Source organism: Pinus tabuliformis, chromosome J, assembly GCF_031772625.1.
Source record: "Pinus tabuliformis cultivar Carrire ecotype Pingquan chromosome J, CPIR1, whole genome shotgun sequence".
Lineage (NCBI taxonomy): Eukaryota > Viridiplantae > Streptophyta > Pinopsida > Pinales > Pinaceae > Pinus > Pinus tabuliformis.
The window spans coordinates 465,493,359-465,565,447 of NC_142295.1; the positions used below are offsets into that span (position 1 = coordinate 465,493,359).

Consider the following 72,089-nt stretch of genomic DNA (forward strand, 5'->3'; position numbering starts at 1 on the left):
TGTAGCATTACCTTTGGCTGAAGTGGCATTTCATCCCTTCGCGATGGCTTTCCCGTTCGTTGGCATACATCGCAGGCCCGACAATATGCTTTTGAATCTTGATGGAGGGTGGGCCACCATAAGCCAATGTGAAGAACCTTCTGGGCTGTAGCGTGGCCCGCATAATGTCCGCCAGCAACCCCTCCATGTGCTTCGACAAGGATCTGTTCTCACTCAAACTCTGGTACATATCTGTGTAATATCTCATCATGGCCCATCTTGTAGAGATGGTCGAAAATCATAGTGAAATCTGTTGCTTGTGTCACCAATTCCTTTTTTTGTTGCACAGAATACCCCTGCAGCGCAGTGCCAGTAGTCAAAAAATAGATTATATCTTCAAAGTGGCCATCCACAATGCGCACTACATACAACTGGGCATCCGGGAGTCCTTCTTCTAGATTTGTGGGTTCCTCACCCGTCTTAATACGGGATAAGTGGTCTAGACCTGAATTCAGATGTCTTGGCTTTACAACAACCTCAAAATCATACTCCTGAAACAACAGCAACCATCGATAGATGCGTCCCCCAACACAGGCTTATTCACTAGGTATTTTAGCACGAAGTGATCAGTATACATCTTAAAATGTCCTCCAAGCAAATAGTGACGATACTTCTGGAGTGCATACACCATCGCTAATCCCTCTTGCTCAATAGTAGAGTAATTTTTCTCGGCTTTTGACAACCTTCGACTTGCAAATGCAATCGGGTGGTCAACTCCCTCCGCACCTTCCTGAGTAAGTATGATGCGGGAGCATGTGACTCAGAGGGGAAAAATCTTCCAAATTATTCCAAAAATCCAAAAAATCTACAGGCAAGGGAGTGGGGTCCTTTAGCCTGCAATTTCTATGCTTTCTTAGTTAAAAAAATAGAATAAATTCTATTAATAAATCATGCTATTTGTAACAAAGCCTTTCAAGCTTTAAATCATTCTGTAAAGCGTGCTTTTCTTCGTATCGGATAAGGATGAGAGGGCCTATCCTTAGTTATAAATAAAGAGGCAGCGAAGCTCTCATGGGACAGAGGAGAGGAGCGAGTGCCATAGTATTATTTTAAAAAAAAAAGACTTTCTCTCGATGTCTCTTATTAAATGACTCTGTAATATGCATGCATAGATTATTGTGTGGTGCCTTAATATTGTTGAATCTGTGACTGGATTATGCATGCTGCAGTATTGTATATTAACCATTGAAATCACCTTCCCTTTCATTCATGTTTATATAGGCTTTAACTCTTATTTTACAGTTGCGCATATATTTTGTTTATACCAAGAACTCTTGCAAATTTTCATTAATTGGTTGTAGCTGATTTGAAACTTTATAACTGAAATTTCTTACCCATATCGGTCCGAGACCAAATCGGCGTCAGGAGATCCTTGGAAACTGTTAGTTGTGTGCTCGGTTTACAAAGCCTTTCGGTCCAAAGGGAGCCATAGCACAACAAGGGCCGAGTTCTGAATCAGGAGCGAAATGATATAAACTGCGATATATACATATTGTCGGGTCCGTCATTTCGGAGGTGGGGAAGTTGTTAATTGAGTCGACCACCGAAAAGCGGAACCGCCGAAGTATTAAAGGCTGCACATAAGTGTATCGGGTCCGTTGATTCGGAGGAAAGAAGATCATTGGTTGGGCGATTGCCGACTATTATATATATCGAACCGAAACCAGCATAGAGGGCGGATATATATAGTCGTCGGTCCATAATATCCGAGCCTTTGTCCATGGTAAAGTCCCGCCTATAACCATCGCCGATGTCAAAGAGGAAAGGGAGAATATAACGTGGTTATATATATATATTGTGTTGCGTAAGTCCTCCAATTGGATATTCTTTTAAGAACTCCCGAAAGCCACTGTTTGTTAATAAAGCATGATAGTGGGTTTTTTTTAAGAAATGAAATATCAGTTTAATGACGGATGCGCCCGAAGAAGAAGAAAGGGAAGTTGATCAAGACATAGAAGAGCTTGCTGGCAGATTAGGGAGATTGTCTCTAACGCCTGCACCCTCACCATCATTAGTGGTATCAGAGCCATCAACTGACATTGAATTGAATCTCAGGAGCGGAAGAAGGATGGCTTTCAGAGTTGGAAGAGGACGAGGACGTGGTGGAAGAGGACGGCCTGTTGCAAATGTTGAACTAATGGAAACAGTAGAAGAGTTGCGAGCTAGAGTGGATGCATTAACTTCAGATAGAAATATAGATGATGGAGATGTCAGTGAGCCCGAAATTGAAGCTACTGAAGAGGAGGAAGTTGTACAAGTTACTCCTGAGATGAGGTTCTTTCAGTCAGTGTTGAAATCCACAGCCAGGCCATGGAACCAATTAGTACCGGTATATCAAGGAGGATTGAATCCAGAATAATTGATCGACTGGATTAACGGCATGGAGAAATTTTTCGATTACGAGGAAACAGAAGATGAGAAGAAAGTAAAGTTTGCTGTCACCAAGTTAAAAGGCCACGCAGCACTCTGGTGGGATGGTGTGCAGGCGGAAAGGAAGAGACTTGGTAAGCAGCCAATCAAGAACTGGAGCCGAATGGTAGCAAAGTTAAGAGGTAAGTTCTTGCCAAGTAATTATCAGCAAACATTGTTTAGACAAATGCAAAATATTAGACAGAGAGCTTTAACAGTAAAATAATATATAGAAGAGTTTTATAAAGTGAGCATAAGAGCTGGAGAAGCCCAAGACACAGATGAGAAGGTGGCTAGATATATGAATGGCCTTAGGATGGACATTCAGGATGAGATAAATCTGCTGTCTCCTAAAACAGTAGAGGAAGCTTATCAGATAGCACTGAAAGCTGAGGAAAAACTCATAAAGAAGCAGTCTGCCAAAGGGAGAGGGACTTTTAGAGGAAAAGGAAGTAAAGGTGGTAGAGGAAGATCTACAGCACCTAGAGATGGAGCTAGCAGTAGCTCAACCCAGCATGCACTCAGAGAAGGTGATGCAAGAGACAGAGGGAGTTTTTCCAGAGGAAGAGGAGGCAGAGGAAGAGGCAGAGGAATAAGATGTTACAGATGTAACAAGCTGGGACACAGAGCTTTTGAGTGCCCAGAGAATGCAGACATAAAGCAGAGGAATGAAATTGTTGCTCCAGCTGAAGAAGAAGCACCAGTGGCAGCAGAAGAAGAGAATACACCAGAAAGAGGAGAATCTCTGGTGGTTAATAAAGTCTTACTTAAGCCAATGAAGGAGGTGGCTGAACCGCCACAAAGGAAAACTTTATTCAAGACAATGTGCAAAGTCCAAGGGAAATGTTGCCAGATGATCATTGATAGTGGCAGCACTAATAATTTGGTCTCTACAGAAGTAGTGGAGAAATTAAAGCTGAAGACAATGAAGCATCCAACACCTTATAAGGTATCATGGTTACAAAAGGGACATCAACTGTTGGTAAGAGAACAGTGTGAAGTGGAATTTCAAGTGGGCAAGTACAAAGATAAAATTGTTTGTGATGTGATGCCTATGGACATGTGTCACATATTGCTTGGAAGGCCTTGGCAATATGACAGAGGAGCCATACATGATGGGAAGAGAAACACCTACAAGTTTGGAAAGGATGGTGTCAACCATACATTGTTGCCTCTGTAAGAAGAAGATGTATCGGGACAGAAGACTGGTCCAAAAACTATGTTACTTGGAGGAAAGGAATACTTGAAGTAGATTGAAGAAAATGAGGTAAATTTTGCTATAATTTGCAAGCCCAAGGTAACATTGACTTCTACTAAAATTTCTGAATTACCCATTGAAATTCAAGAAATGCTGGAGAATTATTATGATATTATTGTTGATGATTTGCTTAATGAATTACCGCCAATTCGAAAAATCAGTCATCATATAGACTTGATTCCTGGAGTAAGCCTACCTAAAAAAGCAGCATATAGAATGACTCCTGCAGAAAATGAAGAAGTTAAGAAACAGGTGCAAGAATTACTTGACAAGGGGTTGATCAAAGAAAGTCTGAGTCCTTTCGCAGTGCCAACAGTGCTGAGCCCGAAGAAATATGGAAGCTGGAGAATGTGTACAGATTCAAGAGCCATCAATAATATTACAATCAGGTACAGATTTCCATTACCCAGAATTGAAGATTTAATGGATTGCTTGTCTGGCGCAAAATATTTTTCAAAGTTAGATCTTAAAAGTGGCTATCATCAGATAAGGATAAGAGAAGGGGATGAATGGAAAACCGCTTTAAAGACCAATGAAGGATTATTTGAGTGGAGAGTGATGCCTTTTGGGTTGTCCAATGCACCAAGTACATTCATGAGGCTTATGAATGAAGTTCTTAAAGAATTCATTGGTAAATTTGTAATAGTATATCTGGACGATATATTAGTCTATAGCAGATCCAAGGAGGAGCACTTGAGGCATTTAAATTATGTTTTACAGAAGCTGCAACAAGAAAAATTATTGTTGAATATGAAGAAGTGTTTATTTATGAAAGAGGAGCTGGTGTACTTGGGATTTGTTATCTCAGCTGAAGGATTGAAGATGGATCCAGAAAAGATCAAGGTAATTATGGAGTGGCCTTCACCCAAGAGTATTTTTGAGGTAAGGAGTTTTCATGGTCTTGCTAGTTTTTACAGAAAATTCATTAAGAATTTTAGTAAGATTAATGGACCTATTATTGAGACCATAAAGAAAGATAAACAGCCATTTAAGTGGACTGCTGAAGCAGAAAGAAATTTTCAGCTGTCCAAGAAAAAAATAACTGAAAAGCCTGTTTTGGTTCTTCTTGATTTTAACAAAACTTTTCAAGTTAAGTGTGATGCCAGCGCAAAAGCAATTGGAGGAGTTTTAAGCCAAGAAGATAGACCAATAGCTTATTTCAGTGAAAAGCTAAATGATGCAAAAAGGAAGTATTCTTCTTATGATAAGGAGTTTTACGCAGTTGTGCAGGCACTAAAGAAGTGGAGGCATTATTTAATGTCGAAAGAATTTATTCTTTATTCAGATAACCATGCATTGCAGTTTATAATGCAGCAGCCAAAACTCAGCCAGAGACATGCTAAATGGGTAGAGTATCTTCAAGGCTTTCATTTTGTGTTGAAGCATATAACTGGACAATCAAACAAAGTCGCAGATGCCTTAAGTAGGAGAAGTGTATTGCTGCAAGAAAGTCAAATCCAAGTGTTGGGTTTTGATTTTCTTAAGGAATTATATGAGATCGATTCAGATTTTAAAGAGGCATTTGAGGCTTGTAAAAATCCTGTTTTGGTGGACAGGAGCAAGTGGCTGGATTATTTTATACAAGATGGACTGTTATTTAAGAAAAATCAGTTGTGCATACCCAACTGTTCAATGAGAGAGAATTTAATCAAAGAGAAGCATAGTGGAGGACTTGCAGGACATTTTGGTACAGAGAAGACATTTGAACAGCTCAATAGATTTTATTTCTGGCCGAAAATGAAATCTGAAGTAGAGAAGTATGTAAGAAATTGTAAAGTCTGCCAGTATGCAAAAGGAAGAAGCCAGAACACAGGGTTGTATATTCCATTCCCAATTCCAGATAGGTCTTGGGATATGATAAGTATGGATTTTGAGCTAGGATTTCCAAAGACTCAAAGAGGCTATGATTCAATTATTGTTGTAGTGGACATATTTTCAAAAATGGCACACTTTATTCCATGTTATAAAACTAGTGATGCTTCTCACATTGCTAACTTGTTTTTTAAAGAAATTGTAAGATTACATGGATTGCCCAAAAGCATTGTTTCAGACAGGGATTCAAAGTTCGTTGGACATTTCTAGAGAACACTATGGAAGAAGCTAGGAACTAAGTTAAGTTTCAGTTCTGCCTATCATCCACAAACTGATGGCCAGATTGAAGTTGTGAACAGAAGTTTAGGCAATCTTTTGAGGAGCTTTACTGCAGAACATCCAAAGCAATGGGATCAAGTGTTACAACAAGTTGAATATTCATATAATGACTCACCAAACAGGAGCACGGGACAAAGCCCATTCCATATTGTTTATGGAATGCACCCAAGGGGAATATATGAATTAAGGAATTTGGGAAAAGAAGAAATGAGAAGTGCAGAAGGTGAAGACTTTGCTTCAAGAATGCAGGTGATACATGAACAGGTGAAACAGCAGCTACAGGACAGCAACATTCAATATAAAACCAGAGAAGACATGAGGAGAAGAGAAATGAACTTTGAAGTTGGAGACTTGGTTTTAACACACCTCAGAAAGGAGAGATTTCCAAAGGGAGAGTATAATAAATTAAAATCCAAGAAAATTGGACCATGCAGGATACTGAGGAAATTCTCTGCAAATGCTTATGAGATTGAATTACCACCTGGTGTGGGAATATCACCAATTTTTAATGTTGCAGACTTGTACAAGTATGAGAATGAAGTTGCAGATGATACAGCACAGAATCAAGAGACTCCAGAGATTGACTGGGTAAAACAGTTACCCACAACCAAGGATTTACAGCCAGAAAGAATTCTGGATAAGAAAGTGTATAAAAGGACAAGGGGACGAGAATATTTCCAGTATCTGGTGAAATGGAAGGGACAGCCGATCATTGAAGCTACTTGGATTACAGAGACATTCTACAAAAATTGGGAAAATCTGTAGATGAGCTCATGGACAGGAGCCCATGAAGAATTTTGTCCTCAGGAGTCTGATGCGGGAGCATGTGACTCAGAGGGGAAAAATCTTCCAAATTATTCCAAAAATCCAAAAAATCTACAGGCAAGGGAGTGGGGTCCTTTAGCCTGCAATTTCTATGCTTTCTTAGTTAAAAAAAAATAGAATGAATTCTATTAATAAATCATGCTATTTGTAACAAAGCCTTTCAAGCTTTAAATCATTCTGTAAAGCGTGCTTTTCTTCGTATCGGATAAGGACGAGAGGGCCTATCCTTAGTTATAAATAAAGAGGCAGCGAAGCTCTCATGAGACAGAGGAGAGGAGCGAGTGCCATAGTATTATTTTAAAAAAAAAATACTGTTCTCTCGGTGTCTCTTATTAAATGACTCTGTAATATGCATGTGTAGATTATTGTGTGGTGCCTTAATATTGTTGAATCGGTGACTGGATTCCGCATGCTGCAGTACTGTATATTAACCATTGAAATCACCTTCCCTTTCATTCATGTTTATATAGGCTTTAACTCTTATTTTACAGTTGCGCATATATTCTGGTTATACCAAGAACTCTTGCAAATTTTCATTAAGTGGCTGTAGCTGATTTGAAACTTTATAACTGGAAGTTCTTACCCATATCGGTCCGAGACCATATCGGCGTCGGGAGATCCTTTGGAACTGTTAGTTGTGTGCTCGGTTTACAAAGCCTTTCGGTCCAAAGGGAGCCATAGCGCAACAAGGGCCGAGTTCCGAATCAGGAGCGAAATGATATAAACTGCGATATATACATATTGTCGGGTCCGTCATTTCGGAGGTGGGGAAGTTGTTAATTGAGTCGACCACCGAAAAGCGGAACCTTAAAGGTTGCACATAAGTGTATCGGGTCCGTTGATTCGAAGTAAAGAAGATCTTTGGTTGGGCGATTGCCGACTATTATATATATCGAACCGAAACCAGCATAGAGGGCGGATATATATAGCCATCGGTCCATAATATCCGAGCCTTTGTCCATGGTAAAATCTCGCCTATAACCATCGCCGATGTCAAAGAGGAAAGGAAGAATATAACGTGGTTATATATATATTGTGTTGCGTAAGTCCTCCAATTAGATATTCTTTTAAGAACTCCCTTGAAGCCACTGTTTGTTAATAAAGCATGATAGTGGCTTTTTTTTAAGAAATGAAATATCAGTTTAATGATGGATGCGCCCGAAGAAGAAGAAAGGGAAGTTGATCAAGACATAGAAGAGCTTGCTGGCAGATTAGGGAGATTATCTCTAATGCCTGCACCCTCTCCATCAAAGTACTACCTCTAATGCGATACACAACGCGTCGACATGCACGTGGAACTCCACGTCCCATTTTGGAAAGATCAAGATAGGGGCAGATACCATTTTTTCCTTCAGTAATTCCAAGCTTTTGTTACATTCCTCGTTCCATCAATACATGGCATCCTTTTTTAATAATTATTCTATTGGAGCCGTGATCTGGGCGTAACCTTTTATGAACTTCCAATAGTACCCTGTGTGTTCCAATGTAGCGCGGAGCTGTTTGACACTGTGCAGTGCTTGCAGACCTAATATGATAGCCATCTTTGCCAGATCCACCATCAGGCCTTGCCTACAAACTACGTGACCCAGCAAGTTTCCGAAAGGAACAAGGAATGTACACTTCTTTAGATTGAGCACAATCTGGTGTCGATGGCAGGTATCCATCATTAACCGTAATCTCTCAGTATGTTTCTTAACCAGGCCAAAGACGATCCAATTGTTAAGATAGACTTCCAAGAATTTATGTATAAATTCCTTGAATGCATCTACCACAATGCGGGAAAATATTGCCAACGCGTTCTTCAGCCAAAATGGCATCACCGTATACTGAAAACAACCCTATTCTGTAGCAAACGTTGTCTTGCTTTGATCCTCCGGCGTGATCTTGATTCGATGGTATCCAGAGAACCCATCCGTAAAGGAATACGCTTCCTGCCTGCCCACATTTTCTAATACTTCATCGGTAAAAGGTGTGGGAAATGGATCGTTAACACAAGCATCATTGAATTTCTATAGATCCACACAAATGTGGATCTCACCCTTCTGTTTCTTCTCCTGTACCACCATCGGACTTACCCAATCAGACTCCTCGACTGGTTCAATGATCCCAGCTACTAGCATCTTGTCTAGTTCTTTTCATACTTTTTCTTTATATTTTGGATTCAATCAGTAAGGTCGCTGCTTTACTGGTTTCACGTCAGGCTTCAAAGTTATCTTCAGCATTCCTAGTTCGCCTCGAATCCTTTTCAGCTCCGTAATCTTGGTAGGGAAGAGGTCTCGATACTCCTGGAGCAGCTCGACGACCTTTTCCACTACAGCGTCATCCCAGTAATCTCCAAACGTAGCATACTTCAGTTCTTCCTCTGTTCTGATATTCACTTGCTTCGCTTTTAATGGCGTTGCGACATCTGGATCTTCTATTTTAGGGCCGCACACTTCTTTACTTCCTTCGGATTCTGGTATATTGATGTCGCGTGGATCATCTTCATCACCTTTTGCTTTTACATTGTAACATTCCAGGGCGTGGCTTACCTGTCGCGACCAGTCTGGTTGCATGAGTTCTTCTAGTTCTAGCGGCATTGTGAAGATTGCGGTCTTTACTAGTTTTAATGCGTCATCCACTGTATCTATCCATTGATCCTCAAAAAGAAATTTTGACAAAAACCCTTCGCACAAGATATCCCACTCCTCTGTGCCATATCAAAGCTCTATTTCAGTATACCAATTCCTTGGGATGACATCCAAGGTATGATAAAATAGGTGTACCCATTCTGGTTATGGTTCCTCACCATAGGCTTTGGTCCATTTGCTCAGGTGTATGTGCGGATTCTCTCGTCCATCATATTTCTCTGTTAGTTGGAGCACTGGCTTCCCAAATCGTATCTGCAGCATGCACTTACAGCTTCGCTAATCTGTGAAGGTTCCTTCATGGGTACCCCACCATCACACTGATGTCACGCCCAATGCCCATTTGAGTGCATCAAATCACTGGTATTCTAGTACTACGCTCAAACTTCTCCAGGAATTCATTTACTATTGTGAGCCTGTCATACACCGGCAGCTCGCAGTCATGAGCTTTAACGCAATACATGGATTTTGTAAGCATATTGCATCTTAAAGTAGTTTCCCCGTTCATTCTATTCTGCCATTTCGCGTCTTCTTCCTCCGAATCATCGGTGTATGGTTCCGTGTAACCCTGTGAAATTCTTCGTTCCCCCATTACCTTACCCTTTATTGGCCTTTGTGCAGCAATTTGGTAGCTGCAATCCAATGCTTCGTCCTGCTCGTCGTCGCGCACAAGTTCCGTGTAGTGGGCTCCCTCGGTTGGATCTAGCGGAACAACTATGCAGAGTGACTTTTTCTCAAATATCATCTTCCTGTGCTTGAAATTAGTAATCCCATTCATGTTGATGGCCCAATCTATTCCCAACAACGCGAGGTACGAGCTTTTCTTGTCCACTATCTCAATAACTTCAAAATTTGTTCTAGTGCTCGCACCATCCATGTCTACCGTGTTTCCTTGTAGCCTGCCCATGTGCAAGATATTCTATTGATTTTCCATCCGTAATTGGATTGGAGACCATTGGAGTGGGGGCTTGCCAATACGCTCCCACGTCTGCTTAGGCAAGACATTTGCATCCAAGCTGAGGTCCAGAATGACCTGATCCATCTCATAGTCACCAATCTACATTGTTAATCACATTTCTTATTCGGTTCGCAACATATGGCTCCCCATTCGTCAGACTATGCGTGGTTCTCCCCACCCTGCATATCTATTAATTACCTCCTATAGTCCTTTCACTACCCTATTGTCGTGAAGTAACTTCATGCAGGTTTCTAAAAAGGTTGTCAACATTGAGGGACCTTTGTACGGCTCAGACTGATCCCCTTCTAAGGTTTCATCACCCCTTAGTACCATATTTACTTTAGATTCTTCATCACGCGGTTCGGTCGTAGGAGGTGTTGTCCTTTTTTCACGAATCTGTGCTAGCAGCATAGGGCAATCTAGCAGTTCATGGTCTAATTGCTCGCAATAGGGACATGATATTTGAGTTGGATTTGTGAAATCCCACGCGCAATGTCTTGGTCCTCCACAATTGTAACAAATTAGCTGTCCTCGACCCCTTCCTGGTCCCATTCCGCCCCGTCCTTGACCTCGTCCTTGGAATCCACCACGCACAAACGTTGCACTTGGGTTTTGACCTCGCCCCTTAGTCTGCATTTGGTAGGCAGATGCTTGATCTACCAACATCTGGCAATCCCTTTCCTCATGACCCACCGATCTACAAAAGTTGCAAAAGAGCTGCTGGGGGGTCTAATTATATTTCGGCAACAGGTGGCAATTATCTGTGTTGTGTTTTCCTCCTACTTGACAGATTGCGCACCAGAGCGGGGCGATCCCTGCCTGTGCCTCTGGTCGCAATGGTGTTGGTCCCCCCATGACCACAAGATTCACCGTGACTGGACAATGGTCTTTATCATGTCCCTGGCCCCTACACTTGATGCACCAAACTTCTTCCTAAACTTCTGGCGCCTGGTCTTGTTTTAACTTCTATATTTCCAAACACAAATTTTGGACCTGCGCTTGGATTTGCTGAACTCCCAACCCTGGGTCCTATATCGGGGTTTCGTACAGCTGCATTGCTGCCTCCAGCACTTCTGCTTGGGTTGAGATCATTTGCTGTGACAAAGCCAATTTTAGATATGACATTAGTGATGCAATGAACCAACCGCAGTGTTGTGCATCTGTCAGGGTCATGTTGGCCTCGCGAATAGTGTTTTTTGACCTTTGATCCAGATCCCATGGGGTCTCACCAGGCATCATTGTGATCTCTTTGAATCTGATGACCGACTGTGATTCCAATTTTGGCCGGCTGAACTCCTTTTTTAATTCTGTGTGGATGTCCGCTATCCCCAACGTTGGGTTGATGCCTAAATACTTCATATACCATGTTAGTACTCGGTCCTACAGTGTGCTGACTAAGATGGCTTTCTTGATATTATCATCCGTGATCTGCTACGCGTTCCATACTGAATTCAATACAAACCAAAACTTTTCCAGATCTTCACTGCCTGCTCCTTTGAATACTGGTAATTGGATGGCGCTCGCCATTACTATTGTCCTGATCTTTCATCGCTCTTTTCTCTAGAGTCCCCGCCTTTCACACCAGACACCCCTTAGGCAAATCCTGATCCTAGAAATGGAACCATTTGTTGGCTTATTTGGTCTTGACCTAGGTTCAAAAGAATTATTTAGTCGAACAAATCCCGCAGCTACCAGCCCTTTCGGCAACAGCCCGCGAAGCACGGACTGAGGTCTCACCCAAGGTAGCATAGAAGGGTGATGGAACCAGGTTTCTGCACCTTGGGGATGTCTTGGATGTGGGTTGGGGCTCATGCGTTGTTCTGCAACCTTGCGGTGCGCCAGATACGCGCAGATCAGACTATACTAATCGTGCTTAGTACAGATTGAGTCACTTATCACTGGTTTGATCTAGTCAAAGCAGTCTTTAAGCAAACATTTATTACTTTTGATTAATTCGTGCATCAAGATTAACCTAGTTCACATGTATTTAATCATAGCAAATGCAGAAATCACAGTAGTTCATTTATCATAAAACAGTGAAGATGCAATTAGCATAGAATTCAGAAGAAACTTATCTTTATTATCAATTTTCACCAATACATCTAGATCCACCCTGCGCACTCAGCTGCAGGGGTCCGCGCACACAACTGTGGACTTTCCAAGATTTTGCGCACATAGCTACAGAGCCTCTACCTTCTACCCTACTCCCTCGACTCGGACTTATAGACACTTTCAAGCTATTGCCTTTAAGGACCCATTACATTCCATCTTTTTAAAAGAACTACTTTCCCTCATAGAGCCCCGCTCTATTTATACTTTCCCTTGGCCCACGATCCCTCCACGGGCCAACTCTATTACTATTTCTTTACATTATTTTTGGGCGGACTACCCTTTGACTCAACCTACTATAGTTCGCGCTCCGCGCTTTCCGCAGAGTCTTTTACCCTAATATTACCCACAATTCTGGGCTTCGCACCCCATACTCATTCTGTGGGGCTTGCGCTACCCAACAAATGGTTCATCTATCATCTTCAAGGAGTTGAGCTTCCTTATAGCTACTAGCACATGCCTTATATTCATAGATTTCTACCTTATATTCTTCAAAGAGCCATATAAGCCTTTTCAATATCAATTTTGCTAGCATGCTTGTCTAGGCTATCAAAAATGCCATCCACACAATGCATGTGTTCCATGATCAAACCACACATTTTTAGGTACATCAACATCATGCAAAAAATTATTTCAACTACTATATTTTCATACTTTGCTTATACTTTTGCAATACTCCTTTCCAAGGAGTGAAATCATATCTCAAACAAATCATTAGTATTGGACTTGCCAAATCATAATGGCCTCAAGTCAAAGTGTGAGGATTATTTATATCAAATTTTGCTAGTAGCTCCCTCTAAAGTCAAAAATCCTTTGTATGGTCTATCTCATATTGAAACAAAGTTTATCTTCATGATATTCAGTTTTTCAGTTATCATTTAGGAGAAAACCAATTAGCAAACTTCTTATTTCATTCTTAAGGGTCTTTATAAATCCCTCTTTCCAACTGAGGTGAGTAAACTTCTTCTCCTCTAGTCGATTTACTTGATAACAAGTTCTCTTCTTCTTCATCTTCATGCTTTTCCACATTATTTTACCTTATACTTTTCACCTACAACCCTTTGAAGAGGGTTAGCTCCCTCTTAATCTTGGACTTGTTCACCACCCTTGTCTCTATGTCATACTTGTCAAACTCAAAAAACTAGATTCTTTTTACAGTAGAAGCAACTAGTCAGGATTTCTTTTTCTAGGGGTTCTCCTTTTATCCTGTACTTTTCTAGGGTTTACAAATGCTATATGCCAACACTTGTTACTTACAAACTATAAATTTCTACAAACACACAAAAGAGTTAGTTGCAAAACCCTAATAGTTGACTTTCTTTTTATTCTATCTTTTATATGCAAATAACTACTTGGCATATTCACCATCTCTTGTATGTTATGGTCTCTAATGTAAATATATGTATATGCAAACCCTTTTTCTCTCTGTTAAATGATCGTCATGCATAAAAAAATAGTACATACCTCTTCAACCTTACCTTGTCTCTTCACAGGTCGAATCCTTTTGCAACTAAGTTTGTCATCTTCTTTCAATAGAGGTGCTTCATATATTTGGTTATCAGTTATTGTCAATCAAGATTGTTGTCTTCCTCTTAACAATGTTATTGTTTCATGATATCAACGAATACTTCTATGGTCACTTCCATCATGGTTATGTAAATATCTATCATTCCTCCAGATCCAAGTCAAATAGATACAAGCATTGTAGTAGCAAGCCACATATAAATGTGTGTTATGGAAGATGTGTTTGAGCCACTTATGAAACTCAAAATTGATTCCATACAAATCATATAGATATAATTTCACCAATAAATGCTATAAAATTTTGTGGTGCCACCTCCATTCTTTAAAATATTTTCACTTCAAATATTTGATACGAGTATCCACAGAGAAAAATATGCGATATTTTAGAACTATATGATCTGGCAGAGAAATTTTGGATCATATTATCTCTTTAGGTCGGCTTCACAAATACGACTACTTTATTAAAGCCGCACAATAAGATAATTATCAAATGACCATTCACCAATACCACTGAGCCTTTGGTGTAAGTACTTCAAGTCTAATTACATAATATAGGTCACTATGAGCCAAGGTGATCACAAATGAAGCCATCATTGGATTCATATGCATACTCGAGGAACATTGTGTGAGCCATGTGAGCTAATCTAACACTGTAATGTACTACCATTGTAGTGTTGGAAGTACTACACACCTACATGCAGACTCTTAGTTAGAGCATGGGACTACATGCAAGATTCCTTCTACATGATTTACTCCTTGATTTTTTCCTTCTTTAACTCCGCAACTGGTTAGTTCTTCTGCATGATTTACTCCCTAATTTGCTCCTTGTTTAACTCAGCAACTGGTTAGTTCTTCTGCATGATTTACTCCCTAATTTGCTCCTTCTTTCACTCCGCAACTAGCTAGTTCTCTCTGGAACTTGTTGTAGATGTTGAGTCTTCTCATTGATCACCACTATGGTGCATTACCTTGGGATATTCACCCAGTAATGCTATATCATGAGCATTGTAACCTATTTTCTAATGAATCATTTTTTTGTTCTTTCGATTTTCTTTTAGTGTTTTTTCTCTGTAAAGCTGTGTGTTCAACCTTTACTAGCTAGATTCATCTGTGCAGGTTTTCTAACACATTTACATGGTATCAGAGCCCACAGGTTGCTAGATAAAAGGCACACCAGTTCTTTATTTTGCAGGTATTATAGCTTGGAGATCGAAGATTGACAGAAAAATGGAGTTTCCCAAAGCATCGATCCTAACACCATACAACTATCATGAATGGAAGGACCAAATGGCTCGATACCTTCGTCAAAAGGAGTTGTACAGGATTACCATGGCTGTAGAAGTGGAACCCACTTCAGCCATAGAGAAATCCAAGTACCTCAACCGTATGGATGAGGCCCATGGATCCATATGCATGTGCATCTCTCTAGAGTTGCAGTTTCATCTATCTACCTGCAATACTCCCAATGAGATTTGGAAAAAGGTTGAAGAACTCTACAGGAAACAGGATGATATGAAAGGACATCTGCTCGAAGTGGATCTACTGTCATTGGATCCACGGAACTATGACAGAATTCAAGACTTCTTCACCAAATATAATGATCTATTGCTGCAACTCAAGGGTTGTGGAATTGACAAATCCAAGGAGGAGAGTCACCAAGTTCTCTCTATTATGTCAAAGCTCAGACCGGAATACTCCGTCTTTGTGTCTACATTTCATTCAGTAAGGCTCACAACAGGTAAATCTTACACTATGCCTTCTCTCAAAGAGTTCATGGAGTCCCTTACTTTTGAGCAAGATAAACTCATTGGCATGGGGAAAATCAAACCTCCAAAAGCACATGCACTTGCTATGCATGATGGCAGCCACAATAAAAATCACAAATCTGATTCAAATCAGAAAAATCAGTAGCAAAAAGACAACGGAAAAGCGCATTCCCATCCAAAGAAGGAAGGATACACCAAGCCCTTGAATGACTCCTCCAGCTCGAGAAATGAGAAAGGGAAGAAAGGAAACAGATGCACCTATTGTCAAAGAGGATTCCATCCAGAATCCTCTTGCATGAAGAAACAAATTGACCAAATGGCAGAAATCCTTCAGAAGCACAACTTTTGGGACCACATCCCTCAAGGCGCCAAGAAGAAAATTGAGGATCCGCCACACGGGAAAGGTAACAATTTTCATGCTTTAATTGCAATTAATTCTTCCCCTGATGCATGGATTATAGATTCTGGTGCATCACACCATATGGCTACTGCAAAGGAAGTCTATTCCTCTTTGGATGCATGCAAAGGACCTCCCATCCTCATGGGATATGACTCACCTATTGAGGTCACCGGAAAAGGTAGAGTGGAACTTTTACACGGAAGCTTTGAAGATGTGCTTCATGTTCCAAAACTTTCAGTAAACCTACTTTCAGTTTATCATATCACTCATTCCGGCACTGGAAAGAGAGTGGAATTCACTCCAGATGCAGTGAACATATATGAGCAACATAGCAGCTCCAAAATTGCAATCGGTGAGGTAAACAATGGAGCCAGACTGTATACATTTTCTGAATTTATTGAATCTGAATCCTCCTTATTGCTTACACATGCTGATGATAGTAGTAAGCTTTGGCATGAGAGGTTTTTTCACTTAAATTACAGGTATATGCAGCAGCTAAGCAAGCATGAGATGGTGGAAGGCTTGCCAAATATCAGTTTCTCCAATGACGTTTGTGAAGGGTGTGTCCTTGGCAAACATCCTAGAGAAAATTTTGACACTGGCAAGACTCACAGAGCATCCTCTCCTCTAGATCTGATCCATAGTGATCTCATGGGGCCTTTTCCTCATCCTTCCATCAACAAAGAAAGGTATGTGCTTACATTGATTGATGATTTCTCACAGTATACTTGGGTGTATCTTCTCAGGAACAACTCTGAAGTTTTTGCACACTTTGAAGATTTCAAAGCACTAGATGAGACACAGTCAGAGAGAAAGATCAAAGCCCTCTGTACAGACAATGGGGGGAATATGTTAACACAGCACTTCAAAACCTTTTCCTTGAGTCCAGCATATAGTTGCAGTACACAGTTCCATAAACTCCGCAACAAAACGGAGTCGCTGAGAGAAATAATCGATCTCTCAAAGAGATGGCTTCCTGCATGTTGCATGCTAAGTCACTGCCTCATAAGCTATGAGCTGAAGCACTTAATTGTACTAACTACATCCAGAACAGATCTCCTCATAGGTCTGTCAAAAATCAAACCCCCTTTGAGGCTTGGAGTGGCACTATACCAGAGGTCACCCAATTCCGTGTTTTCGGCTCCCGAGCATGGGCCAGGATCCCCTCTGAAAAGAGGAAAGCTCTTGATCCACAGAGCATTGAGTGCATCTTTGTTGGATACCCTGATGGTGTGAAGGGATACCGACTCCTGATTTCCTCTACGGACAAGCTCATCATTGAGTGAAGTGTCAAATTTGAGGAAAGTCTCTCGCATGCACCTCAATTGCCGCATGTAGACACCTTTTATCTACCTCATGTCCGAGATGATGACTCAGTACACTCAGATGCAGATACAGAGCATGCAGATGCAGAGACAGAGTCTTCAAATACAAATCCAGTGCATGCATATGATGATCCACATCCAAGCCTAGATCAGGCTTCCAGCAATGAATCAAATTCCCCTATCATAAATCAAAGAACAAGGAGCTTACGTGAGATATATGCACAAGACCACCCAGCTGCTAGAAATGGTCTTGTGGGGGATAATTTTGATCTGCAGAGGACTAGCTCAAAGTTTATTGAGCCTCCTCTTGTCCTCACTGCCACTGAACCATCGCCATCCTGGCATTGTCATTTGGTTCAGTCTTCTGATCCACAGTCTTATGCTGAGGCTGTTGGGCATCCATCCTGGGAGTCCGCCATGGAGGAGGAGTATAACTCCCTCCTCGAGAACCAGACCTGAGATTTGTTCCCCCTTCCTTCAGGAAGGAAACTTGTCCGATGCAAATGGGTCTACAAGACCAAGAGTGCTGCAGATGGGCAAATCACTCGACAGAAAGCAAGCGTAGTAGCTAAAGGCTTCCAACAAGTGCATGGCATTGATTATGACAAGACCTTTGCTCCAGTAGCAAAGATGGATTCCATACACCTTACACTTGCTATTGCGGCTACCCAGGGATGGGAAGTACATTAGTTGGATGTGAAGAATGCCTTTCTTCACGGAGACCTATCAGAGGAGATTTACATGGAGCAGCCACATGGTTTCATTCAAGATTCATCTTTGGTCTGCAGACTTAAGAAATATCTCTACAGCCTTAAGCAGACCCCGAGAGCTTGGTATGCGAAGATGGATTCTTTTCTCTTATCACAAAACTTTGAAAGATGTAAGTCTGATCTGAATGTTTACATGCTCAGGACACATGATTCTCTTCTTATCTTAGTTTTGTATGTGGATGATCTCCTGATCACTGGCAGCTCGGTTTTAGCCATTGCTGCAGTCAAGAGGGCCTTGCATGATAGGTTCTTGATGACAGACATGGGTCCATTACACTTCTTTCTTGGTCTTGAGATCATTCAGGATGCCACAGGCATCAAACTCTCTCAGGCTAAGTATGCACGGGATCTCCTTGAGAGATTTCACATGACTAACTACAAGCCAGCACTGACTCCTTTTCTGTCTGGGGTCTGCCTTGAGGATGGAGGTGACACTCCATTAGTTGACAACACTCTCTACCGACAGCTAGTGGGGAGCTTATTGTACCTCACCCACTCTAGACCAGATCTCTCATATGCAGCAGGGGCAGTTTCCAGATACATGCAGGAGCCACATGAGCTACACTGGAATGCTACCAAGCGCATCGTCCAATATGTGCAGGGCACCATCACCTTCGGGATTCACTATGTAGTAGGCATTGCATTGAATCTCCTTGACTTCACTGATTCTAATTGGGCGGGCAACAATATTGATCACAAGTCCACCTCTGGATATTCACTCAGTCTAGGGTCTAGCCCTATCTGTTGGTCGAGCAAGAAGCAGGCTGCTATTGCTCTCTCTTCAGCCGATGCCAAGTACAGAGGAGTAGTCAACATCACCATTCAGGCTCTGTGGCTACAACACTTCCTCACTGAGTTGGGCATCTAGTTCCTTCAGCCCATTGTCATCTGGTGTGACAACCAGATCACTCTCAAATTTTGCAGGGATCCAGTATAGTGGCAGCAGACGAAGCACATAGAGATCCATATGCACTACATCAGAGACTTAGTACATGATCGGGTCATTGATTTACAGTTCTGTCCTTCAGTAGAACAAACTGCAGACATCTTCACCAAGACATTCACTGAGTAGAAGTTTCGCTCTCTGCGCGATCGTCTTGGAGTGAAGGACACAGTTGCTTAGCAACTGTATTTTCTTCCTCTTTTCTTTTGATTACATTGTATTTTGAGGGGGGGTTTTCCCACGAGGTTTTCCCTCTTTCCTCAATTTTAGTACAAGTTGCACTGTATTTTGGGTGACCTTTGGCCTTAGTTGCCAGGGCCCATTTTCTATTTTTCCCCATAGTGGTGTTCAAGGGGGGTGTTGAAAGTACTACACACCTACATGTGAACTCTTAGTTAGAGCATGGTACTACATGCAAGATTCCTTCTACATGATTTACTCCTTGATTTTTTCCTTCTTTAACTCCGCAATTGGTTAGTTCTTCTACATGATTTACTCCCTGATTTGCTTCTTCTCTAACTCTGCAACTGGTTAGTTCTTCTGCATGATTTACTCCCTGATTTGCTCATTCTTTCACTCCGAAACTAGCTCGTTCTCTCTGAAACTTGTTGTAGGTGTTGAGTATTCTCATTGATCACCACTATGGTGTATTACCTTGGGATCTTCACCCAGTAATGCTATATCATGAGCATTGTAACCTATTTTCTAATGAATCATTTTTTTGTTCTTTCGATTTTCTTTTAGTGTTTTTGATCTGCAAAGCTGTGTGTTCAACCTTTACTAGCTAAATTCATCTATGCAAGTCTTCTAACACATTTACATGTAGAGGTGGCAATACATTAACGTGATCCATCATAAAATTCAATTCACAAAGAATCGTGAGTGAGCGCCAAATGAAGTCCGAGGCACAAAAGTGTGATCTCACTTAATGTTACGTGCCATTGCTTAAATATGTGAGCCTCATAGTTTACTGTAATGCATGTCTTAAAGAATATCGAGCCACAGAATGAGTCACAAGCCACATAGCGAGCCACTATTGAACGTGAGAGTTAAAGGTCCATGTTGAACCACAGAGACTAATATATAAACTATTCACGGTGTGGGTGTCCTGTGATTAAGTGTGAGTCAAATATAATAAAAGTGATCCTCAGGATATATATATATATATATATATATATATATATATATATATATATATATATATATATATATATATCGCATATAACATATCACGGCGTGAGTCTCCCATGATTAAGTGCGAGTCAAATATAATAAAAGTGATGCATAATAGAGCCGTTTAGTAATTCAATGCAATGCTATAGGGGTATGATCGAAGCCATGTGGGGCATTGTTTGATTTGATACAATGATGCCACAATGAATATAACAAGCTTCACAGTAAAGTATAATCATTGTGTATATGGGTAGATATATGCAAGCCATAAAACGAGTTCTCTGTGATGTAAATACCATTCGCTAAGTGCGGTATTAGAGTTTTGTGTGAGCCATAGGTCATATGAGCCATAACAAACCATGAACCAATGTAATTTCAGAGAATTACAAACCATAGAATAAATACATATGCATGTGAGCCACGAATTATAGTGCGACTCCTCTAAATTTATATTGGGATGCCACAGAGAAAGTGAATTCCGCCGGAAACAAAGGTGAACCATATAATAATCCAAGCCACTTAAAATAATGTGAGTCACAGTAAGTATGATGTGGGCCTCTGAAATAGCGAGCCATAGAACTTATGTGAACAAACCACAGAAGAAATGTGCATCAGGCCACATAGAATAGTCGAGCTGCAGAGGAGACACATGTGTTGTCACAATAATCAACCAAAAGTACTATAATTTAATTTCATACCATAGTACAGATGATGCCATACAATTTGATGACATTCGAAGCCAACCTGTAGTGAGCCACTTAAACAAGCCATAGAGAAGTCGATGAGGAAATCCATCTAATAAAACTGCAGAGAGATCTGCAAAGCCAACAGAGTGCGACCTTCAGGCTGTCATATTTCAAACATAGCTCTGATTTCTCAACAGGGCAACATATTAGGGATGATTTATCTTTGCATGATAATTATTTGTGAGGTTTGTTGGAAGTTTATTATTTTTTATTATGTTTTTCTCATCAAACATTACAAAATGTAAATATAAAGATCACAAGAAAACAATCAACACAAGATATAGACTCTAAGCCAAGGAAAGGACCCTCTAAGGGAAAAACCTCTAAAAATTATCTTTTTATAGAATCAGATCAAAGTGAGATATCCAAAACCCATGACCACATAAAGACTTCAACCCTCTAATTTTCAAGTTAAACCCTCTTTCTACACAACAAATACATCAATAACAAGAGACCAAGAACATGTACAACATCAGAAATAATCCTTCGATAAGACATGTATCAAGGAAGATCTTCCACAAATCCAAACCCTTCTTTTTCTTGTCAACTTTAGACTTCAACCCTCCTTCCTTTTGTGTTATTTCAAAACAGATCAAGTGAATTACATGTGTCCAAATGAGCTCAACTCACCCTCTATTTATACTATCTATAGGGATTCGAATAAATATGTCCTTTGGGATAGGGCTGACTTGGCACCTTGAGGGTTCTTTGACTCAAAGTACAACTTTAAAATTTATTTTTCTTAGCTATAAATAATCCTTTTGACTTTGACCAATACAAATAATAAGGAGCATGAAGAACTGCTTCAATAAAATAGTAATTTGACTTAGAATGAAACTCATATTTGAATTTTTTTTCTTCTTTTGATTTTTACATAAAATATACAATGACATAAGTACATAGATCATTATGAAGACTGAACCTAGTTACATTTTCTAACAATATTATGGTGCCTAATCAACAATAATTAATAAATTTAATATTCCTCAAACTCAAAAAAATACTTTCACCAACTCTAGGCTATATCATGCATAGGTTTCGTTATCGAGAATATGGGTCTTTGGAAAAATCCCCTTAGGAAAATTTCTAAATGTCCAAATATCCAAAACATCCCCACTTTTATACTAACAGGACTATCACGCTCTAGATGTCTAGATAATTGGGTATTTACATATCTAAAACATCACAAGCTTCCTAACACCTTTTCATGAATATCCTAAATTTCATTGAATTATTTATGGTCAAAACTTTCACTCCCTTCCCAATTCCACCTCCTTCAACCCACTCTTCTCACTAGCCCTCATTCACAACCCCGTATCTAACCCATGTGTTTAGGGAATGGGGATTAACACTCCAATTCCCATTTTTTCAGGGAATCCCTAAAAATTTAAGGGATTTCATGCTTTTGATATATTTTTCTAGCTTTATTTTGAGGATGAAAAAGACTCAAATAGGTAAAAACCCGCCCAAAATACTTTTGAAGCTATAGAGGTATTCACCATGCTATGAAGGAATCCAAAATCATTGTCTAACCAAATTGCTTCACATAAAAAGAAATAAGGAGAAGGCCCATGGCCAAGTCCAGAACTTCATCCATTTGAGGGAGATTCTTCTCACTCCCTTAGGACTACAAAATTTACACTTCATACTCCAAGGACTTACAAATAAAAAATCCCACATTTTTGCTTATCTTGTGAGGAAACAAAGTCCCCTAAATAAAGAAGAACGTTTAAGTCTTATCATTACTAAACAGAGATACAACACAATTATTACATTATGTAGCTAGCTTAGCATAGGTCATGGACACTAACAAAATACATGAATAGCCTTACACCTCCACTCATACAATATACTTCCTAGGATCCATATGTCTCACACCCATCACATGAAAACATAATCTAAAGAATACCTTTATATAAAGCATTGAATCATTAAGGAAATTTGCAACTAGTATGATTTGTGAACTGATATAGATGTTCCATTGGACATTTCATCACAATTTATCTACTATGATATATTAGTGAAATCTGAATCTACACTATGAGGGTTTACTTCTCCTAATATTTCTAATTGTCTTTTATTGAAGATTCATGCAAACTATAATTATGTAAAAAATAGAGAACAACAAAATAAAACTCACAAACCATAATTGGCACAAAATATAACCTAGGAAACCCTTTTTTGGGAAAACCTAACTGGAATGTGAGGCTTCTTTGTTTTCATTCTCTGAATGGAAAATGAATCCAAGTAAAAATGAGTGAGACATGTGGCTTATGGGCTACTATAGTATAAAAACCCCCTCTATTTTCTACCTCCCTATCCACTCTCAACTACTCTACTCATATGTGGAACAAAATGCACTCAAATAGAATGGAAGTAAATTTTTTCCATTTAAGTATGGTGCATTTTAGCATTATTATACACATAGATAACATTCCAAAGAAGCAAGAATAACCTCAATCAAAATCCATATGCAAAAGTTATGCCCTTATGCAATTTCGCCACTATCTTCCCTACACAAAAGTTCCTTGCAACCTTGAACATGTGAGACTCTCTAATCAGCTATACTCGCTCACCTTTAGGAGCACATAACTTATCCAACCTATAGAGTAACCCATCCTAGAGATGATAGTCAACTATGTTGTCACCATCATGCACATGACTTTGGATTTACAACTATTGAAAAACCTCATTAAAGTCTTCATCCTCTAAATATACCTCTCTGTATGCATCATGGGTGAATAGATCCATGTACATATGAGTTCTAAAAGATGTGATATTTGATGTGGGTGGCCTTGAAATCATGCCAACTAACTTTTTTTGCTTCCCATCTTATACTTCATCATTAAATGAAACTATTGTAGAAACCCCATCCACTTGTAATGCTTGTTACTGTAATGTAGAAACTTTGGGCATGTAGGTATTGTAATGCCTAGTGATCTGTGTGTTTTACTATCTTATTTCCCATCAGATAGTGTTTCCACTACTTCACAACTTGCACCAAGGCATAAAGCTCCTTGTCATAGGAAGGATAGTTAATAACCACCCCATGATATACTTCATAAAGGTAGCATACACACCTTCTTCCATATAAGAATACTTCTCCCATAGCATAGCCATTGACATTTGTCTGCACTTCGAAGGGTTGCTACAAGTTCAATAATGCTAGAAATGATTCTTGACTAATATTCTCCTTTAACTCTTCAAAGGCCCTTTGTTGATCCTTTCCCCATTGGAAACTCTTGCCTCTAGGTTCTTATTAAAAATAATAAGTTATATATATATATAAACAATAATATAATAAAATTATAAACAAATAAATAAACAATAACAATTTTTAGTAAATATAATAAATAACTATCTAAATAAATAGGTATTTATTAATTTATTTTATTATAACAAATAAATAATAATATACCTATCTAAACAAATAATATATAATAAATACCTATCTAAACAAATAGGTACTTATTAAAATAATAATAAATAAATAATAGATTTTTTTCATTTGAAATATAAATAATAAATATATATATATATATATATATATATATATATATATATATATAAACAATAATATAATAAAATTATAACCAAATAAATAAACAATAATAATATATAATAAACATAATAAATTCCTATCTAAATAAATAGGTATTTATTAAATTATTTTTATTTATTTATAATAAATAAATAAAAATAAATCAATAAATAATAATGATAATAAAAATATTAATAAATAGATAATAAATTTATTTTATTTGAAATTCAAATAATAAATTATATACCTATAAATAAACAATTATATAACTAAATTATAACTAAATAAATAAATAATAATAAATATAATAAATACCTATGTAAATAAATAAATTTAAATAAGTATTAATTAATTTACCATTTATAAGCCAACTACTAATGAAGACAACAGCAATGCTTTTCAAATAACTATTAATAATCTCAGTAATTTTCACACTCTGTTCTCAAAACAAATCTCATTGCCCTCATGATGGACTCACTGAGCTAGTCTGAAACGTTGGTTTCAAAACTGTTCACAGGTTCTTCCTCAAAATAAAAAGGAATGGAGTGTTGTTACTACCGCTAAAAGTGAGATTATGAATTTCTTCAAGTATTGTGCTTACCCCAATGAAACTCTTGACCTTAGAAGCATTAGTAGGTGTCAACCACTTCAAGATGGCCTCCATCTTGGCAAGATCTTTCTTCATCTCTCCTCCATCTATCACATACCCTAGATACACCAAAAGGTGTTTTTCAAGCTCACAATTCTTGATGTTTTCCAATAATTGGTGTTTATATAATGTCTCTAACACCTACATCAAATGTGGGATTTTCTCTTTGCATGTAGTAATGTATACTAATATACAATCCAAATAGAAAATAACAATTGAATCTATAAAAGTGTGCAATATATCATTCATTAACCTCATAAATGTACTCAGTGCATTGCATAGGCCAAATGTCATGACTAACAACTCGTACAAGCCTTGCATGTATCTTCCAGGCATCTTCTTCTCTGACTTGAACCTAGTGATATCCAAACTTTAAGTGCAAGTCAGGGAAATATTTTGCTTGATGCAACTAATCAAGTAGATCATCTATAATGGGTAGGGCGTACCTATTCTTGAGCGTAATTTTGTTTGACACCCTGTAATCAATATACATCTACCAAGTCCCATCCTTCCTTGGCACAATAATGATGGGAAACCCACATGGTGAGGTACTTTGTCAAATGACACCTTATTCTAAGAGCTACTGCAATTTCTTCTTCACCTCACCTGCTTTTATAGTTGGCTACCTTTATAGCCCAATTTTAAAAAATGGAGAGTCTAGAAATAGTTGGATCACGTACTCCACTTCCATCTTAGGCAGTATCCCTTTAGGCTCCTTGAACAAAACCCTTTACGCCTGTAGTAATTTTTCCAGTTGATTTATTTGTTCCTTAGTGGATCTATCCAAGGATGAATTTTCTCTTCTTTACTCTTCTATAGACTCATTTTCTCTTAAAAATAGAAAAACACACTTCTTGCTAGAACTAACTAGTTTCTTGGCTTGATTGGCACCCACTAGCGAAATTTTGGACTTTCCCTTGTCACGCCTTTGTGTGCGTAGATGACAAATGATCCTTGATGATGTGGTATTCATTGACTCTGCACATGAAGATTGCATCTCAAATGTACATATAGGGAATTCCACACATTACTCCACATACATCAAGGGGAACTACATCTAGTTCTATTCATCAATAAAATCAACACTGATAGAAAATTTGATTTTCAGCTATTTAGTTATTTTTATTTCTACATCCTTATTTAGCTATCCCAATGGATATGGGCTTAGATGATCCAAAAATTCAAATCCCAATTTGTTGACGAGTTGCACTGCAATGAGATTTTCCTATGATCTTAAGTCAAATAGAGCATCAATAATTTTCCTATGATCTTAAGTCAAACAGAGCATCAATATCTATGTTCTTGACTTGTGTTTTTATATGGAAGAGTTTGAACTTTTTCTTCTCTTCCTATTGTTGAAGGTTGCACATATTCATCTCCTTATGCACTAACGTACAGATAATATTCTCATCCACCTCTGAGCTACTTTCCACTTGATTACTCAAATATGTGCCCATAATATTTTTCTTCTTAGTATATATTTTCTTGTTCTTCGGGTTGAGCTCTAGATGCAACCTCCAACACTTCTCCTTTGTTTTAATGTCAATGTTACTGTGGTTATTTGAATCTTTACACCGACGTGCTATGGCTATTGTGTTCTTGTCATTTCCATTGTTCCACTTCTTCTTGCACTCCCTGGAAATTTCTTAATGCTCTTTCTTCTTTGACCCACTTGATTTCCCTTTAATAAACAACTTATATATAATCACCCCAAGTGAAGTGATCAAGTTTATATATATAAGAAATAGGTTGGAAAAATTAATTATCATATTAAAGTGTAGAATTAGTATTCCAAATTTTACTTTTACATACAAACTCTATCGTATTAAGAGGTAATGCTACTAATCACCACTAAACAACATATTATAATCCAACCCTCACTTCATTTTGTTGCTAGGTATTTTTTAATATTCCGTCTTGTTAAAATATTGAACATATTTTTTATTTATATGATAAAATGTTTTGATTTTACATTAATTTAATTTTATAATTTTTTTATATTTTTTAATTATTTTTTAAAATTAAAAATCATTTTATAAATTTCATTTCTTTTTGTTTATTATTTTAATTAATCAACAATGTTATTAATTAACTATAATTTTTATTTATAATATAATACTAAACTTTAAGATATTATTATTGACTTCCTTTATTTAAAATAATAATAAAAAAATGTCATCATCACCTCGGGTATGAAGTAATGCTTTATATTTGATGTTAGTAATATATTTATATTTATAAATTACTATCACGAAACTTTAAGATATTATTATTGATTTCCTTTATTTAAAATAATAAAAAAATAAAATGCCATCATCACCTCTGGTATGAAGCGATGCTTTATATTTGAGGTGAGTAATCTTATATCTTTTAGTTTGAAAATTTTTAAAAACAATTAATATTATATATCTATATATATATATATATATATATATATAATTTAAAATTTAATAAAATCTAATTATTTTATTTTAAATATATAAATATTATTATATACATTATAGATGATTAACTTTCACTAAAAACTACACAATATAACACTAATATTAATATATAAATTTTAATATTAAAAAGAAAAAAATTAATATATAAATTTTAAAACAAATAAGCAAAAAGAGTTTATAAATAAAAGGAAAAAAATTATTGTAGATAGTTACCAAAGTATTTCCTAGCAAATTCTTCTATTTCTTTCCTAATAACTTAATTCTTAAGTTAATTTTGAAGAAAATTTGGAAAACCGAACCTTTGTTGTACATGTCTATCTTGTTTCTCGGTATAATTTTTAATGGTGTAGTCTAACTTATAGACGAAATAATTTTTTTATCAAAATTCACCAAAATCAATACAGTTTCAAGATTTTTTGTTGTTTAAAATACATTTTTGAATGCATAAATGGATTCAGCACCTGAAAAACACTAGGGGACTGGAATTATGGGATTAAACAATTTAAACTCAAGTTTTTAAAAAATTATGTCAATTTTATTTAAAATTAACCAAAAACCATGTCGTGAAAAATGCTATTTCTACTATACTAATTAGATTACCTCATTTTTAATTATACATTATTGAAATTTTAAATTCAAAAATAATTAAAAAATTGTAGTTTAAATGATAACAATATCTAAATAATCATTTTGTGAAAAAAAAAAAAAAAAAATTAGTAATTTTCATGAATATTTATAAAATTAAAATAAAATTATGATATAAATTTTTATGATTCAAAATATTTAAATAACATAATGTTATAATTCATATTTAAGTTATAAATATTTATATTTAAAATAATGTTATGAATGATGTTTACGTAAGTTAAATGATATTAATAATTTTTTTAATATTTTAATTTACAAAATTATAAAATATTTTTTATTAAAATAACAAAAATTAAAATTAATTACGAGAAAAGTTTTAAAATATTTATTAATTATTAATAGTTATTACACCACTTCTTCTGTATGGATGATATTCAAGCTCTTGTCTTCCATCCATCAATATATATAATACCCGAAAAAACTGCATGACAAATACGTAACACATTTTCTCAATTAATAATACCCAATATCGTCACAAATGGTACCAAAGATCCTCTACCATAGTTAAAATAACTCTACCTGTCAGGTGCATTACATATTCAAAGTGCACTCGCAAGTTGATACGGCTCCAAATAAATACAAAATGGACATTCAAAACCAAAACTCAGTATTGTCATCACTTGAATTATTAAAACTATACTCGTCGTATGCCCAACTTCACCTCAAACATGAAATAAATATTCCAGCCATGGATCCCACGATTCCCCGCCGTTAAAAATTCCGTTGAAATTTCACTCCATTTCTGACGTGACTACCCTCCTTCCATTTCCTTAAATTCAAAGCCAACTCATGATGTGATCCCACGGCACTCTTACAGCCGGTGCCTCATATTCCAATCAAATTTGGGAGATTAGAGGCGACGAGCAATGACGGACGCCCTCCTTCGGAACTACCAATTGCAGGAGGAAGTGATCGGCAGAGGCAGATTCGGAGTGATCCGGAGATGTTTCAACCGGCAAAGTGGGCAACAGGCCGCCTGCAAAACCATAACAAAAGCAGATCTGCAGGATTCCATCGACAGAGAATGCCTCAACAACGAAATCAAGATCGTGCAGTATCTCTCAGGTCACCCTGCTGTGGTTGCGGTTCATGACGTTTATGAAGATGATGAGTTTGTCCATCTGGTAATGGAGATGTGCTCAGGCGGAGATCTGTTCGACAGAATCGTTGGCAGGAAGAATAGAGTTCCCTTTTCGGAAGAGGAGGCCGCCAGCATCCTGCAAAAGCTCATGGAAGCCATCAGTTACTGCCACTCCATGGGAATCGCCCACGGAGATATAAAATCTGACAATATAGCCGTTGGAGTCTCTGCACACTCTATTTATTCAGCTTAGCCGGATTGGTTCTTCAACTTGTCCTGACAATGAACCACACTGGTTGGTTCGAAACGCGTCTACATAAGATTGGTTATGTGATTTTGCCGAAGATTATCTAAATAACATTCTTGTTGCCAATAATTCAAATTCCCTCCTTAAAATAAAGCTTGCAGACTTTGGGCAGGCCTCTTCTTTCTCTCCAGGTATGGTAATTATGCTTGCCCAATTCCCTTGTCATACAAATCTATGAAATTTTTGGGTATGAATCAATGGATCCTATGGTTAAAATTCTCAGATTAATGTATGCAGGGGAAGGATTAATGCAAGGAATTGTGGGTACTCCGTATTACGTAGCACCGGAGGTGTTGGGAGGGAAGGATTACAGTGAGAAAGTGGATGTGTGGAGCGCAGGGGTGATCCTGTACTTAATGCTGAGTGGCGTTCCCCCTTTTGTGGGAGAGACGCCGCAGGAGATATTTGAGGCAGTCCTCTATGGGCGCCTTCGCTTCCCAACTGATCGGTGGCTCTCGATATCTCACTCCGCTAAGGACTTGATACGCCGAATGCTCTGTAGAGACGTCACCAAGAGACTCAGCGCACAGCAAGTCCTACGTATTTCCTATTCTCTGCGCCTTTCTTGCATTAAATAATCTGGTTTATTCTGATTTCATGCACCTTAAAGATTATAAGTAGAAATATTTGATCGAATATTGGAAAACTGATGCATGTTGATGGGCAATGGTTGCAGAACATCGATGGATCTGTACTCATGCGCGAAACTAATCACGCCTCTCATGACTGGTGTACATTGTGCCTCATCAAAATCGTGACCGAGTATAGCAAGACTTGTTATTTTAGGTTGTATATACATGTTTACATACTCAGACATTAATATATACAGTAGAGAAGATATAAATATAGATTTTGACGGGCGCTGCCGGTTCTGAGTGTTATAATTTTAGATTCTGCTGAGAGTTGAGTCGTTTGTCGACCACGTGAGGACGGTGATTACGATGAAAAGCGGGGTCTTATTAGTTTTACGTGGTCTAGGAGTAAGTAGGATGCAGAAGTGTTTGGGTACAGGGGAAAATCAGACAGTTATATAATTTTCAAGTTTGATTAATGGAAAAACCACTTTGCTACATAAAATTTTCAAGTTGTATATTTAGAAAAAACAATTTGATATATAAAATTTTCAAAAGTTTGGTTAGTGGTAAAAGCAATTTCGTTGGAGAACCATTGATGATTTGACTTTCGAGTTTTTCTGTACGAGATGAGGTGCGTGACTGTTGTTGGCAAACATTTAATGTTCCAGGCGAGATAGGAAACTGTGGAACCCGTGATGAATGACTGAAAAACATTATATATTGTAATAGAGAATCGTTACATAAAATCATTGACTCTAAAATACAGTGATGATATCCGACGATCTCGAAGTCATGCAACCCTTCTATCCATATCACCGGAGAGCAACTCCATTTTGTTAACAGTTACGTGGATTTTATGAGAGAAGAAAAAATGGAATTTTTAAATTGTATTTTTGGGTCCCGGTTCTTGTTTTTAAAAAAATTGACATAGCGGTTTGGATTTGAACTCGGTTGCGAGAGTTAAAAATTATTTTGGAGTTCAGGTTGTTGTGGTAAGGTTAAAATCTTTTTGGTGAATTTATTTGGCAAGCTTGTGATGAGAATGTTATTGCCCAGTTTAAAAACAATGAAGGTTAGGTTGGTAGGAAGAAATTTATTGTAATAGAGAAGTTAAGTAAGGTTTTCTTTTGTTTTCAGTTTTTTTTGGGCATATTTTTAGAAAAAAAGAAAGTCCTTACAATCCTTGTAAGCAATTAAGAATCCTTAAGGATATATGCTCTAATACAAATATGACTATTCATACTGAAAATTTTTTCTGTAATAATTACATCAAATTAAATCACTTATGATACTTTCATATTGACAATAACAACTTGGAGGAAACACTTATATACACATATCTTGGAATCTATAAGCATCACAAGTTCAACAAGAACTATGCCCCTAAGAAAATGATAACTGAAAAGGTGGAAAGCTTATTATGAGCTTGAAAACATAAATTAATAGTCATTTGGATATGGAATAAGAAACAACTCAGCTACTTCTTCTTGTTATTTATATGGATGTGTAGTTTGGGGATGTAGTGTGTCTAGAAAATAATGGAGAAAGATAGAGCAAACTCAAAATAATTAGATAACTTGCAATCTCTATACTAAAGGTAACACACCCTATCCTATCCTCTTCATAAAATGGAGAATTTCCCTGCACAACTATGATCAAGTAACATAATTTTATATTTTTGAGTGTGAGGAAGTTGTATAATTCTTATACCTTTTAAAAGTATTCCAGTATAAGAATTACCTTTTAAAAGTATTTGAGTGTGAGACTTAAATAAACTATTTCAATATACATGTTAACTAATCTATTTGAATATCAACTTCTAGCACAACCACATTAAAAATATTAATGTGGTTGATATAGCGAAAGACTTAATAAATATAACCAAAAAATTTATTGCAACACGAAGAATGTCTTACTAATGCACAAATTTACCTGATTAACCATGTATAAAAAGGTTATGGGTCAACTTTAACTTAAGAAAAAAAGAATTATAGATGAATGTTATAAATAATAATGATGAACTTATCATGGAGGAACTTATTAGAATTGGAATAATCTCAAATCCCTAGGAAATTGGTGGGTGAAAGCTATTAGCACTCCAGGAAGCTCTCCTAGGTTGTAGCTCAGAGATGCCTGGAAACATATAAATCTTCAATATTGTTCTCTGAACTATTGGAATGGATTGGGGTTTGGATCAAGTCAGATGACTGTTTAAACTCTATTTTCACTCAAAACATGCATGAACACCCTCAGCTTGACAAGGCTTTCAACCACTAATGCTCAATAGTTTATAGATTCAATGAATAGATGGAGAAACCTGACTGTACCAGCAAATACATACAAAAAACACATATGAATGGCCAGCTACAGAAAGTAAATGAAGCTTACAAATCTAATTTATCAACGCAGAGATAAGATGATAGTTATCTGGCATTCGACAGAGAAGAAAACATGAATAACCCATTCAAGTGTAAGCTTAGAACAGAGGAAAAGATGGTGATTGAACATATAACAACAAAAGAAGCTTGTATTACTGGAATGAAGATGAGACGTTGAGAGGAGTAGAGTCTCCATAGTCTCCAAAAGTTGAACCTTTGATCCTCTGAACTTTCAACCATTTATAGGCCTTTTACAATGCTCTCGAACCCTCTGAGGCTCGAGAGGTCTTAATCTATCCTCTCTGTCTTTTTAACGACTTGATGCCATGACTAGACACACATGGGCTCGGAGGTCTCTTTTTCTAACAACAAAGTAACCACATTTTGGTAATTTTGTCGCGCTGTCAGGTAGCTCGCTCGTGCCAACGATGCTCCATGATCATTTTTGTTGGTTCAGCTGTGTTGCGTTGTTATTTTTCCCTTTTTTGGCTCTTTTTCTCTCGGTCTTTGTCTGTTCGAATCCCTCTTCTAACGTTACACAATCATTGCATAACGCATAAAGGGGAGGTGGCCACCTATTCTGCAATGTAAGAGGGCCTTGGGCCTTTGGAATCCTTTGGAATGCCAAAAACGATCGTTTTCTGTTTTACACAGAGAAACACTGCAACACTGTGAAATTCCGCCAAAACATTGTTGATTTCGGACTTCAAAAGTCCTTAAATACAATCTATTCCTCTATTGAGTCCGTCTTCATCGCTATTGCAAGTCGCTTCAGCCTTGCTCCTTTGTATTTTTAAAATATGTTAAAAATCGTGAAAACAACGTAAAAATGGCTTATGGCGGATCTGACATAATATACAATAGCTTTAAGGAACCCTTTCAGGTCCGGTTTATCGCATCAGACATCCATATATGTATAAGCCCCGCTCCTCTGTGAAGCTCCAATGTGATTGATTGCAATTGCATATCGCGATAACCCCGGGCCATTTGGTGAGTGCTCTGTTGTGATGGTTGATTGCGTTTCTGTGATGCAATGTGGGTCGTCGATCTGCGAGCTTGATCAATGGTCCACGTTGATTCCGCCGATCGCCATCACAAATTCCATATAGTCTACGCCGATATCCGTTAATTGCCACCGCCGATTGCGATTTACCGACTGGATCTGGACCATTGATCGGCCATATCTGACAGCTCCTGTGCATTCACTGTTGCCACCACTGATAGCTCTGTTTTTCTCTATTTCCTTGGATTTTTGCCTCCCGACTGTGTTTTTATGCCATTCTAAGGGTTCTTCTCGTGCGGTTGTTTTGATCTTTTGAATGATCTTTAAGAAGGTTTTGAAGACTTTGAGAGTTTTTTGGATCCATTTTGGACCACATGCCAGCAGGGCTAACACTGGCTCCTTCTGGGCATGGAGTTTATTTGTATAGAAAAACAAAAACTAAAAAAACCTATTACAATATTAAGGCCTTAAAGCCTCATAGAAGTAAAGTTTCAAAAACTGCCCATTGACTGGGCCATCAAAAACACCTCCCCCCTCCAAATTGTGTAGAATGAAAGTATTGTTTGTCTGAACCTGAGAAATGACAAACGGTCCCGTCCATAATGCATCAAATTTACCATGGTTGCCCTTCTTTTCCTTCAATGCATCCCATTTGAGAACCCAGTCACCAACCTGAAAACTATCCATTTTTGTCTTTTTATCAAAGGTTTCTTTGATCTTCTTCTGATGAATTCTTGACTTCTTAACTAGTTGTTCTCTGATATGTTGTAATTCAACCAAGTTACTCATTCTCCTCGCTATATCATTCTCTTCATCCTGTTCTTCTTGCAAGAATTTGGCCACAGGGAGAATCAACTGGATAGGAAAAACAACATCGGTGCCATAAACCAGTTTAAATGGAGAATTTCCTATGGACTTCTTGTTGGTAACTTTGTCAGCCCATAGTGCAAACTTCAACTTGGAATCCCAGTTCTTTTTGTTGTCCTCCAACAGTTTTTTTATTATCCTTACAAGGCTCTTGTTAGATGATTCTTCCAAGCCATTGCCTTGAGGATAATATGAGGTAGAATGCACCAATTGAATGCCCATAGATTCACACATGTCCACCAATTCTTCTGCCCTGAAAGCTATTGCATTATCATTTACTAGTTTGGTTGGGCAACCAAATCTAGTGAAAATATTCTCACTCGAGAACTTCTTGATAACCTGATGATTAGCATTTTTAGTGGGTATGGCCTCAATCCATTTGGTGAAATAATCAATGGCTACTAATATCCATTTGTGATGGCCACTAGAATGTGGATTGATCTCATCTATGAAGTCCAACACCCACTGCTGGAAGGGACCATTGACGTGTATTGGCTTCAAGGGCAGAGATTTTAGTTGTTGTCTTCCTGCAAACCTTTGACATTTGTCACAAGATTTCACAAAAGAAAACACATCAGAGAACAGATTAGGCCAATAATACCCAGCTCTCAGGATCTTATGGGCTATGGTTTTCCAATAATGATGCCCTCCACAAATGCTAGAATGGAACTGGTGCATGACTTCCATAGATTTTCCTTTGTCCAGACATCTCAAGAGGATCCCTGATGGGTCTTTCCAATAAAGCAAGTTTTTATTAATATAGAATTTGGTTGATCTAAGCTTAATGGCCCAAGCTTGACTTGAGCTAAGCCCTGGAGGGACTTCTAGCTTCTGCAAAAAATGAAATACACTGGAATACCATTCACAAGTGGCAAGATTTTCAACCAAAGACTGATTCTGCTCTTGCTCTACTGCTGCTTCCTCTGTTCGCTCACCACCTAAATTTGAACCCACACAATTGATGTCTAACAAACTACAATCTTCCTCAGCCATAAGCTTAGCCAAGCCCTAGCCTTTGACAAGCTTGGTGGGCTTCACCTCTATATTAAACTCTATGAATTTTGCAATCTATTTAGTTCTCTTTACATCAATATCTGGCTGAGTTAGAACATCTTTCACTGAGGCAGACAGTACATATGCAGTCACTTTGGAATGCATAATATAAATTTTGAATGCCTTTAAAGATTTTATGAGAGCATAAGCTTGTTTTTCAATAAGGTCATACCTTAGTTCAGCATCCCTCAGAGTTTTGCTGAAAAGGGCCACAGGGTGTTCTATGTCTTCATCTTTTTTCTGCAATAGAACCGCTACAAGTGTATCATAAGAGGCAAAAGAGAAGATATAAAACTCCCTGGTATAATCTGGGTTGATTAGAGTGGGAGCTTCCATGATAGCTTGTTTGATGGCTTCAAAAGAGCTTCTTGCACCATCTATCCATTTTATTTCTGATCCTTTCTTCAGCATGGAAGTGATGTGCTTCACTAGCTCTGCGAAGTTTGAAATAAACCTCCTGACAAAGTTAATCTTACTTAGGAAAGATTGAATGTCCCTTTTTGACCTTGGGATGGACAATGTTTGAATTGCTTGAACTTTTGTTGGTTCGATCTTCACACCTTCAGCAGAAACAATATATCCCAGCAGTTTGCTTTCTTCTAGAGAAAACTGTGACTTCTTTGGGTTTATAGAAATTCCAAAACATCTGCACTTTAGAAACAACTTCAAATGCTACAAATGGTCCTTATGACTACTGGAAAAGATTGTTATGTTGTCAAGGTAAATAAGGACAAACTTGTCCTTCTCTCCCACAAAGGCTATGTCCATGGCCCTCTGAAAAGTAGCCCCAACATTCATCAGTACGAAAGGCATCTTGGAGTACATGAAAGTGCCCCAAGGTGTAGTGAAGACGGTCTTTTCCCGATATTCTGATGTACAACTATCTGATTGTAACCTAAAAATCCATCTAGGAAAGACATGACTCTAGCCCCTGAAACTTTTTTGCGGCAAGTGTTCCATCTTAGGTAGGGGGTAGTTGTCTTTTTTAGAGCATTTGTTCAGATTCCTGAAGTCAACAAAGCCTGATTTCTCCATTCTTCTTTATTACTACCACAAGGTTAGCTATCCACTTTGAATACCTTAGGGAAACTGTGATCTTGGCATCCAACAGCTTCTTGATTTCCTTTTCAATCAAAGGCAATAAGAGAGGGCTGATAGGCCTTAATTTTTGCTTAAAATGGATGGTGATTTTCTCTAGTGGAATCTTATGCTGAATGATGTTGGTGTCATAGGTCTTAAGCTCATTGTACTCCCAAGAAAAAATATCAGCAAATTGTTTCATCCGGGTGCGATACTCGGAACTCTGGGCAGAAGAAAAGTGAGTGGACAGATTTATGTGCTTTGGATGGGTTGGACTCCCTACATTATGTTTATGAACATCAGACTCATTTTATTTTTTGGCAAGCTTATAAGGTACATCATTATGATCAAACAGCTTCTCTAGGGGCACCAATCCTTTAGGTATATGGTTACTAGGCAGCTAAACAATGTCGTCCTAACCAATCTCGTCCTTTAGCTTGGAATGGTTGCATTCTTCAATGGTTTCATTTTCTTTGTCGATGTGCATTTTAGAAAATTCATCAACAACTTGTAAAAGCCTATTAATTTCATCATCATCTTGAAAAACTTTCCAGTATTTGACATTGTCAGGCAGAGATGGTCTATATTTCACTTGAACTTCATAAGTCAATTTAGGAGGCAAAGGGGGAATAAACGTGCTAGCAGACACAACAAGGGAATCAGCAAGTTGGTTCTTCATTCTCATGATGTAAGAAATGTTGAAAATATTAAAAGAGTCCTTGAGCTTCCATACCTCATCTCTATATGCTTTCAACCTTGGATGCTTTGCTTGGAAAGTTTTGTTGACCTGCTGAATGATAAGGTTTGCATCTCCAAACACCTTCATACTTTTGATGCTCATTCCTTTAGCAGCGTTTAAGCCCAATATCAAGGCTTCATATTTTGCTATGTTATTTGTGACCTGAAAAGTTAACTTGAAAGATAAATGAATGCATTCTTGTGTGGGGGACACAAGGACTACACCTGCCCCTGCAGCATCCTTAGAGCAAGCTCCATCAAAGAACATGTTTCAAATTTGTGGGGCTTCTTCCTCTATGATATGGCGAACCGGTTTCTTAAGCTGCATGGAGACCAACTGGGATTCTTCAATCTGAAGAATACAGGCTCCAAAATCAGTGTTAACATAGATGGGATGATTAGTGGGATTCCTTTCATCACTGATTATATAGGCCAATTGAGCTTCTTTGTATAATCTCCTACTCTCACCTCCAAAAACTAGGACAATAGCATAGGACAGATCATTTTGCAATGTTCCACCTAATCTCTTAATCCAACCTCTGGAGAGAAACATGCCAAACTTGGGGGGTACATCTACTACCACAATATCCATCACCATGCTCTTCATGGGCAGCTGAGACAAGGTGATGGCTAGGTCTTTGATTAATCCCAAACATTTCACTTTTCTAGAGTCAAAAGAAAATAGGTCATGATAAGACTTGGTAATGTCAAGACCCAACTCATCCATGACAGCCTTGGGCATTAGATTATGGTTGTCTCCTGTGTCCAGAAGGCAGTTGTGAAGGATTTTGTCATGAATAGTCAAAGATACATAGAATGATGGGGAGTTGTCATCACAATTTTCAATCGTTGGGCTGAGAACAACAGCTGGTTTGTCGTCTTGCAGATTTGCATAGTTAGTGGAGGCTTGGATGGTTTTAGGCTCAAGGGCCTTGAGGATAGATCTCTTGAAGGACTCATTTTTCACTAGTTCAACCAGAGGTATAGGTATGCTTAGCTTTTGAATTTTTGATTCAAAACTGAAAGGAGAAGGAGACTTGTCAAGGCCTCTTACCTCATGAGCTGAAGCTTTGAGGATGATAGGATCAACTGTTGGTCATTTCTGCTTATTAGCTTGTTGTATTGCAGGGACAACAACTCTCTAAATAGGAGTTTCCTTGGCATTACTCATCTTCGACCTTAGATTATATCTGCGTTGATCAACAGTCTGCAGAACAGCTCTACCATCCCACTCTTCGCTGATCTGGTCATTGAATGATGACTTTTCATAGGCAGCTGAGGTTAAAAAGGAGGCACTGCCTTTGTCTTCCAAACAACGGATCTCATCATCTTCTTCAAACTTCTCTTCTTCCATGACTACATTCTGGGAAGGGGTCTTCACCCTTTGGTCTCCATTGGCATCTTTTCTTCTTTGCAGAATCTGCAACTACTCATTAGCTCTTCTATATGGATTTGGATTTCTAGGAGCAAAGGTATTAAGAACTCTTCCTTTCCCAGGGTGCTTATCAACCTTTAACTTGGAGATTTCAGAGGCTAATGACTCTATCATCTTGGTCATTTTATCTATCTTGGGATCTGAAGATGATGAAGACTCGCCCCTCTGTCTCCTTCTATCAACATTTCCCTTGAGCTTCTCTGCAACCATGATGTTTGATTCTACTTCCAAGGTTGCATCCTGTATATCAGTCAAGGTAGCACATCATCTTTCCCTCAACAGTAGATAGAAGTCAGAATCAAAGGCGCTTGCATAGGTGAGTTTAACAAAGGTAGTAGTGGGTTTTACTTCAGCTGGTATCTTGTTGTACATACGATTAAACCTCTTATTAAAATTAGACAACAACTCGCCATTTTCCCTCTTTAAGTTCCCAAACTCGGTGTGGTAGTAGAGTAGATCCTTCGTATCCCCCCAATGCTTTAGCAATGCATCATCTAAAGCCTCAATATCTACTATAGACCTTGGGGTCAGTTCTCTGAACCATTTTTTAGCCTCTCCATCTAGACTTTGGATAAAGACTCTCATCCATACATCATCTTCACTAATGTCCAGGTTATCAGCATAACTATAGAATGATTCAAGATGTTCCTCAGCTGAAACACCTTCAGTCCCAATGAACTTAGGCCTATACTTTTGATATTATCCAATAGGCATGGCATTCAAAGGAGTGGACAATACTAGAGGTCCATACCTAGCAGCTATGATTCTTTCCATTTTGGTAGGTGCTTGTGGTCCTACCATAGTTGTGGCGGCTATAAGGGTACTGGAATTCTAAATGACGGAGGGTTGAGGAGTGACTGATAGGACTAAAGGAGTATGATGGATAGGAGGAGAGGCTTCCTTCAGGCTTAGAACGGAAGGAGGACCTAAAGAATAAGGAGCTTTATGAATCTCTGATATTTTTTCTTCACTGCTAGTATTATATGCTATATGCTCAACATGTATTTGTTCTATTACAGTATTTTCTTGAAGAGATATAGAATATTGTTTAGAACCACCTAGACCTGATGCTCCTTTCTACAGTGCCTTTCTTTCTTTGATAATTTTTTCAGGTTCAGGTACTAGGCCAGCTTGTGGCTTCTAAGGATTTGTTCAAGTATGCCTCAAAAACTAACCCAGAACTATGAAGTGGAGTCGCCAAGAGGTTCGTCCTCCAGTAGAGTTGCTAGATAGATGATTACAACCGAAAAAGTGTCCAGACTTTCTCTATCATCAAAGTTGGATCTGTGTCATCCCCGAGGGAAGCTAAGCTTCAATCTCCTCTCCTCGGAAATGGCGCCAATTATGTTAGCACTCCAAGAAGCTCTCCTAGGTTGTAGCTCGGAGATGCCTCGAAACATATAAATCTTCAATATCGTTCTTTGAACTATTGGAATGTATTAGGGTTTGGATCAAGTCGGATGACTGTTTAAGCTCTATTTTCACTCAAAACATGCATGAACACCCTCAGCTTGGCAAGGCTTTCAACCACTAATGCTCAATAGTTTATAGATTCAATGAATAGATGGAGAAACCTGACTGTACGAGAAAATACATACAAAAAACACATATGAATGGATAGCTACAGAAAGTAAATGAAGCTTACAAATCTAATTTATCAACGCAGAGATAAGATGATAGTTATATGGCATTCGACAGAGAAGAAAACATGAATAACCCATTCAAGTGTAAGCTTAGAACAGAGGAAAAGATGGCGATTGAAAATATAACAACAAAAGAAGCTTGTATTACTGGAATGAAGATGAGACGCTGAGAGGAGTAGAGTCTCCATAGTCTCCAAAAGTTGAACCTTTGATCCTCTGAACTTTCAACCATTTATAGGCCTTTTACAATGCTCTCGAACCCTCTGAGGCTCAAGAGGTCTTAATCTATCCTCTTTGTCTTTTTAACGACTTGATGCCATGACTAGACACACATGGGCTCGGAGGTATCTTTTTCTAACAACAAAGTAACCACATTTTGGTAATTTTGTCACGTTGTCAGGTAGCTCGCTCGTGCCAACGATGCTCCATGACCATTTCTGTTGGTTCGACTGTATTGCACTGTTGTTTTTCCCTTTTTCGGCTTTTTGTCTCCTGGTCTCTGTCTGCTTGAATCCCTCTTCTAGCATTACATAATCATTGCATAACGCATAAAGGGGAGGTGGCCACCTATTCTGCAACGTAAGAGGGCCTCGAGCCTTTGGAATCCTTTGGAATGCCAAAAATGATCGTTTTCTGTTTTACACAGAGAAACGCTGCAACACTGTGAAATTCCGCCAAAACATTGTTGATTTCAGACTTCAAAAGTCCTTAAATACGGTCTATTCCTCTATCGGGTCCGTCCTCATCGCTATCGCAAGTCGCTTTGGCCTTGCTCCTTTGTATTTTTAAAATACGTTAAAAATCGTGAAAACAACGTAAAAATGGCTTATGGCAGATCTGACATAATATACAATAGCTTTAAGGAACCCTTTCAGGTTCGATTTATCACATTAGACATCTATATAGGTATAAGCCCCGCTCCTCTGTGAAGCTCCAATGCGATATTGCGATGCGATTAATCGCAATTGCATATCACGATAACCCCAGGCTGTTTGGTGAGCACTCTATTGTGTTGGTCGATTGCGCTTCTGCGATGCAATGTGGGCCATCAATCTGCGTGCTTGATCGACGGTCCACGTTGACTCCGCCGATCACCATTGCAAGTTCCATATAGTCTGTGCCGATATCCGATGATTTCCACCGCCGATTGCGATCTACCTAGTGGATCTGGACTGTTGATCGGCCAGATCCGACGGCTCCTGTGTATTCACTGTTGCCACTGCCGATAGCTCTGTTTTTCTTTGTTTCCTTGGGTTTTTGCCTCCCGACAATGTTTTTCCGCCATTCTAAGGGATCTTATCATGCGGTTGTTTTGATCTTTTGAATGATCTTTAAGAAGGTTTCGAAGACTTTGAGAGTGTTTTGGATCCATTTTAGACCACATGCCAACAGAGCTAACAGGAGCCACCTCCCACGAATCTAATTTTTTAAATTTATTAAAAATAATGGGACCATTTCACTAAACAAAATTAGCTTATATATAAATGAATGTTATACGTAATAACGAGGAACTTATTAGAATTGGAATAATCTTAAATCCCTAGAAAATTGGTGGGCGAGGAGCCACGTGGCACAAATATAATTTTTTAAATTTATTAACAGTCAATGCAACCTAACAAACTCTTTAATGCACTATAACAATTGATAAGCATTAAGACTAAGCATATGTTGAGCATATTCCTTTGAGAATCAATCTAGTCCCTCAATTAAAAAAATTTTAAAAAGTTAACAAGTCCTTATCCACCTTAAGTTGAAATAAGAAACCTTCAGCAAATATCTCAATTGTAGATTAATATGACAAGACTAAGGAATATTGAAATGTATTTAAAAATAATATATATATATATATATATATATATATAGAGAGAGAGAGAGAGAGAGAGAGAGAGAGAGAGAGAGAGTATAAATTGTATAGTTAAAACATTTCAAATAGGCTTACTATTTTACATTTTGACTCTTTTTCAGATATATTTGTTTTGGGTCAATTTTGCTTCAAATCCATCAAAGATTTGATGGAAATGTAAATTTAAGTTGTGACGTATAAACAATGGAAAAGAGAAAAAGGAAAATTTTGAGGCTTTAAGTCTATTTATGTATTAAAAAATGCAATTTAAGTTTAGGTGCATTTCAAGCTCTATTGCAAGTGACCATAGGGATCAAATATTTCAATATGTAAATTTTTTTTTTCCAAATTTTGCCAAGGATTTCAAAAGTTTAAATTTAAATTTAAACTTAGATTTATTTAATAACCATATAAAAACTTATAACTTACAATGTATTTTGTATACCCTTTAAACAAATATGAATCATGATTATTGTGTCTAGAGGCTCATTGTACAACTCAATATGAAGTTGATGTGTGATTCCCTCAATGTTCAAAGTGGTATTGACAAGTATCAAGTTTAAATAAAAAATAAAAAAGCAATTTGGATTTTCTGCTTAGGGTAGCTGAATTGGCAATGGTTGTTGAAATGAAGTCTCACCAAATCGGAAGTCTTGGGTTCAAATCTTGTGCTATCCCCCCATGTCATTATGCTCACTTTATTGTATATTTAGATGTCAATATGCTCACTTTATTGTATATTTAGATGTCCATGTAAAGTAAAATAATTTTGTGTCAACTTTTAAAAGAGATAAAATAATCAAATTTTAAAAAAGAAAAAGTAATTAAAAAGTTTAAAAAATATATAAAATTTGTTGTTCACCATAATAAAATATTTCAATGATCCAAGAGAAAAAATAATTGAAAGTAAAGAAATTTACTTATTTTCTAATATAAAATTAATATATGACATTTAATTGTGCTTATAGGTTAATGTGTGGTTACTTCTTAAAATTTAAAAATAAAATATTCTTTAAATAGAAAATTAATGTCCACCATAATAAAAAAACAAAATTGAATATGCATGTTTAGTTAGTTTTAATTAAAAACATTATAAAACATTAATAATCTCAAGCTCACTATGGTCATTTCATTTGTTGTTGAGGAGATAAAGTAATTAGAAGTTAAAAAAATATGTGTAAATTGTTTAAATCTAGTACTTTTCAAAAATATTTCAAAAGGAGATTTAAATAAACTATCTATGCATATATCAGCGTCGTATATATTTATATATAAGAAAAATTAATATTGTATATAATAAAATATTCAATATTTAACGAAAAACAATTTAATTGGAAGTTAAAAAATAAGTATAATTCCTAATAAGAATAATAACAGAGAGATGTGTAATTCATTCAAATTTTTAATATGAAATTAATATGTGACATTCAAAGTATTCATAACAATAAAAAAATTCAATGTGGGTCATCAATAAAATATTTTAATATGCATGATTAAGTAATATTGTAGCATACTTAAAAACATATTAATTACAAAAGAATTATTTTAGTGTGGGTAATATTGTGCATCGAAAAAATATCTCAATGCACATGTTATGAAAATGCGAACAATGTTGTCCATAGATAAAAATGTCTTAATTCACTTTCTATATAAAATATTTTAACACCAACTATGTATATTTTTTTTTACTTTTTTTTTTGTTTATTTTTATTTATTTTATTTTTTTTCCAAGAAAATTTTGAAATTTTATTCAACTTGAAACAAGGAACAAAATTACATTCTACAAATTCTTATAAGAATTCAATCATTTTCATCTTTCGGCTAATGAGCAATAAAAAAAACTCTAAAAAATTACATAAATCATGTCAAAGTTGAGTGTGATAAAAATCACTTAACATCTACTTTTTCCTTTTCTTTTTCTGAACCTTTTGCCAAACCCCATGGTTGAGAGCCACTATTACCATTATCAATTCATTTCCAACTCTTTGCATGGGAACTTCTTTGTTAGAATACGACCTCTCAGAGATGTGAATTCTCTTTCTATCTCCTTGTGCCCTTTAAATTGTGTGTTTTCTCTTTCTGTTGTTTTGGCGCTTGTTTCTTTACTATTTCAAGACCCTTCTGAGTCAGGGTTGTGTTTCCTAACTAATCCACCATACCTCCTTCTGCTTGGTTACCATGTTGAACCTACACATCCATATTTAAGTGGTTCTCCATGGTTTCATCTTCTTCTTTAGAAAGGTGTGGGTTAGATGCATATCATCCCTTCAAAAAGGTGTTCTACAAGTGTCTTGTTTGAAAACATATTTGGCATTTCGTAATCTAATACTTGGGTCCACTAGAATATTTTACGTTTCAATTGAATACAATCAGGTAGACCTTAACATAAGTTCTAGCAAAGGTAAAGATACCTTTTCTATTCTATCAAAGTCCATCATTTGGAATTTTCGAGAGTATTTCTAATATCCTCTATGATGTGATAGTGTCAGAAAAGGTGTTAAAATAAGCTAATTACTCCCGCATGAAGAAGTTGGCTAAAATTAGAGAGTTTGTTAAGTGAGTCAAGTTGAGTCAAGTCAAGTTAATTCATAGTTGAATTTAGTGTGTGGTTGCATGTCAAGTTATTTTAGGTGAGTCACTAGTCAAAAAATGTTTAAATACCCCTCATCAGGTTCATTGTAAGAATCAATTTTTGTGTGATCAATAAAAGAGTCGCAGCTCGTGTGTTTTGTGTGTTAATTTGTGTTTTGCCTCCTCTGCCTTTCCAACAAAATGGTATCAGAGCTGAGGAAGGATCACAAGATCCATGATACCTGCAAAGCCACTGAGAAGAGTTCCAAGAGAAGAAGGCCGACAATTAAAAAAAATGTGTTGCAAATTTGTTACATGGTTAAGAGTGACTAGTGCGAAAGTAAAGCAAAATCCACACTTCATTAGTACAAAAATGGTGTAAATTTTGATTTACTATGTTATTTGCGCAGTTTCTATGTTTTGGGGACGCACAATTCTTGTGAAGTATTAAAACATTGACAACCGAGTTAGTAAGTAGTATTAGTCAAAAGTCACGTGGGGCCGCGTACGTCATATTACAACCCCTCACGCATTGAAAAAAGGCTTTATTGAAACAATACGTGAATTTTACTGAAAAAGGATTTAATGAAAGGGACTTTGTAAAAGCATTTTTTTAAGTATTTTTATAATTTTATTTTTTCCTAGAGGACTTTAAAGTTTTTTTTAAAGGAGTTTTAAAAAAATGAGGGGCTTAATTTATAGTGTTTTTTTTTTTTTTTAAGATTTTTTATATAGAAAAAAATAATCAAGGGTTTATTAAAGGGATTTTAATATTATTTGAAGAGATGTCTTTAAGAAATATGACTTTCTCAAATTTCTAGTCTCAATTCTCACCGTTTACAGGGAAGGATTATGATGTGTGGGTCATTAAGATGGAAACCATTTTGCAGGTTCATGATGATTGGGATCATGTCCAGTTTGGGTTTTCATAACCTAAAAATGAAGAATAAGAACTAGCTTTCACTAATGCAGAGAGGGAACTATTGAAGAAAGACAAAAAGAAGAATGCACAAGCATTGCATCTTATCTAGTAGGGAATGGACCGAGCAATGTTCCATAAGATTATGATCGCGTATTCAATAAAGACAATATGGGAGACCTTGGAAACAAGCTATAAAGGTATGGCCAAATTCAATATTGTTAAGTTGTAGAATATTAGGAGAGATTTTGAAAGTCTGCAGATGAGGAAGATAAAGAACATTGATTCTTTCAGGAATCGGGTCATGACTGTTGTAAATCAATTAAAAATTTGTGGTGATGAAATTAAAGATCAAACAGTGGTTGAGAAGGTCCTCAGATATTTGTCTACCAAATTTGATGTTGCAGTAGCAGTCATAGAAAAATCCAAGGATTTGACATCATTGATAGTTGATGAGTTGATGGGATCACTTCTATCACATGAGGCAAGGATAGACAAAAATAACGATTCCAATTTAGAAATCGCTTTCAAAATCTAGATTTTTGTTTCAAGAGGCAGAGTTCGAAGTAGAAATAGATTGAGAGGCAACGGACGAGGTGGAAGACATGGTGCTCAGAGAGATGGGCGAGAAGAGCATGAACATTAAAGTGGAAGCAACAATAGAATCTTCAACAATAATGAAAGAGTTGACAAATCAAAAGTGAGATGTTATTATTGCAATAAAATTGGTCACTACCTGTGATTGCAGGAAGAGGATAGTTGATCAAGGAAACTAGAGAGCTAATGTCGCTACAGTGAATACTGACTCCATGTTCCTAGCTTTCCATACCATGCATGAACCTTCCGATAATGTGTGGCTATTAGACAGTGGTTGCAGTAACCACATGACAGGAAACAAGAATTTGGTTGCAAATTTGGATCAATCTGTAAAGACAGAGGTAAAGTTGGGAACTAACAAGACTGTGGATGTAGATGGAAAAGGAGTAGTCAACATTTTGACCAAGAAAGGGGAGCTATAGACAATCTCAGAGGTATATTATGTACCTAGTATCAAACATAATTTGATAAGTGTTGGTCAATTGATGCAGAAAGGATACAGAGTTATCTTTCAAGGACAAGAGTTTGTTGTATATGACAAGCCCCCAAGCAAGCAGCTAATAGCAAAGGAGCAGATGACGAGGAACAAACTCTTTCCTCTAATTATGAATTACAGTGATCAGGTTAGTTCATTTACAACTACATGTTCTAATTATTATTGGTTATGCCACTTTTGGTTTGGACACTTGTACTTTTTGGTTTAAGATTGTTGCAGCGGAAATTGATGGTTAGAGGATTACCTCCCATCAAAGAACCTACTAGTACTTGTGAGTGTTTCATCTTGGGAAAGCAACACCATGAAAGTTTTCCAAAGGGAGTGGGATACAAAGCAAAGCAACCTCTTGAGCTAGTGCATACAGACCTATGTGTACCTATGAGGACACAGTGGATAGGTGGAAGTTGTTGCTTCCTCACTTTCATTGATGATTATAGCAAAAAGACATGAGTTTATTGCTTGAAGCAGAATCATGAAACTTTTGCAAAGTTCAAGGAACTCAAAGCCTTAGCAGAGAACCAAAGTGATCAGCAGATCAAGGTATTGAGGTCAGATCATGGTTGACAATATTATTCAAAGGCATTCCATGATTACTGCAAACAACATGGAATCAGAAGATAGTTTACAACCAGGCACACACCGCAATAGAATGGTGTAGCAAAGAGAAAGAAAAAAACCATTATGAACATGGCAAGGAGCATGTTGAAAGGAAGAAACGTGTCTAATGATTATTTGGAAGAAGCATTTGCATGTCTTGTTTATGTGATAAATAGATCTCCTACAAAGAGTGTGATGAACTGAGTACCCAAAGAATCATGTTCAGGTATGTCTTGCAACATATCTCATCTCAGAGTATTTGGATGTGTAGCTTATGCACATGTGCCTAAAGAGATAAGGGGAAAATTGGATAATAAAAGTGAAAAATGCATATTTATTGGTTATAGTGAGCAATCAAAAGCTTACAAATTGTGTAACCCTGTCACCAAGAAGATCATAATCAGCAGAGATGTTGTGTTCAAAGAACAAGAGTCATGGAATGGGACTGTACACAAAACATTTGATGCACAAGCACCATTGATGAAAGAGGATGATTTAGCATAAAATGAGCAGCAGGGATCAAAAGAACAAACACCAAACAAATTCACACTAGCAACGACTCCAATATTTTCTAAGCAGCATGGATCATTGACATTTTCCCCCCTTTTTCAGTTGAAAAGAGAGGTAATCGTCTCCAAAATATATTTGAACTCCCTCCCTATAGGTGGAGGAGTATTTCACTAATGTACTCCCCCATTCAACTGCACAAGGGTACCATCTTCATTTTACTGTTGGCTGCAATATGTGTGAGTAAATCCGATTGTAAAACTTGTACAATCTTGTGGTTGTGGATGACCATTCCCAAGGATCAATCCATGAATAATTTATCTTCAATCTAGCTGACTATCGTTTGTTGCAGCATTTCTCTGACGTATGATTTGACTTGCCACAATGGCTACAAGGATGGATATCAAAACATTGATTTTACAGATTACCAGTTCTTTGACAATGAGAACATTTCGGCTTGTTTGCAACTTCAGTTTGTGTGCATTAACGTCGATCTGCAAGTTGTTGAGAACTTGCTGAGGTGATTTTTTCAAGTAATCTGACACTGACGAACTGGATGGGCTTTGAATAATCAGGGATATGTAAGTCGTTGTTATCTTTGACATATCCTAAGCCGCGTCGATTTTGATTACTTTGAATTTCTTCCCATGGCTTGATGATGGGTTTTGAAGAAAGTTGAACTGGAACAACTTCAACACTTAAAGTTGGTTAGATGAATGAAGTCGAATGATCAGCTGTCTCTTGATTAGTCAAAGACTTGGAAGCAACATGCTTCTCTTGCAACTCATTTCTCTGCAGTTGCGACTCTAGTTGAAGGAACTCAATTGTTTCATGTGCATGTTGAACATGCACTTGAATGTCAACAAGAGTGGTTTTGCTGATGTGAACCATGTCACCAGCTGATGATAACATTAAATTGTTAATAATTTGGGACGACTGAATGTGTGTCGCCATGTTGCCTTGCTTACTTTGAAGTCAGTCTCACCTGTCGTAGAAGTCGCGCTCGAAAAAATTGCTCACTTGAGTCGATCACTGAACTGACACGCTTTCTTATACCGGTTGTTGATTGCTGATGCTTTTAAACACTTTCTTGAACTACTGATTGTATGCTCGCTTGAACTTGTTTTAACAATCGATTGTTTGAACTCACACTTGCTTTCTTTCACGCTTGCTTGATGTTGAGAGATTTGCACTTGCTTGATGCTAAGGACAAGGTGGCTGGGACCATATGCAATGGAGAAATGCAATGAAAATGGTTCAGTCCTTATCAGGACCATTGATGAAGAAGCCATCCCCATGCTCGTCAATGGGCATCGATTGAAAATCTACAGGAAGCCCCTTTCCAAGCAGGAGTTCATTGAAACTCTGGATAAATCAGTGCTGGTAGTGGAGCAAGGCCCTGTCTCTACTCCACCCACACCTTGAGTATCAAAAAAAAAAAAAAAAAAAAAAAAAAGAACAAAAAGATCCTTATGTGAAAACCTCTTAAGAGGTGCCCGGGGTAGACAGTGAGGGTGAAAACCTCTTGGAGGCGCCCCAACTGTCTCACTAGAAAAAAAAAGAAATCGGCCTAATTTTTGTTGAATAATTGCAGGTTGCAGGGAAGACATTGCAGGCTAGGAGGGTCGCGCAAAGTAAGGACAGAGGTCAGCAACAGGCTACAAGCATCCCTCACAGACACTTCCTCCGTGACCACTCCCCTTTCCTAGGATTTGATCACATTCGGGTTAAGATTTCACCTTCTACAGGAAGTTATGGGCCTTCTACAGGAAGTTCCATGTCTTCTATAGGAAGATCCTGTAGAACCTTCAGACAGGCCAAAACTGATTTTGGAAGGGAATCCGAAGGTTGGAATCTGCCTGCTAGGCTTGCAAACACCCCTGCTTCCGTCCATCACCACATGTCACCCTATTTCATCTCTTTACACCTCCGTTGCACCTATCCTGTTATTTGTTCCTACACAGTCACACAAAAAAACCCTATTTTCCTCATACTGCCAACAAAACCTTTTATTGACAAATCAAGAGAAGTTTTCTTCCACTTCCCATACCTGTCAATCTCCATCTGGACTCCTCGTTAGCCGAACCCCTCGACATCAGTATAACCCTACTCATGTTAGCTTGCATCCCAGGAGGAGAAGCAGCTACAGGACATCCTACAGGACTCCTGTAGTAGCCGATCCCTCTGGGAAACATACTCTGGAGATAGGGACAGCCGAAAACGACAAACGAGACATGCAAAGGGCTCATCTCGAACGAGAAAATATTGTCAGCAGCCGAGGCATGCAGTAGTAGCAAACGAAGGAATGGGTTCCAAAACCCGTGCATGCAGCATCAACGAAGGAAGGAATGGGTTCTAACACCCGTGCATGAAGCAGCAGCGAATGAAGGAGTGGTTCCAAGACCCGAAATCTGCATAACGTGGCCGTGACCACACAGGTAAGTGTCTAAACTCATTCTACAATTGCATAAACTATATTTTAAGAGTTTCATGCCTATGGAAATGGTTTGGATTGAATGGAATCGATGGCCAGTCAACTGGCCACCCTCGGCCAGTTACATAGCCTCGTGGGATCTGAACGAGCCAACTACATTCAAAATTGTCGACAAGGTGTGCAGCCAACACGTGTGGAGTTTCCATTCAGGAAGAAATTGTCAAGACTGGTAGTGGTGGTGGCGGTTAACAGCAGAGGGGAGGTGATGGCGATCAGAAACATGCACATAAATTATGGTCGTGACGTCGAATCAAAGGTTTGGTCCAGCCACCTCATCCCCTCACCACGAATCACGCCGTAGTTAATAGATGCTTGGTTGAAACTCACACCACCTTCTGTTCATTTTGCACTTGCAACATCCTCGACTAAAGTACGCATTCTCCACTTCCAAAAATTGTTAACCAGTCGTCCTCCACTGGTTTTTCTACCTGTTTTCGAGAATCTCTCGTGTATCGGGCTCGCTCAGAGGCACATAGACATTCTATAGGAACCGGGGGGTCTTCTACAGGAAACCCTACACAGCTTTCTAGAGCATAGAAGCCTGGGATTTTTCTTCGTCGAATTTGGAACTCCAAACGAGGTAGGCTCGAAAAAATCTTCTATGCATGGTATGATTTGAAAAGGTGGTGAAATGAATGGTATCAGATTTGGGAATCAGAGAAAAATCTACCTAGGGATTGGAAGTAAAACGTTTGCCTATGTGTTGCACTGGATTTCTCAGTTGTTTCTACATCAAGATTCTCCTCCATGTCCCTATTTTTTAAAATTCTCCTGTAGGAAAGATATGCAACTATGGGGGCCAGCCTGTGTATGAAAAATTTTGAATTTGCATATCTGTATGTGTGCTAAGAAGAAAATTGAGCTCTATACTCTGTCTGTAGAAACAAAATTATTCCTTTCATAAACAGATAGCCAAGTTCTGGGCAATAGTAGTCTTGAAAACTAGGGAATAGTTGCTAATTAATAGTGGATACCCGAGAAATCTCTTCTTGAGTTCAGGGGGAAAACCATAAACAACATTCCTTTTTCTGATCAGAGCATAAAAAAGAGCACTTTCACCATGCCAGGGGGATTCATAAGAAAAGAACCCTCGGACCCCAGCAAACTGCACGAGCATCCTGAGGTGGTGGACCTTTTCACCCGAGCCAATTGGATGTCATTCTTTGACAAAATTCGGGGTCATGATGAGGAGATAACAGAGGAATTTTTAATGTCCCTGAGACCTCAATCAAACACACAAGCCACAGTTAGTTTTAGGGGTTTGACCCGATAACTTACCCCTGAGCTCATCGGTCGTGTTACTAATCTACCATTAAGGCTCCCTTGGAGTAAAGAAGAGAGGTCATTGGGCCAAGTTGCCAAGAAAACATTCTTCCTACCCGAGGAACATCCTGTAGAAGACAAAAACGGGGTTTGAAGAACCAGCTTGCCTCCTCTTTGGAGTGAGGTCAGTTTCCAAATTATGAAGTACATTACATGTGAAGGGAGGTTTAGCATTGTCTACGGTTATCATTTCAGGTTGTTGTGTGAACTATGACATGGAATTGATTTACCTCCAGACAAGAAACTGAGCATCCCCTATTTTCTTCTTCAGTCACTAATTGAATGTGGTACAAAATCAAATGAAGGGATCCCAGATCAGTTGTCCCATCATGGGCTCATCAAGCTATTAATGGAAGATTCCCTGCACACCTACACTGTCCCCATATCTTGGGAAATCTTTCGAAACATGTCCCGGGATGACGATATTAGAATTTTGGTCGAAGACATCACCTCATCTAGCAGTGAGGAGGGAGAACACACTGAAGAAGGTAAGAAAACCAATGGTGAAGGAACACAAGACATTCCAGCACAATAAGGGAAGAAAGAAAAAGGGGGAAAGGGCTAGATTGTTGAGCCTAAAATAGAGGAAGAAACAACAGCACAAACACCCAGGGAAAAGAGAATGTAGAGGAGAGCAAAGAAGGCAAAAAAACCCCAAATGAAGGCTGTCACAGCCAAAGCAGACACACAGAAACAAAAGGGAAAGACACATCCTGAAATGGCCGCAATACAGACAGAAACAGTTGACATAGGGACTTCTATAGGAAGCATGGAAAAAGAATAGCAAAAGGAGAAATCACCTGAAATATTGGAAAGGGAGGCAGCAGTTGTGCTTGCCACCTTAAGAACACCTCCAAAACAAAAAGGGAAGTGAAAGAGGCAAGCCTCCATGTACTTTAAAGCAAGGAGGAGCACACGGATCAAAGTGGGCAGACCCCAGCCGCAGTCAAAGGAGCCAATTGTCATTGAGGACATAACACCTAAACCAAAAGAAGGGTCTCCTTCAAAGATATCCATCACTTATGAACAAGGAAGCCCAAAAACCTCCACCTGGAGAGAGAGAATTAAGGCGATGGACTCAAAGACAGCTCTATAGGAAGCTGAGAAATCTCTACAGGAAACTCGGGCTAAGCTAAAAGAGACCGAGAAATTTGAGGAAAAGGCGGCCAAACAATCACAAGAATAAGAAAAGATAGAGGAAATATTGGAACCAAGCCCTCAGCCTAGCTTGGGTTCATACTATAACCTGTTAGAAGCCGGGAAAATAATTCCCCATAAATTTGTGGTGCCACTCTTCTTTGCACTGGAAGAAGAAAGAATTGGGACTCACACTTGGATGAGGATTTCCAAGTCCAAGGGTGTGGCAGACATAGGCCACCTGGAAGAACAACTCAAGGAGTCAAGGAAAGAATTGGCCATGGTGAAGCATGTGGAAAGCAGTCAAAGGGCCAAACTACAGGAAGAGAACGAGCTACTGAAACAACAGCTATGGCTACAGGGACGTTATAAGGAAGACAGGCCCTCCATTCTAGGAGAACAGCAGCAACAGGAAAAGCCTCCAGCAGACAAAGAAACCTCTGATGAATAGCAGAGAGTGGACAGGCTGCAGGCTGAGGTTGAGGCGCTAACAAACAACTACAGGAGAAGGAGTCATAGGCAACAGAGGAAATACAGTCTCTAAAGCAACAGGTACAAGAGAAGGAAGCCCAACTGGCCTGCATGGCCAGCTGGGCAGTAGAGGCCTTGCAGTGTAGGCAACCTGCCAAGTCATATGCCTTATATCTTAAAGATCAATGGTTGTAGTTCCAGATTAACACCTTGGCCCAAAGGGGCACCATTCCATTTCAAAATTACCATCAATTCATGACTTTGTGTGACAGCAGCTCAGCAGAAGATAAGGCCAAGTTATCCGAATTCTATTTACACAACTTGGCCCTTCCAAACATGACTCTGTGGGACCCCAATGCTACATTGGGAGATGTGCAACTTATGGCCATGGCCTCTTGGTTAAATCATGAGGAAAAGAGGGCAGCAGAGATTCAGAATATTATGAATAGAGAGCTAAGTGAACCACTCATGATCAGGGTAGAACCAAAGGATACATCAGCTTTAATATATGCCCATCAACACCTGGCCAACAACCCTCAGGTTTTACCAGATTACATTGAACGACAAGCTCAAGCCATTGCTCACTTTGAGGACATGGAAAGACTGTTGGGGGATAACTGCATTCATGCTTGCACAAGGAGGTGGAACACACTGCCCCACAGTCTGAAAATAAGAGAATACCACTCCCCAACCAGGATGAGGGAGGCCTTGGCAAGGGTACCCCTCTATAAACAGTCAATGAAAAATCTGCAGGCCAACTGGATTGGCCTAAAGTTTAGTCCTCCCTTGCTTTTAGGACTGCTGGAAGGAGTCAAAGAAGAAGAGGAACACAGGCAGTGGGAGGAAGTAGAAAGAAAAGCAGGATTTCATGACCGAGAAGAAGACATCACCTCAGAGGCCTGGGATGTGAGAGAGGTAGTCAAAGCAATCAAAGATGATGAGCTGGATTAGTTTCTCAGAGGATGAGCAACCCATTTAGCAGGGGGTGATGATGAGCCCCAAAAATGGGTAACTTATTGGGCTCATTTTGCCTATTATTCTCCATAAATCCACCATTCTTCATAGTTTATGCATGCTTTCGAGTATATTTATGTTAATTGGATGAATGAGAATAGTCAATTGACCATGAAGGCTAATACATGTTTATTGTAGATTTTTGGACAACTTTTGGACCAAGGTCAAGCATTTATGAGCCATTTGACAGCCAAATACGAGGGAACAAGGTTGAGGATTCATAGGAAGGGTGTCTCCTACACTAAATGTCCCTTCCTTGAGTTCTCCACCATCAGCTCGAAGTTCAGCAGCCCACCAAAGTTGATTTCCAAGGGCAATCGAGCACCTTTTGTGAAGTGGCTGAGTACTTGCAATTTTGAGCAGCCAAGCCCCTTGAATTAAGGAGGACTATTGGAGGTCCTCGTAGTGCATAAGTAGGAAGGCTTCCAACCTTCATAGTTTAATTTTTTGGGGAACATTTTGTATTTTTCACTTTAGTTCTTCTCTGCCTTTCAGCTCATTTTTGAGCTTCTGCTGTAAAACATTTGTTGTGACATGGTTATTTTCTGAGTAATGGAAATCAGTTTCAGCTCGCATCAGCTTTGAGCTTCTTCTTAGGAGCCTGTAGCTCTTGGGGTTGGGCCCAACACAAGTGCTAGGTCTTCCTCTGTGTACTGTTATATGTTTTTTCTATCTTCATAAGATAATTTCTGCTAGTAGATTAAAATATTGCTTGGTTACCTAGGTCATTTTTGATGATTAAAAAAGCTTTTCATGTTTCAGAGTGATTTGATAGGTTGGTAACAGAAAATATCTTTGAAAAAGGCCATCAAGCAACCTTGGATCTCACCTCTGCCTCCTCGGGACCATGAGATGAGACCAAGGTGTCCTTGCTGCCCCAAAAACACTATTCTTGCTTCTTCATACAATTGCTAGTGTTGGTTTCTCAGTTGCAAAAGTTGATACCAGATGTGATTACATGCTTAGATCCATTCTTGCTTGGTTTTCATAGTTATTTTACATGATTTTATACCAACGAATTTTTGTTCATCACGGTTGTTGGTTCCGAGGTCAAAGTAGGTTAGAATAGCTAGATATTTGGTTTGTATGGTCTTTGTTTGGTTAGTTTCAAGAAATAGTGTGCAGAATACCTGTGATACCTCCCTACCTACCCTTCCTCCATCAGTGCAACCTGATCCATCCCCTAACTCAGATTCTTGCCCTTCGTTTGCCACATTTTCTCACTTTGACCTAATTCCATATTTTTGTGCAAGATTGCTCTATCCATCCTTGAACAAATCCATCCATCCTCATCACTTCTCAGCTTCATTTGCCAGGTCCTAGACCCCTCCACATCCTCATCCACCTCCATCTCCATTTCTCCACCTTTCTTCCACCATCAACCCTTCAAAATCCTCTTTCGGAACATCCTGTAGAACCCCTACAGACTTCCTGTAGAAGATCACGTGAGTGATTTTTCGAGATCTGAACACTGTGAAACTCTCTGGAAGGGTGTTAGGGACCTCTTAGGGCCTCTTCTTACCTTCCAAACCTCCTGCAAGAAACTACCCCATTTCCTTTCGCCAATCAACCTCTACACAGTCAAAAATAGTTAAAGCACATGCACATATGCTTTTTACAAAATTACTCAAAAATACAAAAAGATGTTCCTTTTCAGATTTCATTGTAGAAGTAGCTTAGACACATGCACTTTACCTCCCCAAGAGTCAATGGCATCCCTTTCTGTAGTTTCATCCTCATTTTTTTTGCACCAGTAGGGGTAGTCAGTAAAACTAGGGTTTGCTAGGGTTTGCATTTCCTTTCAGCTTTCAGCCTCTTTCTACAAGTAGATTAGCTTCCTTTGAGTTACTTTCGGCCATCACAGTTAAAAGATTCTTCTAAGAGCTCATAGAAGTTGGCTTAAGCTCCTAGCAGACTTGTGCCAGCTGATCTAGTGACAGCCTGCGGCAAGAGCTAGTACTTGTGCATATAGCACCATCGCTTCCAAGTTTGTTACGAACTACCGGGTTGATAAAAGTAAAGAAGGGAGTTCCAGGAGTTGCAGCATTATTGCTGCAATACTGGAGCCCACCAATCTTACAGGTAACCCCTGACCATGATCCAACCTCTGTGTGGAATTCCCCTTCTGATAATGTGAAACTCTGTGGCCTCATTTGGAAAGTCTCTAGATGGACACATTATGGCCTGATATAAGTCTGGCCATGTGTTACCCCAAACCAGATTTCTTGCGAGTAGTTATCGATTAATCCCTTGGGGATTCTTTCTGTCGCCATTATGGTCACCAAGATATTTTGGTACCAGTTGTTGGAGAGGTAAATCCCCTCTGCGGATAGAGGCGATCCCACTAGCCCAAAATGGGTCTAACAACAATCAATTCACGCTACCATGCAAGTTCCTAGTTGCAAACTGAAAGTGGATTATGCGAACCAACCTGGAGTCCAACGCTAATGTCGAAGAAGAGTTGATACTCTCGTTCCCTTGCTTCGGCAGGTCACAATCCTCACGATCTCCGCGAATGGATACCTGCACATGCAAAGAACAAAGCGACTACAAGCATAAAATCCACTAAAATACAACTATATATCAGTCAGAAAGGAAATAGATCAAACATTATAATAATAAACAATAAGATCGAAACCATAATGATAGTCGTTTATTAATGAATAATCAACAGAGAAAGATACAACCAAAGTTCTGACGTTGAAACTCTCCTCTGGCTGGGCGAGCAACTATACATGTCTTGCAATAGACCTTCTCTCTCTCAGACTTCCGGCAGCATAACCTCCCTATGCTCCAAGACTCTTACTATCACTCAAGACAAGCGTTATCACAACTAGCATTACTCAAAAAACTAGCTTGTCAAATGCATGAGGACAGACTTTTATAGATGGAGAAGGGGAGGAAGATACAATGCATCAGGACACCCATTATGGATTGGCATTATCCCCAAAAAGCCGCTGTGGATAGATGTCAAGGATAGATGATGACTCTCGACATCTAGAAGATAAGCTTTATCCTCAAAAGACTTCATGACTTGAAGGGAAAAAACATCTGGGCGTGCGTTTGTTAAAAATCTTTACCAAACTTGGTTGGCGCGGGTGTTGTTCTAAGACAGAGCGCCAATGGTCGCTCCCTCTTTTGAGGATCTCATTGATTGGCGCGGGTAGGACATTGTGGACCCGCGCTAATGAAAAAGAGCACTTTTCAGGGATATTTTGCAGGAGGTGTCTTCAGGGAACATGAAGTACATACTTAGGGGAACATAATGCAAGTGTTTTTAGGTTATGTCACTGCTCACAAGTCCCGGAATGAGTCCTCCAAAGTACGGAAAAGGGGTAACAGGGACGGTGACCAATGGTGACAAATTACTGTGTAACAGATGCCCCCTAAAGCATGAGGCCCGAGAGAGAGAGAGGGGTGAAATTCTTTACAAGAACACATGTAGCTGCCGCCGAGAATCTGCATTGAGAGATACAACTGGTAGCTCAAGTACATGAAATTTGTGGTATGGTCGCAGCCATCCATAAGAGAGTACATAATAATCTAGATCCATAGTATGGACGCAGCCATCTGGTTAGGATCAATGAATCGACTCAGGTATGGTTGCAACCATCCAGTGAATGAGTCATGTAACAAGAATCACGCCCGGATTACAATAGACAAAATCCAGGGTCTTGCGCTCCATCTCGACCCGAACAAAAGTACAAGTTCAAGCATGCGAATATATGAGCTGAAGTCGAACATGCATGAACATCGTCTGATTACCAGTCAATATTGAAAATTGTTAACGGACGCGAGAGGTACCACCAATAATGACAATGGCCCTCAAGGTACTATAGGTACAATCTACGGCGTGCAAATTAGTGATCTGGCGTCGAACACCCGTAGAATCATTCGATCGGAGGCCAATGATGAAAACCTCACGTCGAACACGAAGAACCTACCATTGAGGCATGCAGGCTCCAAGGCACCGGAAGGGAGTCTCTAGATCAGCTTCCTGGATAATGAGCTGAAGTCGACAGGAAGTGACCTTGATCGAAGGTGGGCCATAATGTTTCCCACATCATCGACACGAGACAGAGAGATAATGTTGTGAATCAGGAGTGTATGAGCTATCAGAGGGAGGTTGTTTCTTTGCAAAGGTCAACTTCTCTTGGACATATCGGCGGCACGACAGTGGAATTGGCAGTATTTGACATCAATGGATCAGAGGTCATGGCGACGAGGCAATGAGCAGATGAGAGGTCAAATAGGATTACCCAAACCCACGGAGGCAAGTGAAAAATGAGATGAGATATCCCCACCCAGACACGAAAGCAGACAAGTGCCATGTTCAAGAGCGACATACTGCTGACACGACAATAATTATGGTTCCTTTTTCCCCCGCCATTTCTGGCGAGTACCCCAATTATTTTTAACAAGCTTGATGGGGATAACATATGCTTGTGGTGCGTCATTTCGACAAAATCTGATGTCATCAGGTTTTAACGAGTCTGACAAAGGAAGAACTCGGCGTCTTTTCATGTTTAGAGAGTTTGAAAAGACAGCATAAAAGGAAACTCCAGGGTGTCCTTTTTCGTAAAGTTGTGTCTCGCGAGCCCGAAAAAGTATAAAACAATGCTCGAAAGAACCGCCCGACCATTACGATTGAGGAGTACTTTTCATAAATAGTGATTTCGACCTGAAAAAGTAAAAAAGTGATCAAAATCACGTCGTTTCGCAACCATTAACGAGTCTGAAACGACAAAAACCCGGTAATCTTTTTATGTTTTAACGGTCGACAAAAAGAACTTAAAACGACCGCCCCTTATTAACGTTTAATGAGTCAAGAGGAGTAACTCGGCAATCTTTTCGTCTTTAAACGGTCAGAAAAGCGCTGAAAGCGGACCTTAAAGTAACCTTTTCACATGTTTTACCGAGCTTGAAAAAGTAGAAAAAGGAGCTCGTTTCGTTGCTTGAGTTGCACCAACCCCTGTCATCACACCAAAAATAGCGTAAAACCCATTTTGACATAAATATATTCAAAAATACCCCAAAAAATAATATTTTTAATGTATTTTTAGGTCAAAAATGCTATAAAATAGTGAAATGGTAAAAAACAAATTTACTTTTTACTTTTCACCTTGTGAGTTTACCATTGGAGGGTTTTGGGTGCAAACTTCAACTGTTGATTGCGATCAATCCAGGAGAGCAATCGAGCCGCCGTCTGAAGCAGGTAAGAGGCCTTGTCCTTAGCTTTATTTTCATTCCATTTTTTCAGTTTTTCATCCACAGATGGATCCCCTGCAAGAGGATTTGCAAAAATTAGGGTTGCGCCATTGGCACGGGTTTCCCGCTCGGGATCGCGCCAATGGAATTATTTTCCCAAAGGGGGCGCGACATTGGCGCGACTGTTTTGAAAACAGTCGCGCCAACCGCGCGACCTAATTTTCCCATAGATTTGACCGTTGATTTTGCAATTTTCCTTTAATTTTGGTCTCACCAGTGATCTAATGATGATATTTTCGACTTTATGGTTGTAGGGATTCGTCAAAATGGCTGTAGAATGGAGAGAAAGAGAGCATGATGCCAAAGATGCTATGGCACTGGAGGATGAAGCTTGCATGGATGCTTTGAGGGAGTACGGCTTAAAGAAATTTTTCCTCACCTCCTATTTGCGTGCACAACCGGAGCTACTACGATTCATCGTGGATGCTTGGGACACAGAGGATCAGGTATTCCGCATGAAAGATCAGACATTGGAGCTGGATATTTCCGATGTCTATTTTATCACTGGACTATCGCGGAGAGGTGCACGACCCGTCTTGACCGGGAGTAGGCCTTCCGGGGAAAAGATGGGGGAGGTGATGGAACGGGTTTGCCCTGGGGCACAGTTTGGATCAAACAGTGCCAAGGTAGATATTATCACAGTCCCAGACCTAGTGCTACGAGTGATACTGTTCACTATCACACGGACGGCTGGGGTACAGGCGCCCCACGAGGCTAGCAAGAATCATTTACTGCTGGCAACCGAGTGTCTCCACCCTACGCTGTTTGATTGGGCCACGGCAGTGACGACAAACATCAAGAGGCAGCTTACAAAGTGTAAGCGTGATGGCAACAAACAGTTCGGGTATGGGTCCATCGTGGTATCCTTTTTCCTGGAGCGACTGCCGATATTCCGGATTCAGGGAGGTATAGTGGCAGATCCAGTGCCACGGGAGCCGAGGTTGACTCGATGGGCAGCACTCATGCCCAGAGGAGGAGGGGGCCAGCAGATGGCCTGGAGGCCCAAGTTCTTCATATGGCTCTGTCACCAGATGATCGTTATAGAGGACTGGCCCTATGCAGGCACTGATTTTACTGGAGACCCAGATCTCCCATTGCCTGCGGGAGAAGACTGGGATGAGGAGCTTGGTAAGAACTCTTTGTTTTTGATGTTTTTTATGTATTTAAGTTTTTTTTTTTGTAATACATGTCTGTCTCTGACAACAGCTATATATATGTATGCAGATGTTGGTGCAGAGCGACCAGCTGATCTGTCTCACATAGCACAGAGGGCACAACCTGCAGCCGACCCTCAGGTAGAGGGTGGTGCGGGTGATGAGCTAGTACAGAACCTTGAGGCACTCACTCGAGGGATTCCAGACTATGCCAGATTGGCAGATGTGCCCTTCACGTACCAGAGGCACACAGTGGGAGTACCTACTCACATCCATCGTCTGCTGAGACGTTTGGTGCGAGCGGTGACATGCTATCATGAGCATCACCGTGATTAGACGCCTAGGTTTCATTTTTGCATATTTTTGAGAGACATGTTGTCTGCGGCCATATGAGATTCGGACATGTATTATTTTTTGGATTATGTAATGCGCGCGGCGCAAACATTATGACACACACGTATATATATACATATGCCTATGGTTTATTATTGTGTTTTCATGTGCTTGCTTGTATAATGTTTTGATTACAAATTACGCAAATGTCTATCTAATACATGATTAGCCAATGCATCAGATAATGTGTTTAATTGTCGTGGAATATGCTGATATGTGATAAAATCAAAGTTCCTTTCTAACAATTTCACACGTAAATACAACCTTAGAATGCGATGGTATCTGACGAAATATTGCCCATTGAGCTAGTGGACGACAATTTGAGAGTCCAGGTTCACTACCAATGCACGAATGCCGAGATTAATTGCTTCAGCAAGTAGCTCGATTACAGCACAATATTCGGCGACATTGTTAGTGGTACAACCCAAACACACGCCTTGAAAATCTATCGGCTCGCCATGAGGATCATAGATCACCCACGCCGCAGAGGACAAGTTGCGAGTACTGCGGCAGGCACCATCAACGAAACCAACATAAGGTGTATCAGACATCTACACAAGAAGCGAAAAACACAATAAGTGGCAGTTACGCCTTTAAAACTGACACACATACACACAACACACTTGCTAGAGTACATGTATGTACAAAATAAAATGTACCAGCATCACGCATAGTACTTTTTTAAATACAGCCCGTTTCGGGGCTTCCCAAGAGGGTTCCCTTCATAATCAATTAGCTCGTAGGCCCCTTTCTGCAAAACTTTCTTGACAATGTAAGGGCCTAGCCACATAGACTCGAGCTTTCCTGCTCCTAGCTTATCTTTTGCCTGATCGTAGAGCAGGACTAAATCTCCCTCAACAAAAGAACGTGGACGTACGGTCTGATCGAAGTGAGTCTTGACTCGCTTCTTTTGTGTTTCGATGGCCAAAGAAGCCAGGCGACGAGTGTCATCTAGCCATTCCAAGTAAAGAAGGCGTTCTTCTAACGGAGTGGTGTTGGGAAGTAACTCGACAGCCAATTTTAATGAAGGGATTTCACATTTGATTGGAAGGGTGGCCTCTAGTCCATAAACTAGTTGGAATGGAGTGAAACCAGTGGCATCCTTCACAGAGGTTCGGTAGGCCCACAAGGCAGGGAACAACATCAAATGCCAGTTAGACTTATGCATGCCAACGGTACGCTGAAGCATTGTAACCAAAATCTTATTAATAGCTTCAACTTGGCCATTGGACTGAGGGTAGTATGGAGTTGAACTATCGTGCTGCAAGCCTAGCTGGGTTGTTAATTCCAACATCATATGATTACGGAAATGCTTCCCGTGATCAGTGACGATGGCTTGAGGGATGCCGAATCGCGAAATAACATGATTAAATAAAAATTGTGTCGTTGTGTGACCGTCTTCAGTTAATGTAGGCATCACCTCAGCCCATTTAGTAAAGCAATCGACGACAACGATAATAAACCCATGCCCCCCGGCCGAGCGAGGGTTACAGGTCATATAATCAATGCCCCATTTTGCAAAAGGGCCGACGGTGACAGCAGGGTGCAATGGAGCAGGAGGCGCTCACATCTTCCGCTGGTATATCTGGCACTCATGACAAGAGAGGACGGCAAGAATGCAATCCTTAAAGATAGAGGGCCAAAAGTAGCCAGCACGGAGGATTTTTTGGGCAGTGGCATATCCGGACATGTGACCACCACAGGCACCTGAGTGACAGTCATTCAAGACACGCTCAGCTTCCTCGAGAGTTAAACATCGGTGGAGAACAGCATCGGCACCGAGGCGATATAGTGTATCCCCAATGATACGGTATGGTTGTGATTGATGACGAATCCTTCCTCGAGCGTCTTTGGACACGCCAGGGCGAAAGGAGGACGTTTGCAGATATATAATGATATCTCTGTACCATGGATCGAGGGTGCTAATGAGAAATAAGGTCTCATCTGGAATTTGATCCTCTACGTGAGAGGTCGGGGAAGAAGATGGCAAAGAGCAAAGTAACTCAGCAAATACAAGGGATTTCTTGGACTTGGCAGTGGTAAATTCCAAGTCGAACTCTTGGAGGATAACAATCCACTTTGAGTACTTGCCCCCCAGCAACTGGCGTGACAAAATATACGTCATGGGGTTGCAATCAGAAATCACGGTAGTAGTACACAGCAGAATATAATGACGGAAACATTGGACAGCACAAACGACGGCCAAAGCCAACTTCTCGACATAAGCATATCGATTTTCCGTGTCTAAAAGGTTGCAGATGAGATAATAGATAACATGCTCAGTGTCATCATCGTCAGTTTGAACAAGAACCATGCCGATAGTGGTGTCGGCGGTGGCCAAATACAGAGTGTAGTCACGATAATAATTCGGAGGACGGAGCAATGGAGCAGAAACAAGGAGACCCTTAAGACGCTCAAAAGATTCCTGAGCAATGGTATCCCAATGAAAAGGGACATCACGCTTTAGTAATCGTGTAAAACCTTTGGCCACCTCGGCATAGTTTGGAATGAAACGACGTAGAAAATTTGCTTTACCCTGCAAGCTCTTCAATTGCTGTAAAGAAGCAGGGGGAGGAAGATTCACTATAGCCTCGACTTTAAGGGGATCCAAACGGATGCCCTCTCGGGAAACGACAAACCCAAGAAGTCGGCCAGATTCAACGAAGAAGACACATTTGTGAGGATTAAGCCTGATTCGGTAGTATCGACAGCGAAGAAATATTTCGCGAAGGTGAGTAGGGTGGTCCTGACGTTTAGCTGAATGAGCAGGGAGATCATCCAGGTAAGGTTGTACAATGTGTCGAATGTCATGGAACGCATAGGACATTGCACGCTGGAAGGTAGCACCAGCATTTTTAAGACCGAAAGGGAGCTTCTTATAGGCAAATGTGCCCCATGGACAGATAAAGGCGGTCTTGTGTTGATCAGCGGGAGCAATATTGATCTGGTTATATCCAGAAAAACCGTCCATAAAAGAGTACATTTCACTTCCGGCACACTCGTCAATAATTTGATCAATGAATGGTGTGGGAAAATTGTCTTTAGGACAGGCTCGATTTATATCACGATAATCGACACAAACACGAATTGTACCCTGTTTTTTATTCACAGGTATGATATTAGAAACCCAATCTGTAAGCGGGATAGGATAAATAAAACCGGCATTAAGAAGCTTTTCTACTTCGACCTTAATAGTTGCAGCCTTTCGGGGGTGTACGGGGCGTAAACGTTGACGAACAGGCTTAGCACCTGGGTACGTGATTATCTCATGCACCACTATGCTAGGACCAATGCCGTGCATTTCTTCATAGGACCACGCGAAGACATCACGAAATTCGCGAAAAATATTGGAATAAAGTTGAATCTCCTCTGGAGTACAAGTGACTCCAATGTGAAGATGCTCGACAATCCCTGGTTTCACAGAGATGTCGATGGGCTGGGTTTGCGTAATGTTTGCCATATTCCCTTCAGAAGACACCTGATAAATCTGAATAGGTGTTTGTAATGGGAGGCAAGGAGCAAACCGCTCAAGGCAAGTGAGAATATCCTGAGGGGCAGGGAGAAACGAGGAACGATGGTGAGAATCATGCCAAGGAAGTTCCTCGAGAGACATAGTCTCAATAATGGCTTCGTCGGAAGGGAATGTTTCTTTCAAAGGATCCGAAGAAGTCTCACTTACAAGCCCTGAGGATGGAGCGAATGAGTGAAGAATCTTGCTCGAAGGAGCAAGTTCAGAAGAGGGAGCCGATGCAGCAATAATTTCAACATAGTTGAGTTCGGCAGGACTCAACGGCATCTGGTCGCCCCAAGAATCTACTTGGTCAGTGGGAGGGAGGATCCACGGATCAGAACAAGTAGTAATCATATTGACGGAAGCGACGTTAGGAGGTGGGAGCAAGGGCGGGATCTTTGAAAAGTCCGGCTCCCAGACTCTCATATGATTTCGAGGTATGGTCCACAAAAGGGATGTTGCCTTCAGAAGAGGAAGCGAAGAATGATAGTTGGTCTACGGTAACAATATTCCCTTGATGAGGGAAACGAATGATACGAAACAAAGATGAAGCTACAGCTTTCATTGCGTAGATCCAGCTACGTCCGAGAAGGAGGTTGTAGGTAAGAGTAGCATCAACAACTTCAACCTCCATTTCGACCGTCTTCCCTTCCAAAGAGATGGGCAAACGTTGGAGTATACCATAAGGATGGGATGCTCTTCCATCAAAAGCTTCCAAGGTTGTGGGAGACTGGCTCAGCGTTGGAGATCCAATATCTTTCCAACAGGTAACAGACATGATGCAAGTAGAAGCACCTTCATCAATGACTGTACGATGAATCGTTTTGGAATCAATAATAACCTGTATAAGGAATGCGATTTGGGGAGGCAGTCTCTGCGTATGGCGTTCTAAGTCAAAAGTAATTAAATCCGAGTCGGCCGGGTCTATACCACCGATAGCGGATAGCAAGGACCTCCTCTGAGAAGGGCAGCTCTGGAGAACTTCTAATGCGGACATAGCCAACGGAGTCTGAGCTAAGTCTTCAACGATATTGTAGTGTTGTGCAGCACGAGCATTTGGGTTGTAAGAAGATTTCCGGAGTACTCCTTTTGGAGGGGGTCGAAGAGGCGTCTCAGTAATAGGTCTCTCAATGTGGAGCGGACCTGAACTGAACGGAGGAGCACTGGAGGGACCTCAGGCTCTTTCCCGACAGATGACGGATAATCTTTTGTTCGAGTACTGATATTGACAGGTATCGTTCCAGCCATAAACACTTGAGAACCGAAGGAAGAGGGAGGCTGAGAGGGGTCAACCACCATTTGAGTTTTTTGAGTTTGTTGTGAGGGAAAGGGTTCTTTGAGCACCGCAGGAGTCCCGGGAGCGCCTTTCAACAAACGACTAACTTCGGACTGCCTAGGGCAGTCTTTGGTATAGTGATCTTCATCACAGATAAGACAAGGATACTTGGGTTTGCGCTTGGCACCGTCCTCGGGTGGAGGTTTAGGGGCGTCCTGTTTGGGTTGATCTGGCTTATTCTTCGCTTTCCCTTTCTTTTTTCCTTTCGAGGCTTTGTCTGCCATGGTGGACTAGACGACATTGACCTCGGAAGTAACATTCGAAGCAAGTGTTACCTGAGAAGTGGGTTCATTCAAAGCACTTGATTTTTTCTTCCCAGGGTTCGCAGGATTTTTCTTCGAGGATGAACTAACAGAACCAATAATACCGTCAACAGTTGGTGTCGGCGGGGCTTTGGATGTTCCTGGTCTCGGGGCGTCAGGCAGATAATCATATAATGTACTTGACTGAGAATAAACCAAGTCAAGGTACTGAGCTTGTGCGATAGCTTGCTCTTCAGTGACACACGCCCCCATGGCAATGTCCCGAGCTATTGGAGGAACGAACGAAGTCGTAAACCAATCGGTAAGAAGTTGGTCGGGAATCCAAAATTTGATCATATGTCTACGCCGTCTCCATTCATGGATATGATCAGAGATATGCGTAGCCGTTGTCTGTCTTAAGGATGTGAGGAGGTGTGTACCCGTTTCATATCGAATGGGTAACTGAAAATGAGTGAGAAATGCCATAGCCAACGAGTTGAAATCCTGAAAGGATCCGCGATTGAGCTCAATATACCACTTAGCTGCAGAGCCAGTGAGAGTCCTTTGAAAAAGGCGAAGCCGAATTGAATCATCAAGCCATGAATTGGATGAACACCACAGGTGATAAGTCATGACATGAGCTTGTGGATCTTCATTAGCTTTACCATCGAATTTTGGACAGTCACCGGGAATTTTCGTTGGAACCGGAGGCCAATATGGATTATGGAGAATCGGATCATTGGTCAATTTGGACACATCCGGTAATTCTAAAGTTGCTAAGAAAGGTAATTGAGGATTAAAGGACATCTGGGGCTGCTGGTGGGATGGAGCACCAGGGTTCCAACCAACTGGCGGTTGCCCCCAAGGGCTTGGTCCGGACGGATTTGGCCCCATAGGGTTTTTTCCGTAAGGATTTGGGTTCTGCCCCCCAGCGTTCCATGGATTACCAAACGGTCCTACAGGAGCACCATATGGTTGCGAGTAATTCTGATAAGGATTCGCCTGCAATTGTTGGTAATTTTGATATGGGGCAAACAAAGGTTGCCCTTGAGGTTGCTGGTAACCATACGGTGGCTGGACTCCAAACTGAGTTTGAGAAACAGGCTGAGTTTGATAGGCTTGTTGGGATTGAACACCAGCTTGCATTTGAAAACCAGATGGGGTCTGGAGTCCAGCCTGGGGCAAAAAACCAGGTTGAGCAGTGCCAGAAGGATGACCTTGTTGATATTGAGGTTGGCCTCCCTGCCCAGAAGGTTGTACCTACTGGGAATGGAGTTGTTGTTGCATAAGTGAAGGTTGTCCTAAAGGACCAGATGGCTGAGTGCGCTGGGCAGTTGGTTGGCCTAATTGGATTTGAAGCTGACCAACCTGCCCAGAAGGTTGACTATACTGGACGGTAGGCTGACCATGTGGTTGAGCAGCTTGTCCAGATATTGGACCATACTGGACATTGGATTGGTTTGGGTTAACATATGATTGACCAATTTGTCCAGTAGGATAACCTTGCTGGATACCAGGTTGGGCTTGTTGAACAGAAGATTGACCTGGGTTACCAGAAGGTTGAACAAAAGAGGGGAAAAACGGACCACCAGCGGCAAAAGGGTTTCCCTGGAAGGATTTCCCTTGTTGTTCTTGAGGAGGTGGTCTTGGGGATTGCGCAGACGATACTTGGCCACCATGAAAAGAGGTGGAACCCCAATCAATTGACAACGAAACTGAAATCTCAACAATTGGTTGAGACGGCAAAGGCCCACCAAGATGTGGTACATACTGGTCGTATGGGCCCTCAGGTGGAACGTTTGACGTAGGATCAAAGACTCCGAATAAAGAAGCCGAAGGACGACTAAAAATAGGAGTCGAAGAAGCTGCACATACCGTTGGAGCAGTTGTGATTGAGGTAACAGACGTACTGCGACTTTGTGGAGTAAAAGGCTCCGTGGTGGGAAAAGCAAGTTGCGACCAAATAGAACCCGTGAAAGGGGTTCCAGAGGGCATAGTATCCCTTAATGCTTTATAGCCTGGTGGTAGGTTCCCAGTAGTAAGAGTGCTACTGATAGGTGTAGGTTCCGTTGCGGTGGGAATTTCACCGCTCGTCGCAACGGACTCGTCAGTCGTAGTAGGGGACATGTCCTCCATGTCGGAGGAAAAAGGTGGGACTGAAACACGAGGAGAAGTGTAGTCCCAAAAAGGGATACCATCCTCAGAAGGTTCCCAAACAGGGTTCCAATGAAACTCGTAAGTCTCGTCGCCTGGAGCATGAGAACTAATCGGTTGTATACTCGGAACAACAGAAAGAGTTGCACTCACAACCGATATCTCTTAAGACGAAATTGGTAATTCCGCCAGGATGAAGCTTCACAAAATCCTAGGGAATCTAACGAGACTAAACCCTACTCAAAATAATGCAACCAAAATCTAACCGGGTAAATGTGTATCGTGGCCGAATAAATTTTAAGACGCAAAGACACAACTTGACCTTTTCATATTTTAAGAGTCGAGAAAAGGACAAAAAGATGACTCTAGTCTCCTTCGAATGTTTAATGAGCACGAAGTGACAAGACGCTCACTGGCACCTTTTCTTTTAAGGAGTCCGAAAAGGATCAAAAGTGACTACTCTGGAGACTCTAGGCAAAGGGTTTACCAAACAATCCGTAAAACTGCTTATACACCTTGGCAATCAGATGAAAACCAAGGACTTCCCGTACGGCAGTCAATCTTCCCGAATGATGTGTTCAGTGCATTACGGCTTGTAAGGAGGCAGACACAGCTTCCTGTGGATAAAGGATGATAACCTAGTTGGGTCTCCCATATATACGCGACGGTACGTGGGAGCTCAGTCCGTGCTAGACCATTATCGAGTCACAAGAGGAGGAATCACCCAACCGTAATGTGAAACAATAGTGACTAGGTTTAACGACACCAGAACACGTCTCTAGCCTAGACCTCTAGAATGTATGTGTTAGGTTCCAATGCGTTGTTAGATTCATTCGGTTTATTTTACAGTTGATCTTCAATTAGGTTTCAGTTTTTAGGTCCTACCGTATGTGATCTCTCAAAACTTCCTAAATGCAAACTATATGCCAAAATTATATCATTTCGTTCAATGAATGCTAACTACAGGAGAGTTGAGATTTTCAAACAAACAAAATGAACACTAAACAATCAACAAAGATCCTAATGCAGCTAATAGCAAGAAATGAAACTTTTTCTTTTTCTTTTAAAAGTGACTAATTGCCAATAACAATAAATGCTAACTAATATAATGCAAAAAGATCATTTGTTTTTTTCTCTTTTAAAATGGCATAATGCACTTAAACAAATCTCAAGAGATATTAACAAGCATATACAGGCAAATTTCACTCAATGCAAATAGAACCAAGTCTGAAACACCAAGATGAACTATCAAAACAAGGAAAATCGCAAAGACCTCAATGAACCATGTGATCTAAGCTCAAATGAAGCCAAGCAAAATCCAAACAAGCTAGAGGTGAATTGCTCGAAGCACAAAATAATAAGCTGTGACAACCACTAGACAAGTATAGAAAACAACCAAACAGTTGACTGGACAATCAAAGAACCGAAAACTCCCACGGAAGGCTCGATATAGAAAGCCACTAGATGCACTAGGGCTGGGATATAAAATTGATGGAAATAGGCAAACACCCGAAGGAGAAAGGTAAAAAACCAGTCAAATAGAGTTCTGATACAGTCCAGTAGCCGAAAAAGATGTAAAAAGATAGAAATCTGAGTTTACAAAGCTTCCAACAAACACATTGGCAAAGTTCACAGGATTGGCGCGACTGTCAGCCTGTAACTAGCGCTATTAAGGAATTAGCGCGAGTTTCTTTTGTGCAACATGCGCCAACTGGCGTGACTGTCAGGCAGAAAAACGCGCCAACACAGTTTGCTAGCTTAAAAATAAAACAAGCAGTCCAGGGTCTAGTCGACAGTATTCAGACAGATCCAACAGCAAGAATCAATTTTAAAACTGACCCAGAAATCTCATTTACGCAAGCAGGAAAGAGAAAACTAACATGCAAGACAAACTCCAAGCTGTTCGGTTCATAAACCAAACCGGAGATTGACTGAAGTGGCGTTGATCTACTCCGCTAACGCAAAGAAATAGCGTTTCGAAGGCTGCCTGGCCGTGCTTCAGGCTCCGTCCAAGGTTTATGAATCAAAAAACAAATAGCTCCTCCCCAGTGGAGTCGCCAAATTGTTGGAGAGGTAAATCCCCTCTGTGGACAGAGGCGATCCCACTAGCCCAAAATGGGTCTAGCAACAATCAATTCACGCTACCATGCAAGTTCCTAGTTGCAAACTGAAAGTGGATTATGCGAACCAACCTGGAGTCCAACGCTAATGTCAAAGAAGAGTTGATACTCCTGTTCCCTTGCTTCGGCAGGTCACAATCCTCACGATCTTCGCGAATGGATACCTGCACATGCAAAGAACGAAGCGACTACAAGCATAAAATCCACTAAAATACAACTATATATCAGTCAGAAAGGAAATAGATCAAACATTATCATAATAAACAATAAGATCGGAACCATAATGATAGTCGTTTATTAATGAATAATCAACAGAGAAAGATACAACCAAAGTTCTGACGTTGAACCTCTCCTCTGGCTGGGCGAGCAGCTATACATGTCTTGCAATAGACCTTCTCTCTCTCAGACTTCCGGCAGCATAACCTCCCTATGCTCCAAGACTCTTACTATCACTCAAGACAAGCGTTATCACAACTAGCATTACTCAAAAAACTAGCTTGTCAAATGCATGAGGACAGACTTTTATAGATGGAGAAGGGGAGGAAGATACAATGCATCAGGACACCCATTATGGATTGGCATTATCCCCAAAAATCCGTTGTGGATAGATGTCAAGGATAGATGATGACTCTCGACATCTAGAAGATAAGCTTTATCCTCAAAAGACTTCATGACTTGAAGGGAAAAAACATCTGGGCGCGCGTTTGTTAAAAATCTTTACCAAACTTGGTTGGCGTGGGTGTTGTTCTAAGACAGAGCGCCAATGGTCGCCCCCTCTTTTGAGGATCTCATTGATTGGCGCGAGTAGGACATTGTGGACCTGCGCTAATGAAAAAGAGCACTTTTCAGGGATATTTTGCAGGAGGTGTCTTCAGGGAACATGAAGTACATACTTAGGGGAACATAATGCAAGTGTTTTTAGGTTATGTCACTGCTCACAAGTCCCGGAATGAGTCCTCCAAAGTACGGAAAAGGGGTAACAAGGACGGTGACAAATTACTGTGTAACACCAGTCCTTAAAGCATGTCTCATTGATCCCTTCGTTGTTGGGGTCCCTGGATGTCCTCCATGGTGTGTATATGAGCGCCAGTGGTTTCTCATCTGTGATCGCTATGAGATTCCTCCCTCCTAGCGGGTACCATTTCAACATTGTGAAATTCATAATCAAATACCCAAAAATTAAATTCATTCTTCTTCTGTATACATCTTCGCAAGCTTCAAATAATTCATTCAGCAGAAATGTTAACTAGTTGAGCAAGGCTCCTTTGCAACAGTGCTCCGCAACTGATATGGTGTCCAATGTGCACTCATTTTTGGAGAAGTGTCTCATTACCTTCCCTACAATGATGTAGCAGGCAAATTTGATGTGGTCCTTGTTGATCAGATCTATTTTGGCACCCTTTCTAATGTGCTTGGTGTTATACTTTGTGTAATAATCGTTATCCCCCTCTTTTGACCCAGTTTGGAACACTGTCGA

The 72,089-nt window shown here is 39.6% G+C and overlaps 1 protein-coding gene across 1 annotated transcript; it reads left to right on the forward strand.

Moving 5' to 3' along the window:
* The first annotated feature begins 29,171 nt into the window (after window positions 1-29,171).
* LOC149227855 (phosphoenolpyruvate carboxylase kinase 1-like) lies at window positions 29,172-30,404 on the forward strand. Its single transcript, XM_089375587.1, has 4 exons — window positions 29,172-29,597; window positions 29,746-29,824; window positions 29,931-30,233; window positions 30,370-30,404. Exons 1-4 carry the CDS (start codon window positions 29,172-29,174, stop codon window positions 30,402-30,404), a joined length of 843 nt encoding a protein of 280 aa, XP_089231713.1.
* The last annotated feature ends 41,685 nt before the right edge of the window (window positions 30,405-72,089 follow it).

Bases quoted from the DNA above. Each gene is read 5' to 3' on its own strand.
- LOC149227855 (XM_089375587.1), top strand. From the start codon at position 29,172: ATGACGGACGCCCTCCTTCGGAACTACCAATTGCAGGAGGAAGTGATC. The intron at 29,598-29,745 runs ATAGCCGTTGGA...TATCTAAATAAC, and splicing joins GAGATATAAAATCTGACAAT to ATTCTTGTTGCCAATAATTC. The intron at 30,234-30,369 runs GTATTTCCTATT...CAATGGTTGCAG, and splicing joins CAGCGCACAGCAAGTCCTAC to AACATCGATGGATCTGTACT.